This window comes from Centrocercus urophasianus, unplaced genomic scaffold (genome assembly GCF_019232065.1).
Source record: "Centrocercus urophasianus isolate 14NV4802_14NV808 unplaced genomic scaffold, USGS_Curo_1.0 seq_26, whole genome shotgun sequence".
In the NCBI taxonomy this organism is placed as follows: Eukaryota; Metazoa; Chordata; class Aves; order Galliformes; family Phasianidae; genus Centrocercus; species Centrocercus urophasianus.
In genome coordinates this window covers 5,583,374-5,655,462 of record NW_024884822.1, presented here as the reverse complement: position 1 = coordinate 5,655,462, position 72,089 = coordinate 5,583,374, and the positions used below count along the sequence as shown (strand labels likewise).

At 39.0% G+C, this 72,089-nt stretch overlaps 1 protein-coding gene across 2 annotated transcripts; it reads right to left on the bottom strand.

Moving 5' to 3' along the window:
- Positions 1-16,516: 16,516 nt before the first annotated feature.
- On the bottom strand, positions 16,517-69,007 carry ATP10B (ATPase phospholipid transporting 10B (putative)). Of its 2 annotated transcripts, XM_042826505.1 has the most exons (22): positions 68,718-69,007; positions 67,649-67,843; positions 55,686-55,890; positions 52,780-52,865; positions 50,228-50,334; positions 46,050-46,181; positions 43,313-43,440; positions 42,133-42,385; positions 41,046-41,278; positions 35,765-35,944; positions 34,600-35,185; positions 33,978-34,084; positions 33,150-33,276; positions 31,477-31,661; positions 27,551-27,863; positions 26,289-26,365; positions 25,654-25,779; positions 24,107-24,307; positions 22,307-22,387; positions 22,074-22,178; positions 21,436-21,623; positions 16,517-18,832 (listed from the first exon to the last, which is right to left on the bottom strand). In XM_042826505.1, exons 1-22 carry the CDS (start codon positions 68,990-68,992, stop codon positions 18,325-18,327), a joined length of 4,398 nt encoding a protein of 1,465 aa, XP_042682439.1. In that variant the 5' UTR covers positions 68,993-69,007; the 3' UTR covers positions 16,517-18,324. The 2 variants fall into 2 exon arrangements, with proteins under 2 accessions (XP_042682439.1, XP_042682438.1); XM_042826504.1 differs by lacking the exons at positions 67,649-67,843; positions 68,718-69,007 and adding an exon at positions 65,552-66,437.
- Between the last annotated feature and the right edge of the window lie 3,082 nt (positions 69,008-72,089).

Below are 72,089 nucleotides of genomic sequence, written 5' to 3'. Positions count from 1 at the left end.
CTGTAGTTTTCCTTTTGGTGAGTATGACTAACACTAACCCATGCAGGAGGGCATCTGTGCCTTCTCATTAACTGGAGGGGGACAGCAAAGAGGAGCTGCACTCATGCAGATACAGCCTGTAAAGCTGTGTAGTGCAGTAACATCTTTTGCACTAAAATTTTCAGAGAGGCTTAAATTGTCACGGTGAAAGGTAGAAGGTCCCAGGAGCTTGTTTTGTGCCTCTTCTCCTTGGGCACAGCTTAAAGGCTCCTGGTAAGGAGCAGCACTGGTGCTGTCAGTGCCTGGGAGCTGGCTATGCTTCTCCAGAAGAAACACCCATCTGCCAGCTGCTAGTCCCAGGGCTCAAACAGCTCTCACAATGGTCTGACATGAAGCTAAGCCTCTTATCTTATGTGTTGTAACCATGCAGCTGGAAGCAAACTTATATATGCAAATTGTACATCAGTAAATAGTGACAAACGTGACCTGATTCCTCTGGCATTACGTGTTTATATTGGTATCTTTTGTGCTTTGGAAATACAAAATGGGTATGGGAAAATAAATTAGAGAGTGTTGGGAGTTTTGTCACCAGAGGTACTTATCTTTTTTTTTTTTTTAAAGGAAGGAACTCTCAGTTGTGCAGCAAGTTGAGAGACAGTAGCTTCAGAAAGCCACTGGATGTTTTTGGCTTGCTTCTTGCAGTCTTTACTGCTGCAGTACCACTCAAACAAGGATAAAACTCATGAGTGCCTGGTTCAGCAAGTCACTGCCTAGCTCTCTCTGTGGGCCTCTGTGTACCACTCTGCCCATTTATCTCAAAGCACCTGATGACACACAGACATGGGGTTACAGGCAGACCCTTGTTTGGGGCATTTATGGCCCCAAATGTCTGACACATTGGTTGAAACAGGCATTCCTCATGTCCAAGCTATGCTGCAAGAAAACTATTGCAGTTCATTTGCCTTAATCGAGGTCCCTTCCAACCCAAGCCATTCTATGTTTCCGTAATTCTACAACCACCTTTCCACCATAGATAAAATAATGCTATAGCATAGCAGGCTGCAGATATGCTTTGCACTAGATTGATAGACTAGAATGGAAATATATTGCAGATGGTATTTACTTAAAAGACAAGTAAATTTTTATTTTTGTCTCTGCAAGGAGTAAAACTAATTAAAAGCTAGGCAGAGTGTTTTCTTCTTCACTTGAACATTACAATAAGTGGTAACATCTGCGTTGCACAATTTATTATTTGTGTGTGCAATGTTGTAAAATATACTTTCCCAACATTATAAGCTGGTGTACTAATTTACATTAAAATGCTAATTTAATTTGGAGTAGAAGAACTCAATATCATTACTTTTTTTCAAAGTATTTTTCTCATCCCATTCCAGAACTCCAGGGAAACTGTTCTAGAATGACTTTGGGGAGTCCTCTCACCACATACAATGGTCTGTTAATTACAGGATGCAACTTCAGCTGAACTCAACACTGGGACACTGGAACTGGAAAAATGCCCTGTAAGTGTTTCTTGAATCAACAAGATTTGAGCCAAATGAGACTGCAGAGTCTCCTAGACATTGCCCTGAGTCGCACAGGCAGCCTTGCAGTACATAGTGGGGATAGTGACTCAGGAAGTAATACTTCTGGTATAACATAATACATTATCACAGCTTTTCATCCAGCAGCCACCTAATGCAGAGCACAGCGGGAGTCCTCTTTGCAAGGACAAAAAGGATGCTCACTGCCACACAAGCGTCCAACTTTACTCATTTTACTTCTGCAGTGGTGTTCCATTCAGCCTTTTTCTCCTTCTCCACTTATTGTCCCCATCCACCAAACCCTTAATAGACCCCTCCAAGTCCATACATCCTTGCTAAATCCCAGGGGAGGCTGCACCCTCCTGAGAGGTGCACTGCTTCCAGAAGACACGTAGTCCTGTGCCTCAATGCACGTGGGAGGGAAGGTAGAGACACGAGAGCTGAAGAGGCTGCTTGTCCCCTAGTGTATGATATGAGCTCAGCCCATTCCCCCTATGACTCACACTGTTAGGAGACTAATTAAGCAGAGGAATATCTCTGTATGGATTATAAATAGCCTGAGGGAGTACATAGGATAAATCAAAGGAAGACCTTGATCACTGTCATTGGCAGCTTAAATCAGGCAGTGTGACTTTGCACAGGGATGACTCAAACAGGAGTGTGGGAATTGCTGCTCCTTCTCCTGAGCACTTGGCTGGTGGCTCTCCTCTGCCACTGTCTTACCTGACTGCAGCTCCAGCCTGGCATTGATAACACAGTGTCACCATCTTAGCAGACGTACTGTGAATAAGCCTGTGGGCAAGAACCTTCAGATCATGTGTGTTTAATCTTGAGGTGATTGATTTAGCCTGTGTACAAGGGAGTAGCCTTTTCTACCACTGCAGCCAAGTTTATTGGGGACTGTGAATTGATTTGAGCCACTAGATGCTACCAGTAGGGCCTTGCTGTTAGCAAGCAGCAGTGAAGAAACATCAGCTGCATCTCTCTTTTGGAAAGAACCATTAACCTCCTGGCTACTGTTAGCCTGGAGATATTCAGCAAGGATTTGTCCCTTTATCTGTGCTTTTAACCTCAGCTGTGAGCTGTTTCTTCAGCTTTGAGAGTTGATTGCATTCCCAATTCTACTTAAGCTGTCGGAATATCTTTGTGCAGCCCATTACTGCCACCAGTCATCTAAATTACATAATTTGCATTGATTTGGTTAATACAAAGAGTTTTTATCCATTCAGAATGGAAACTGATTTTCTGTTGCTGTTGTTCACACAACCATTGCAGACAAAGTAACACCAGGTGTTCTTCTGCCTTCCAGATACCTCCATCCCCAGTGCAAGGCTGGGTGTCAGAGTGGCACGTCAGATCACAGGAAGGTATGGGACACCACCCCTGCCTTTGTGTTTCCTACCCACAGACAGCCATGATCACTAGAGAAATACTAAACTGAGACTCATCACCTCATCAACACGTGGGCCGCAAAGTATTAATACAACAAATCAAACTCTCCCCCTCCTTTGGCTCCCACACGGAACTGTCCCTCTGATGAAGAAATCCAGACTCCGTTTGGGTTACAGCTTCACTTTAGTATCAAGTTCAAAATCCTATTCTATTGTCACGGTGAACAAGAGCTGAAGTAAGAAAAGGGAAGGTTACTTTTTTAAAAAATAGTTGGTTTTTATTACAACTGGAAGGTAGAACTGAAAACTCTGGAAAGCCACATCAAACTCCATGTAGTCAGATTCCCTCAGTGATTAATTAATCAGAAAATAAATCAAACAAACTGTGTTTTTCTCTGTTTCTTTTGGTGGATCCCATGTTATGCGCTTGGCAATCCCAAGGGGATCCCTCTGCTTCTGACTATTGCAATCCACTTTATTCTCTTGCCCTTTGTTCAGTCCCAGGATGCTTCCACCTGCCATGAGTACAAGGAGATGATAACAAAAACCCCACTGTCTATGGGGAATGATCACCTTACCTTTTATTACAATCTGCTTTCAGGCAGCATGTCTTTTGTGTTCAGTTCTTTGCACTGCAATCTGCATTGCTCAGTGACGTTAGAACAAATTGAGTTACTCCTTCTCGCTCATTAAAAATATCTTGTGTCTGAAAGGGAGATGAGGACAGAAGGGGGAGAGAGAAAGCATCATTCTGAGCATGAATTGCTCTCTGATCTTGTTTGGTTTCATCCTAGCCTGTGGAGCAGAAAGTGTTCTGTCTGGCTTTGGCAAAGCCAGAATTTGAAAGTTTTTAATTACCATCAGCCATTGTATATGCTTGTTATAGAGCCAGCATAAGAAAAATTCAATTAGCAGCACCAAAACCCAGCCCTCCATGTGTGCTGATGCTGCCCGCTGCAACAGCATGTGGAGCTGACGCGCCGGGTGCCATCAGACTGCTGGGTATGCTTGGCAGTGCTCATGTAACACTTACAGAGTAAATGATGCCCTCTGCTATGTTTGGGTGAATCTGGAAGTAAAATCTACTACAAGTGTGATGCTGTTGGCCCTCCTGTGGAGGGAAGTATAGCGAGGCAGCCCACTGGGTGCACGAGTGGTGTGCAAACCCTCACTCCCCGCACGGCAGCCTGGGTGTGAAGGGCACTGGCTCTTTGTCGGGCTCTGCAGGCTGCTCTCGGGGCAGCTTGTTCTGAGCAAGTCCTGCAGAGACCTGGCTCACACTCCCGGCTGCATTCACACACAGCTTTGTACAACCAGAACAGGGCATGTTGTTCTCCCACTGAGAACAAACAGCTCCTCAGGCTGTCCTTTCTTTCTCTGCCTTTCCTTTGGTCCCAGAGCAGAATGAGCCCAGCACCACAAACAGCTGAGCACCAGAGAAGAAGCCGTAATGTCTAACCTGTGTGTCAGGCTGCTGAGGGAGGACTGGCTGTGCTGCCTGGAGTGATGTCTCACAACACGTCTGTCTGTCCTACAGCAGTGTGCACCAGAGGGAACGGCGGCTGCTGCCTGTCTGCTCAGCTGAGTGCCCATCCTGACCTCCAGCCTTAGGTCCCACAGCACTGCTGGTTTTCTTGGAGCCTGGAGAGATCTGCCAGAAGCAGAAGGAGCTCTCACCTTACTGTTTTTCTATGGTTTGTCCTGTGTCACAGTCAGGCTTTCTGGCTGTCCCTGCTGGCCCAGTAAATGGGATTTCTTTACCTCTTGTTCTCAAACAGAGGATACAGAGTGTAACTGGGATCTGTGCTTTATCAGCGTATAGAAAATAAGTTGATTGGAGTCAAACCAGTCAGCAGACACCCACCTCGGCTGTTGCTATACGAATAAGGTATCCATGGAGATCAAGAGGCTAAATCTAAGAGACATAAAGATCTGGCCCTTGCCTTTTAGGGATCCAGCTGTATGTACAGATTTGCCTATCCTCTCCATCTTCACAGCAGCAGCCCCAGAGGGCAGGGGAGAGGAGATCCCTCATAGGAGAGGAGATGCTGTGAAGAGGCAGCGAGGCACTGCCTGTTCCTTGCTGGGTTCTGAGAACAGGTGCTGCTCATCCAGCCCAGGTAGCTGAGTTTTAAAGCAGGTTAAACCCAAAGATCACAGGAAATGAGGAAAGGAGAAAGGAATGGTTTGGGGGCAGAGCCATTACCAAATCTCTGTAAAATGTTTTTTCCACTCTTTCTGCTATTAAAGTCATTTTTTTCTTTAACACTCAAACTGATTCTGCTTTTGCAGGCTTAGATTTGATTTAAAGTGCTGTTGGCTCGGTTGTGGATTAGCTGGTTCAGACAAGCCTGCAGGCGGATCCCATTAGCACCTGCTCTTCCCCTATCTTTGTGAAGCCTTACTGGGACCTGCAGGGATACAGCTGGAAGGGCAGCAGATCCAGCAGTGCCAACACCCACACAGGGCCTGATCCACACTCCCACATATGCGAAGACCAAAGAGCACAAATAACCAAGCAGTGCAATGCTATACATATCCATTTGTCTCTTTTTCTAGGATATTTACAACTTCTTCTTCCCTTACATTTAGCAAATACATGGACATGTTACCTGCTTGATAATTTTTCTGGAAGGTCTTTGTCTCGTTACTAAACATTTTCTTTCTGTGAAAACTTTTGATAAGTCACATCCAGCCTGGAAAAACACTGTGAGGGACATTATCTTTTTAGCTGTGCTGTGTGGGGCTTAGACCCTGCTTGCCAGTCTGCTCAATGTTCTCCCTTTAACTATTAGGTCTCAGTAAGCTTGTATTAATTTTGCTTTTCCCCAGTTTTAATGTATGTGCTTAAGAGACTGGTTGGTTGGCTGGCTGGGGGAGGTTTTAGATGTCAGGGGGAGAGTTCTTCATTGAGAGAGCAGTGAGGTGCTGGCACAGGCTGCCTAGAGAGGCTGTGGATGCCCCATTCCAGGAGGTGTTCAAGACTGGGTTGTATGGAGCCCTGGACAGCCTAGTCTAGTACCAGATCTGGAGGTAGGTGGCCCTGCCTGTGGCAGGGGGGTTGGAACTTGATCCTTGGGATCCCTTCCAGCCCAAGCCATTCTATGATTGGCATGATTCTGACCAAAGTCCATTTATCTGCCTTGATTTTGCTGACTATCGTGCCTGTTAATTCTAATCAAGCTCTTCCATATCCATATATTTCTCTTCCAGAGAATTATTTGCTCCAGTGTTTTGATACGCCGTTACTGGATTACAGTACTGGAGAACCAGGTTTGCAGGGAGATGTGCTCTGGTAACTGACTACAGCTGGAGTCAGGGACTGTGCTCAGCATTTGCAGAATTAATGTAATTTCAGCACTGAAAGTTGGCAGAAAAAGAATTAAAGAAAAGTAGAATCCGACTCCTCTAGATGGATAGAAACTTCATGGTAAAGCATCTCAATTAGAAGGATATGTTTTAATGGCTTTGTAACTGCCTTAACTTCCAGCATCGCACAGCTCTCAGGTCCAGGCAGCACAAGCAGAAGGTGGCTGTGAGGCCCTGTGCTCAGGTACAGGTGGGCTGGCAGAGCTCATCAGAGGTGAAGCACGTACTGAAAGATAAGCAGCTGTATGTTGCCAGGAAGCATTAAAAAGTACAGGTAAAATGTGACACAGGAATCTCTCTTCTCTGATAATTTAAGTACCTGGAAAAACATAGGAATTATCTAGCAGTAATATGCATAATAATATACATAAATACATGCAATGTATGCATATAATTCATATATGTATGCATGCATCTATTTAAAAGCAAAGACATTGGAAATGCACACCTTTGCTTCTAAGGGTTAACTATATTTCATTGTTATGCAGTTTAAATCCTCCCAACCTATAACTGCCAGTATGACAATTATTCTTTGTTTCCTTTCTTCCTATACAGTGTTAATTTCTTAATGTCAAATGTGATGCTTTTGACTCTCATAAAAAGTACTAATTTGTAAATTAATTTATCTCTTCTCTATGTCTTCTCTATGGAGTTCAGCACCATTGAGTCTGAATGCCCTTGAAAAGTTGCTAGGTGACACTGTCATACCTCAGTCTGATGAACAAATGAGAGCTCGTAATGTTGATGCAGTGACTTTAAACAAGCATTCTGCTTTCATTCTGATAGACTTTTTGATTGCAAATTGTTTGTTGTGAACTGCAAACAAGCTCAAATTATCCTATTCTCCAGTTATGGCTTGGTTCATAACTAAACTGGTTCATAAAATCAATGCTAATCTTTCTATGTTGTTTTTATGGAAATCACAGCAAATTCAAATATTTACATACGCACCAATATTCATAGCCTGTTCCAGAAAATGAACAAACCCACCACATTTTCACAATGTTGAACCTGAACAGCATTCATTGACAACGTTGTTAATTTCTTCCTTTCCCACCTGTGCTGGAAATAGAATCCAACTGATTGGAATCCTCTTTGTAATGCTCTTTCACGTTGAGGAAGATGAGTTACAACAATGGTAGGGCACACAGAGTAGAGGCACATAGATGTGTGTGTGTGCTTGTGAGCACTGGGCCTGGGAATCAGCTCTGACTCTACAGTTCCTTGATCAGAATGAGCATGGCTTTCTCCCAGCTCCATCCCAGCAGCTGGAACCATATCGCTAATATTACAGCATTATGGCAGGGAAAAGGATGAAAAGAGCCAAGAGCCTCTTATTTCACTGCATAGTTTTCCTTCTTTTCTGTTTCATTTTCTTTCTCGAAACAAGCAAACAAAAATAAAAGCAACAATTTCTATTATGTTTCCTCCCTGCTTTGGAATAGTAACGCTGCTGCATTGACTCAGAGCGCTCACAAACAAGGTGATTCCATTTAGGTGGGATTGGTGAGAAATGTGTTTCTGACAATTTTCCTGCAGATTGAAGCCTACCGAGCTGGGAAATGTCTCTCAGTGGGGCTTTTCTGCAGTGAAATCGTGAGTTTGAAAAGGGACTGTCAATGGGCTTTCAAGGCTTTGGCCTGGCTCTCTCTAGCAACATTTCTGTGATCCAAATTGGCATCGATTTGAGATATGTTCCTGTGCAGGGTAAGCAATAGCTTACAGCAGCTGCTAATTAGCTCAGCTCTGCTCTGTTCTTGCTTTTCATGTCTAGATACCTCCTTCAGAAATAAGGAGCAGAAGGAAAACATCCAAGCAGAAGAATCAGAAGGCAAAGAAAAGGGAATGGATGGGGATTGCAACTGAAAAATTAATGAGGAGAGACCTCATTTCACAAAGCTTATATAAAGTCGGACTGCATCTGTGCAAGGAACAGTGACCCAGAAAGAGAAATCTGTAAAAATTCAGGGCAAGGTGCAAAACGTGGTATCCTCCTTCCCTCCGAGACACACCTACACTCACACACAAGGATCCTTTGCTCCAGGCCACTGCAAACACCTTTGTGACGTCCCTCCATCCCTGCAGCAGGCTCTGGGTGCAGCAGCAGGACGCAGTGCTCACAGTGGTGAGTCTGGAAATCTGTGCTGCAAGGTCAGGATGAATTGTCTCACATTTATCAGGGGATATCAAATCTCCTTATGTACACTATTTACTTTTTTACTGTGTGCTCAATACGCACTTTTGTTTGTTGTTAGCTTCTGCATGAGGTGAAGTACTGCTGCTCCCCATCCTGCTGCCTGGAGAGAATTCCCTTCCAGGAGAGTCTGGGGTTGTTCCCAAGTGAACTGCTAAAATCTGTTTGTGGTGTGTCAGAACAGCAGAAGTCTGGAGGAGGTCACCCAACTGAAAAGCAAACTGAATAATGGCACTTAGAGCTAAAAAGAATGAGTAATATGTCTCATTACTTTACAGTGAAAATGCACAATTAATGGCATAACCTTACATAACCAGATCCAGAAAAAAATGACCTTTTGCACCTTGCAGGACAGGGCTGGGATTCTCAACCCAAAAGCCTGCTCCCTCAGTGCCTGACAAAGAGAGTTCTTGAGGTCTCCCTGGAGGAGAGGGACATTTCCAGCTGTGCCACATCAGCACGCAAGATTGAACTGCACCTTGTCTGCTTGCCTGTTGCCTTGAGCAGAAGCTCAAGGGGAATTATTTAAAATGAAGACTGCTTTCTATATTAAGCACATCTCAGGTAATACCGAGCAGCTCACTCTCTACTATTAATGGGTCTCCAGGTATTAGCAGAGCACTTCTCTCTCCTATTAATTTCTCCTGTCAATCTTTGCCTCACAGTTCAAAAAAAGGGATCGAGGCATCATCTGCTATAGTGTAGCATAGGCTTCTCCTCTGAGCAGCACTGCCTGGTAGCAGCCAGCCTAATGTGATTGTTTCCAAACCAGAAAGGACAGCTGTCACTTGCCTCTCCAGAACATACTCACAGGGTATAATCAAGAAATCTTCTCGAAGAAGTTGTTCAAAGCTATGCTTATCAAATGACTGTTAAGACAATAAACTAGTTAATTTGTCTAATGGACAGTTGCAGTGTGAGTATTTAGTGTCTCGTTAATATTGACTGGCAATACTTAAAGAATCCGAATGTTAGCTGCTAGAGTGGCAGAACATAAAGCACTGATGATAAATATTTCTACTTCTACAAGCAGTTCATTCCAGTTTAGTTAACAACTGAAATTAAAAGTGTTTAAAACTCACACTTTGCGAGTCTGTTCAGCTTTCCCTTTCAGATGCTCATTGTTAGCTCTGACAAGGTGCCACCATACCATGGTAGGGATTTCTACTGAAAAAACTCACCTGGATCCTCCCTACATTTCACACCAACTTGTTCTACTCCTTCCTGTCTCCCCTACTTTAGCCAATATGATGATATAAAGCCGGTTTGCGCAAGGTAAGGCTGAGGATGATTATTCCACTTACAAACTGGAAGCGCAATGCTGGGAACTGCAGTCTGCAATAGATTCTCTGCCAGCATCCTGAGCAACCAAAGAACCCCAAAGCAACACGTTTGTTTTCCAAAACAAGGGTTTCCCAGCGGCAGACCCACATGGGGGTAGTGGGACCACCTCTGCATTGTTATTTGTGTGTTTTGCTTTTGTTTTGCTTTTGTTGAGTACTGTTTAACATGAACTACATAGAGAGGTTACTGAACGCCACCTCATGTTCTGTGCAGTCTCATGAACCAGGGGAAGGGCTGTTTGTCCCTTCTTAAGCCCTGAAGCAGAGGGCAGAGACTATTATGCCATCTGTTTCACAGTTAGGTCTGGAAAAATATATATTGTTCCATAACTTGTTTTCTTTCTGTTTCAGCAGCATGTTATCCATTGTACTGCTGGCTCCTGCAATTCCAATCTGGGGAACTCTGCTCTGGGGAAAGAGCATCACTAGGGACTGGCTTAGGGAATCCTGTGCAGATAGGCAATTCCTCCTTAACCTTGGGATAGTGATTAAAACATTCTTTGAGTCTGCTGTGAGTCAGGTAACAAAACAAAAGGGCTCAAAAGGTCTGGGGAAGGACATAAGCAGATAACAAAACCTAGTAAGACCTTACTGTTGTGGCAGGCAGTTTCCATATATTAAACTCAAGTCTTGCTGAAGTTTTTTTAAAACCACTTATGTACAGTTTCTTTTCACAGAAATACAGAGGAATTATTCTCTTTCCTCTTCCTGAATATCTGATTATTTAGCAGAGTTGAATTATTACTGGCTTAACAAAGAACCATGTGCAATAATAGCACTACTTTTGTAGTAAATTCTATGTTTTGCCTTTTGTGAGCTGAAAGAATCTTTTTGACGCTGACAGGCAATTGATTAGAGCTGGGTAAATAGTATTAAGCAGACAAAATATTTCTTAAATCTTAGCATTTAGGGGATTCAGAATAATTTCCTATCCCTTATCACCATTTAGAAAGATTTTCATTATCTACCACACAGCATAGATTAAAAAAAATAAATTGCAAAACAGTGGTTTGCTGATAAACCTTTGACACTCACTATCTGGTTTTTATCAAACCCAACTAACTTGAGCTTTACCTGCTTTTTCTCTGGTGTCTATACATTTCCAGAGAAATAAAACACTGTTGTATGTAACAAGCAAAGCATATCTAAGAACACATTTCCAACAAAATGGATTTCAAACTTTTGATGTTTGTGGTCATTGTCATGAATTTTTATGATGATAGGCATCATAGGAAGCAATAGGTATTGACATTTTTACAATAAAAGAGCAACAAATTGATTCTGAATCTTTAGTGTATTGATATTTATGTGAACATATTATTCTAGTATTTGACTAAACTCTCTAAATTCCATTTTGCTTCAAAATTTTTGTGTTTGTTACGCCAAAAGTCTTGTATGGAAAACTGGTCTCCAGTTAATTCTGCACCATAATAAAAGTTGTGACATTTACCACAATGATCGTTATGAGATGCTTGCTTTCTTTTTAGTTGCCTATAAAATTGTTCTAATAGCCACGTGATTACTGATCCAAATATAAAAGCATAGCTCCCATCAGCAGAAACCATAAGCAAAGGGTCACACCAAAAAAAGTCCTGCATTTTCATATGATGTGGGTAGAGATCTGGTTTCAGAAAAATCATATAATAAATATATACCAGAGACAGCTCTTAAAGATGTTCTGTAGCTGATTTCCCTGTATGGTTCATCTTCTAGTTCTTCCTGTTGCTAAGATACTAGCAGCATTGCCTTTCACTGTGGCTTTGGGATTTGAGGATTTATATTCCCTTACTCCCAAGTAAAAGTCTCCTCCATATACTGCATCCATACCTTTTCTGGCACTTTTACTTTCAGAAAGGACAGGTGGAGAGTGTAGGTGACAGAAAGCCACAGCCATCCAGTTACTCCAGTGGAACACTCCTACCTTACAACCACTTACAATCTGGCCTGGTAAATGTTACAGCTTTATTTAGCAATTATGGTTTTGAGATTGTGTCATACTAGGTAATGCAAATTCTTCTTTAAATGCAATTAAATTCATTGTCCTTAATGAAAACAGAATTATTTTGCATTTTATATGAGAGTTCTGATTTTCAAAGTTAACTTTAAAATTCCCTACTCAAATACCTGATTGCCTCAGTCAAAACAATTTTGATATCTAAATGGTTTTGTATTTTAGTACTGCCATCAGCCTTGAGCCATCACAAAACCTTCAGGCTAGGAAGTTAACTTCAGTGTTTTATAAATGATGATGTCCATTTCCAGGAGAACTGAAGATGGAGTGATTTGAAAGAAATTCATTCTTTAAAGTTCATCACTCTCACTAAGCATGATTAAATACTATATAATTTAACATTATTTGCTGATAGAAAATCAAAGCATTTGCCCCTAGCATGCTGACATTTACAGCAGTGGAGAACATTTGCACATTTTATGCTTATAATAACAGATGAGGTATGAAATGGATTGTGATAATGCTTTGAACACCATGGAAGTCTTCTCATTTATCATAGCATGTGAAGTCTGGATCCCTACCATTATTCCATACAGTGGAAATATAGAAAAGCTTTCTTTTGATCTCTTCAAGGAAGCCCCAATGTAGATTAAATCTCATTTCTTACAGTCTTTTTATTTATTTATTTTTAAATGAGGGCTTGGATAGACAAATAACTGATGTAGATTGTATCTCCTTAGTGCAAAGAGATTACATCCTCTCCTGAGATGCTCTGCTTTCCTACATTTCTGTGGGATCCCAACTAACCACTTATGTGGAGTAGCCTCAAGAAACTGCAAAAATGAACGCAAATCAAATGGACGCATTGTCCAAGTCTCCTTTTAAATAAGTGTCTTTCCAAATCAGTATTAGGATTTTAAACTTTTATTTGGCATCTGCTGGAATCATGGCATCACTGAATTATAAAGGTTGGAAAAGACCGCTAAGGTCTTCCGCCCAACCCCTTCATGCCCACTAACCATGTCCCTCAGTGCCAGGTCTACCCTTCTATTTTTAATCTAAGAGTTATCAACTGCAAGGACAGTTCTGGCTCTGTGATATCTCTGGGCTATATTCCTTGCTTGTTGTAAAGCTCAACGTTATGAAACAGAGCAAAAAATTTTAAGAACAAATTTCCATAATATATATATGTTCAAAATTTCTGTAAGGTCACATTTGAAGTTTTACAGCATTACCTCCTCGCAAAACAAGATTAAAAGCAGAAACATTTTAGCCTGCTACATGTCTGAGTTCATTCTTCACAGTTCTCTCTACTTAATTAAGCACATGTAGATGCATACTTTATTCATTTTACTCTTAAAACACTCTAGACAGACATTTCAAGACAAGAGAAACCACTGAAAGATGCCTGAAAATGGTTTAAGGACTTTGTGAATATGCTGAAGGCCGTAGACAAGTTTATGTTCCTCCTTTATCATTAATCTTTCCTGATCTTGGTACTTATGAGCCCATCTCCTGTTCTGCCCGATGTACACAACAAGAAAATGAAGAATCTGCTCTCGTATTTGGATGTTGACTTAGAACATGACTTTACTGGCCATAAGCTGCAAAAACATTGTGAATGAGGAACCATTCACATCAAACACAAACAGACATTTATTCTTCCTGCCAAAAGTAGAAGTAAACTATCAACAAAACAAGATGGGCTCTAATAAAATTGCAGTTGAATCCAGATGATTTTAAATGAGCTCTGTTGACCTGTCTGCATCCTGCTGATTCGCATTTTTGCTTCTTGAATAAAACCAATAATGCTAGAGGAGTTTCGCCAGTCAGCTTGAGGTTAAATAGAATGACAGTACAAAGGGAGAAATGCCAGTACACAAAAGAAAAGCACCAGCTGTGTTTGTATTTACCTTTCAACATACTGGCTACTTATTTCAATATTTTTTTTCTCAGGGTTCTGAAATAATACCTTATTTCCATTTGAGTTTCTTAAGATGCTGACAGGTGCTGCACAGGCAATGGCAGGACTTGGCATGGTGCAGCCCATTGAAAGGAGCTCACCGGGGTGGAATTCATGACTATGCCATGGCCTGAGCTACTATAACGTGTAAACTGTCAAAACTGCCATACCGACAGGCTGTGGAGGTGGGAGAATACTTCAGTAGCTGCACAAGGAAAGGTGAATAACCACTGCCTTCAATGCCCTCAGGCAACAGTTACCTCTCTGCTATTCTTGGAAAAATAAACTCTTCATACTCTGTATTCAGATTTATTCTTGTTTAAGTAGCTGCAAATTATCAGATGTTACATTATAAGAGCCGGGCAGCTCTGTTCATGGTGGTCACATGTCCTGATAATTGCAGCAAGCTCCAATCACTGCCAATGTCAAAAGTACTTCACAGATCTTCAGTGCTATTTGGTCAGCTCTCCAAGTCCCACCCTCTGGGATCATTAACTTCAAGCATCTCTTGTTTCTGCATTTATGTTTTTACTCATCAGTGCTGCTCGCAAGCACCTAATAACGCACCTAAAACATCCTGCCTGCACTCACCCTGATGCAAATAGTTCCGCACATCACCTTGAACTGCAATCAAACAAATGAATTGAACAGTGCAACATCAGCCAACAGTGTGGCAAGATATATGCAATTTGTCCGTGGGAAAAATGTCTTTTTTTGTTGTTGTTGTTCTGCAGCATTATAAATGCCTCTCTCTAGATAATCTAAAAGCCCTTTTAATTTTTTTTTCTTTTTTATTGTTCTGAGAATTAAAAGAGGACAAACTGGATTCTTCCTCCTATCCCACCTGACTAATTCTGAATTTTAGACTGAAAGAGTTACTGCTGATACCAAACAGATTTCAGCTGTAGAGGCGCGTATATTCAGATTGTGATGCTAAGGCAGGCATGAACAAAGTGTATATATGCATACGGATTTCCTGCTCCTTGTATTAAAACAAGCGAACAACTCACAACTCACCTCTGTGAGAACACGATGGATGGCTCTTCACTGGCCACTGCAAGCAGCATGGAATCACATCTGTTATTCAACCGATTTTCTTGGTGTATCAGCTCCTCTCCGGCTATGCGTGAGACATCTCCTCCAGTTTGCCATGTAGGTAGAACTATGTACAGCTCACAGCACTGTTGCTTATGCAGTATCATTATTACAATAATATGACTGTAAGAAAAACATGCAGTGACTTCACAAAAACCAATGATTTTATAGTCCAAGTACATGCAACACTATCAAAAGAACATGTATTAAAACGTGAGACACCTGCTGTGTTGAGTTCATGTAAAACTAACAGAACTTAAATCCTGACAGTATTACTAAATACATCTTGAAATAAAAAGCTATCTTGAAAGACCAGCTAGGCCTAAAGAACACATTTAGTAAACATATATCCCTTCTGCAAACTACACGTTAGAGGGCTTTGTTTTCTCATGGTAGGCTTGTGTTAACTGGGAAGAAAAAAAAAAAAAAAAAAAAAAAAAAGGCTTTAAATCCAGAGCCTATTCTGTAAAAGGAATGATTTATCTCTTGATCAAAGGGAAGTACCTGTCCACTGCCTTTCTAATAAAAGAGAGTTCATGATCACTGCTTACCCAGGAGCATAGGAGAGATCAGCTATTTAGCAGTGAGCACAGGTTCTGAACTATGGGCAGTACCTGCTTCAGAGGAGGACTGGTAGCATTGTCACCCAACAGGAGATGTATTTGGAGAGAGCTTTATACAGCTGTGGAGTCAGTTGGGATGCAGAGGCCAGGTCTGGTCTTCCCTGATATTTCCTGATGCCCCTTTTATTTTTGGTTGTTTTACCTTTCTGCCTCCTTGGGAACCAGCATTACTTTTCCTCCGTGTTGCAGACTCTGAGTGAATTACCCCATTGGACCAATTTGTTGTCATCTACCACACAACAAAATTAACAGGCTGTAGATCCATCCATAGAATTATTCAAGGCATCCGTGCAAATTTTGCTCCTTTCTGTCTTTTGACTGAAGTAACTGTTTTTGGCTACAACCTGGAAGCTAGTTAGAGGAGCTTCCACTTTGTTCATTACTTCACTTAGCATGGACTTCATCATTCTATCATTCATCATTCACTTTACAGTATTTATCATTCATCAATCATTCATCATTCACTTTACAGGGAGGTGACGGAGCACTGGGACAGGCTGCCCAGGGAGGTGGTGGAGTCTCCTTCTCTGGAGATGTTCAAGACCTGCCTGGATGCCTACCTGTGCAACCAGGTGTAGGGAACCTTCTTTGGCAGGGGGGTTGGACTTGATGATCTCTGGAGGTCCCTTCCAACCCCTACAGTTCTGTGATTCTGTGATTCTAGAGCTTTTAGGGACTGTTTTGACAGAGATCATTAGCAGTTCTTGCTTCCCATTCTTTCTAGAGGAAACAGTATTGAGGAACAATATGCTGTTTCTGAATGTAAGCCAAGTTGTCCAGGAAAAATGCATGGCAGAATTATTTTGCAGAAACACCGTCAAAAAATGAACTTCTCAGCTTTGATTTCCAGAATCTTCACAGGTCCTTCAGATTTTGTTAAGTATAAGCTGTCTGCCCATGGATCATTTCCACATGTGCCCAGTCCCCTTGCTTTATGACAAGCACACCTACAGCAAGGCCTAGTAGATAGAGGAGCTATCTCTGAAAACACGCCTCTCCTGAGTACAGCAGCAAAACTACTCTTCCCTCTGTTTCTGTGTTAGTCTCACTCCCAACAACACACAAAGTCATGACCACGTTACATTTTATTACTGTAAAAAAATTCACATTTTGTAATAAAATATATAACAAGAAATTGTCACCTTTAAGTAAACGGACCATTTCATGTAAAAACACAGCTGTGAACTGTAGGCTTGATCTTAAGTCTTGTCACCCAAGGTTCATTACCAGCTAGTGAGCAAACATCTGAGCAATCTCACACCCCATTAACAATAATCTCAGCTATGCCTAATTCCCTTCATTTGTACATCATGCAAAAATCTTCTTCTAAATTGCTTTACAGCTGACAATTAATACTTTATCAATTACAGTGCTATCCGTGCTCTTGCTCTGGCTACCAGAAATCCCAGTGGCAGATATGCTGCTCAGTCTTGCCTGAGTTGCATTAAAGTAACATCTTGGGGACTCTAGTTACAGTACTGTAACACACAGAGGATGAATTACTGTTTGCTATAGAGGCTATTAAACAGACTTCACACATTATGATTGGTGGCAAATAGCTAAAATAACCTATATATATAAAGCTAAAAACATGCTTAAATCAGAAACACTGATAGATTCACAGAAGCACAGACGGCTTTGAGTTTAAAACATGATTAAGATTTCACCCCACATTGTGAAGAAAAATTGGGAAATGGTCCTTGCAGTCAACATTTCTATAAGAAATACCAAAGTCACCTTTAATTGCATTGCAATAGGTAGTGATGAAGGTGACATTTTGTTTTTTAATTCCTTGCATCTTGTTGCCCAGAGATAACAAAAAGGAGGGACATATTATGCGTATCTTGGTCATTTTATACCATGTGTTGCAATGTGGTTAGTGAACCTTCATATATTACATGTCAAAATCTTTGTCATTAGTATCTCCATCAACTACTGAATGTAAGCAAGTGAGGGGAAAAACATAATTTATACTTGATTGAATGCAGCAGCAATATAAGATAAGACAGGGAATTAAAGGAACAAAATGATTTCCAGGTGAAAAAGCAGGGAGAATTTTAACATTCTGGAACATAAATCTTTGAATTAGACTTGTTATGTCTGTCTACTTCTGCAGATATGAAGAAGTAGACTCCATTTATCGTTGAGTTATGCTGTCAGTTCTTGCAGTTCTGTATTCACATTCTTCCATTTCATAAACTGCTTTCTCCTTTTCTTAAAAGCCTCAGGTAAAACCAGTGCCTGCACAAAACACAGTTTACTGTGCAGGGGAAGCACAGTAGACCTGGTATTGTAAGGTATATGAAGTCTACATGTTAAAAATTGAACATTCTCTAGTATCTTTCAGATGCTGTGATTCTGCAGCACCAGGAGACTTTTTTTTTTTTCCTGCTAGAAGTGTAATGTTTAAGCTAGAAATGTCTAAGACTTTTCTAGAAAGTTTAAAGTAGGGTGTGCTACTCTAAGACTTGCTTAATGTTGAATGGATTTTCTTTCCATTACTCCAACATGGGACACATCACTAGTGCAGTTATTCACTGGTATCGTGAAAGAAAAATATTCCTGGTAGAAAGAAAGAAATTGTAGCTTTCTCAGCAATTGCTTAATGATCACGTAGTTGTTCTCAAATGACACAATACTAGGAAGATCAAGAAGTCATCTCCAGTGATATCTGAGATAAAGAGAAGCCGAATATTAGAAATCCTATTGCACTACTCCAGCGAGTTTGTAAATCCACACCTCTCTCTCCTTTTGTAGTGAGCATTATGATTCAGTATAAGTGCAATTTTTATTTTCCCGATGCTATCTTTCTCCAATTGCACTGCAGAGCAGAGATACCATGTCCAGAAAAGGAATCTCATTTCTGAATGCATCTTCAAAGTGTCACTGCACTGACAGATCGCCGATGGCTTCCACAATTAAAATTCTTAGCTCTTCCTTTAGTTAGTTTGCCACTGTCCTGTACAGGAGATGCTATCCCACTGGATACTAGGGGGTAACAGCCAGAGAGAGGTCCTGAGGAAGAGTCTGTAGCAGTAGATTCTTCCTCTGCCCACCTGTTAAAGAAATAGTATCCTTCCTCAAGTGCCCATTTCCGCAGAGGATTCACCTCAGAGGCCAAAAGTCCCTGACTTCCTGCGTCCACCGGAGGTACAGATGCTGCTACTGGATGTAAAAATGGTGAAAAACAAAAGTGGCTGTTGCGTTGGTCAAGATCCTCATTGGGTGCTGGTGACGCTACAGGTGCATCAGAAGTAGTTTGCTTTCTTGACCTCAGTTTCTGGATCTCACAGTCCCGCTGCCCTTTAGGAAGTTTATCCAACTGTTGAGCTTTCAGAAGCAGTGATGCTCCAAAGGTTCCTCGAAGAGCAAAAATAAAGTACCTAATGAAAGAGGAAGAGAATGGATTGTCTTAGCAGTGGGTTCCTCCCATAGTCTGCATTATATAACACAAATCCTGTTGCTAATTTTCCAATGCCCTTCAGGCCTCTGATAGACATCTTATACCTGGTAGTTGAAAGAGGGCTTCTGGATATTAATGCAACTGTACACTTATCTTCACCTGTATGGAGTCAACTGCAAGCATATGAATACTAAATACATGATAATAGAACCATTTGATCACTGAATAGTGCAAGAATGATACACAGAAGCTCGCTAAGAGATTCAGTATTTGTGGAGCTTTTGTACACTACAAAAACAGGCTAAAGAAAGAACCTTAAATTGATAGAAAACATAAAACCAGAAATTTAACATCAGCTTGTGCATTTGCTCAGGAAGCAGTAAAAACACTGTGTCCTACTTGCCATGCAGGACAGAGAACTTGTATTGCTGTATATTGTGTGCAGTGAGAGTACACACACCTCTGCACATCATGACAGTCTTATCTGAAAAACAAAGCCTCTCTCAAAACAACATTTCTAGTAGGGTTTGACCTTTACATACGTGACCTTTATACAGATTTTACAGCAAACATCAGAGCTCTTTGAAATTGCATTAATGAAGGTGTCACTCTTGCATCTGGCTGCTAAATATATGCGTAAATAAGCGTACAATGTTAAAAATGCCAGCAAATCAGACTGAGTACAGAAAGGGCTCTTAAAGCAATGGATTATCATTCCTCTCTCATAAATAGGAAATACAAAAATACATAGAATAATAGAATTGAGTTGGAAGCAATCTTTAAAGGCCATCTAGTCCAACTTCCCTGCAATGATCAGGGACACCTATGGCTCAACTAAGTGCTCAGAGCTCCTCCAGCCTGATCTTGTGGGTCTGCAGAGACCACCAGCTCTCCAGGCAACCTGTGCCAGTGCCTCTCTGCCCTTATTGTAAAGAAGGAACTTCTTCCTTATATAAAGTCTGTATTAGCCATGCCCATGGCCAGGCTCATACCCTTTCAGAGCTGTGCAGTTGCTAGTTACAGCTGGGCAGCTAAGAGAACAACTATAGAGAACCCAACCCCACAAGAAATGGACCGCATTTTGCTCCATCCTTGCTCTCAAGCTGTTCTCTGTGTCTTCTGTGTAAGTTGATGGCAGACTGGGTAGAAGGACATCCCACCAACAGACTCTGCTTGCTGTTGCCCTTCTCACAGCCCTGCAGAGTGAGATATAGTGCAATATGCTGACACAGCCAAGTTGTAGCAGAATCCGGAGATTCTATGAACTGAGGACCCTACAGAAAATAATCTTAGGTATCTACATGATGGAACAGCAATTTTCCAACTCCGAAGAAAACAAGATAAACATCTTTAGGCTCAGTATTCTGCTGAGGAACTAACACTCCTAACCTTGCTGAATTCTCAATATGGATTCTTAAATTCTTAACAATGCATTTGATGCAGACCTGAGCAGAAAGCCCAGGATCAAAAATGACACTGTGAATGTGGTCTTATAGGAAGACAAAAATCACACAGGAAAAGAAAGTCTGGAAAATGACGCTCTGCCTAGAAGACAGAAGACCTCACTGAACTATGTGTTGTTTATCCTGACCTTAAGTTATATAACATAACACAAAATCACAACGGCTGGGGAAATAAAATTAATTTGAAGAGAAATATGATTTTTCCTCAGAGAGCTTCTTTAAGACAAAGTTAGTATTCAAATTTTAATTCTTCATAGCATTAAAAACAAGTGCTAAAAATGTTTTCTTGATTCTTCCAATTCCAGCATACTGAGCTACTTCATGACAATTAGTACAAGAACAATACTAGCAAGTCAGTCAAACAGATCCATTACTTCAATTGTCTAAGCAGAAATAAAATTTTTAAATTTTAAATTTAAGTTTTAAATTTAAATTTTAGATGTGAAAAGTGGCACAGCTCAGACAAAACATACCTTAAAGAATGATTAGGGTATTTAGCATTAAAAATAGTAAAGTTACCATATACATATATGGGAGCAGGTTTTCAAGCCAGCTTTTCCCTGGAAACTATCAAAACAGTTAATCTTCCTCCAAATATCATTTAAATTCAATTGCAGTTATCACTACCTACCTGACTAGTCACAGAATAAAACTAAGACTCTGCATTGGATGTAGAAAAGTATTTGATATGGAAACTTGGCTTACTGATGCACTATAATGTACAGAAGCGACAGAATATGTTCTGTAACTTTCAAAGCACATAGGAACATTTCAAAGACTTGTTTTCTAGCCTTCATCTGCTCTACTACATTGTGTTTTTCATAATGAACAATTATATAAAGGATTTGTACCAGTAAGCTTTGAAGCACCCAGAAAGGAAGGTTTTTCTGATGGGAAAATGAAGGCAGTAAGTGACTTATCTAGGGTTATAAGACTGAATAAATTAATGATTCGTGAACCAGAAAGTTGAACCCAAGTTTCTGACTTCCAGATCAACAGCCTATCTCTGCACAACACGTGTGCCTCACATATCTCCTATCCATAGGCATTCTTATTGTTATTTCACTCAAACGCCTACAAATTCACAAAATGAAAACTGAGAAGAGTGCTTTGCTCAAACCTTGGCAAGAGTGCGATGGCTGGAGTGATAAGACATACTAAATAGAAAGTGGGCTCTGAAAGCTGTTTCTCCATTATCCAGTAGGAGTCGGTGGGAGGGTTGCAGGCCATGCACACAGCATTGTAGATCAGAGAGAAGACGAAGTAAATTACCACACTCCCAATTATGGTGATCCAGTGGAACAGTGTCTGTAAGAATAAAATGACCATAAAATAACCATAATACATTTGAGACACTGACTCTTAGTACAAGACAGTACACAAAAAAAGACTAGAAAGCAGGTACCCAATAGATCCATCCTCTTGAAGAGTGCAGGCCAAATGCCTGGAAATTGACTTATGAGACAATAGTGACAACTGTTACAGTTCTTGAAGTAATGTGTTTTGCTCATGTTACTGAAATACATAAAAGTGGTGTACTGTCCAGTCCAAAAGCAAAGCAGAAGTGCATTTTGTTTCTGCACTTACAAAGCTATTACCCTGAGGCTAATAATAAATTCTGACATATTGTGAAGTCTCACTGCATATGTTATTTTCTTTTTGTGAAGCAAAATTAATGTAAAAGACTCTGAAAGAAAACTCTTTGTCTATACAAAATATTATTTAGTATAATGTGGATAGGACAGGCCAAACACATACCCATGTTTTCATTTCTAGAGCCTGGTGCAAGAGGATGGTCAGGAGGGAAACAGTATTGATGGGGTTTCCAAAGGAAAACACATCGATGTCGGAATCCTTGTATGCCTAGAAAACAAGTAAGTAGATTGTGTTGAACCTTGACTTTTTAGAAGATAGTTTTTCTTTTCTTTTTTTTCTTTTCTATTTTTCACAGAAGATTGGAGACTGAGGATATGAATGACCCTTGTACTTACCAAATAGGGGACAAAGAAGCAAACGAGGCTTTGATAGAAGGCATCCAACATTGTAATAATAAAAGTCGACAGCTTGTATATCTGTAGGAGTTTACAGACAACAGTCATTATGATGGTACACACATTTCTGATCTATCCTGCAGACATTTGTTTTTCTTCTGCTCAGCTACTCATTATAGCTAACTGGCCTCTCTTCATGAGCAAATGCCTCTTGAACAGGTGATTTAGAGCTAAGACTTATCCCTGAACAGACATTTTCTCTTTGTTAACTAGACAGTAAGATTACTGGGAAGATTAGCCAGTCAGCTAGGGGTTGTAAAGTGGAATACAATCTCTGCTTCCATCCTTCCCCACAGGATCCCATTCCTCAAATTCTTTTTAAAAACAGCTCTTCCTGTACAGTTGGATGAAGTTAATTTGTTTTAAGGATCCTTCCCTTGATGCATGTATTTTGCACCATCTTAATTTGACTGCAAGATGTATTTAAATTTATCTAGAGACCGGTGGTGTCACAAACATTCTAGGAGTGACAGAAGGAAAGGTCCTACTGTTTCAAGGCAGACAACATCAAATTAGAAATAATGATCTCTTCATAATGACATATGTGAGGTTCAAGAACTCTTAAGAAGGAAAGTCCTACAAAAATCACCATATTCTGCACACCCTTGACTAGATTTTTCAAAACATTACTAAACATGATGTGAACCCCAGTCAGTGATAAAAAATACAGTCCGTGATAAGGAAAGCAACTACTATGAGAAGAAATGATAGGAAGAGTTCCTAATTATCCTGCAATTTTGTGATCTAAAACAAAGAACACATCAAATTTTGCCCATTTTTATAATTTTAAATTGAAAATATTAAGACAATTTTGGAATATATTTTACTGTATATACAAACTCTCACACATGCACATATATAAATATATGCATTGTCACAATATATAGAGATCAGGCCAGTTTTCTAAACCTGACAGACAATATGAGGAAAAAACTTAACATAATCTTACATGTATATTTTCTGAGCATTACCATTTCTGACAGTTTAAAGTAAAAGTAGTAAACAAATGGAACACCTTTGGATTGGGACAACCTGAACACCTAACTCTGACATAAACCTTTATATATTCAGGTCTGTTTCTGAATGCAAGAGTAGAAAATAAAAGTCTAGCTGTTCATTGATTTAAACATTTACATTTCCTTTCAGTGTGCTGCAGTCTTTTAAAGACAATTTTTTTCTGTACATTGAGACTGTTTAAAACACTAAATCTCAGCAGAGTTTAATCAGGAACCAGCCAAACTATTTCAAGCTACATTTGTTATATTTCTCTTTCAATCACTTGGTTTTTTTTTTTGTCATTTGGATTTTTTTTTCTATATATGGTGTGTTTATATACAATACACACACATATATTTGCTCCATCATCTTTTCTTCACATCAGAAACAACAAATACAGGTCTGATTCACTAGTATATCACTTTATTTATTACAATGCAGCAAACTGGTACCAAATCAGATTGCTCAATACATTTAATGGCAGAATAAACCTTTTCATTTACATATTCCAACCATGAACAAGTAACCAACTTACTCCCAAGACGGAACTTCAGTTGTATATTCCCTAGGAGCTCTTCCGATAGTTACAACTGACCTTTCTTTTTGTGGATACCAGTAAAATAGAATATATAAATAGATAATTTGGTTCCAGTTGAGTCTGAAACTCTTCCCTCCCTTTCCACAAAACCAAAAACACTGTTGTCTTCTGGCTTACCAAGCAGTTATTCAGGAATCAAGACATACCTCTGAATTCTGCCCATTCTTGTACAACTCAGGCAAGCTCAGTAGTGTTTCTGCAGAAACATCTCTATCCAGAACTCCAAAGACCAGAGGGGGCAACGAGGTGAAGAAAAGATTGAAAAAAATCATCTGCCAATAATCTATCATTGTGTTGCCTGAGAACCCGCAGAAGAACTGGTACCAGAAGAGCAGGTTGACGTAGCTCTGTTGGAGAAGAAAGTACAAACCCAATGCTCTGTTACAGGCTGAACTGTTGCTCTTCGTTTGTGCAAAAGCACACCCCTTCATGCTGATGTGCTTTCTCTTTGGGTTGTGAAGGCAGTAGAGATACACATTTCTTGTGGCTTCTCCTTTATGCTCTTCTCCCCCTCCCACCTCATTATTCCCTACTCTGAAAGCTCATGTGGACCCTTTAGTTTGCAATACACAGGTAGTTTACACCTCCCATAGTCCCATCAAAGAAGCTTATGCAGCACATTGGTTGTTAACAGTTTCCAAAGAATACTTTATTTTAGTTAAAGGTGCTTTCAGTAGACATCTCTGTGTGTTGTTCCATAAAGCAGCATATCTCAAGGGACTGCTTCACACTGACCCACTGTGATACAGTTTTATAAAAGCTGTTAGGTTTCTTAAAGAAAATATCAGAGAATAATTAAACAAATTGTTCACAGCTATGAATGCCAGACTTTAAAATCCTTTTACAGGCTTGCTGTCAGTATGGAATCAAAGGCCTCCTGCTCCCTAATGGTACCAAGGAGATAATAGAACAGCAGCTTCCTGGTCTGGAGAGCTATTTCACGTTTCAATTTCTTTTGAACTGAGAAAGGGTGCCCAGTTAGGAAAAAGAAAATTTTCCATTTCCATTACAAGTGTTAACACTGCCAGGACATAATCCTTATTCAAAATTAAAAAAAATAAAATATGGATGCTTTGAATTCTTAGTAAATAGTCTTTCATGCTCAGAGAGTACATTTTGTGTCAGATAGAGTTGTTTGCACAGTCTTGCAGAAACTGTACTGCTGTCAGTTTTATCCACTTTACATTATTCTTCAATGCGCCATTAATTTGCATATACATTAAATTTTTAATAAAAATGCCAGATATGACTGCATCATTGCTTGCAAGTGGTTCCTATCAAATTAAATGCAAAAAAATCAGGTTTCACAGGCAATCGTTTTTTAGTGCAGAGTCATCTTCTGTATTCCAGCACTAATAATCTGCTGCTCCTTATGCAAATTTTATTTTGAAACTCATGGGTATTATTAATAAAGTTTCTTGAACTGCTATATAGAATTACAAAACCTTGAGTTCCTTTTTCCCCATGGAATAATGCTACTTCAATAGATATTTAGATTCCATATTTTTCTCTATTCTTTATGCAGTATATTACTAAGATGGAAATAGCAAACCCTAAACTTCTGCAAAGTGGAGAGGCAGAGATTGCAGCTTCATAAAAAAAAAAAAAGAGAGAGCAATGTCTTCAAAAAACAAAACACTCCTTTAATTAACAATTGCTAGGATGAAAGCTTCCAGAATTTTAATCATCTTACCACATTTTTGTAGAAAAAGTAAATCACCATCTTTGCCAAGCGAGCATAACACCAATGTCCATGGACGAGAAGCAGTTTTTTGAGATGCTTGAATCGGGATATTGCAAAGTCACTAGCCATCACAGCCTTCATTAAAGAGAACAGAAGTTACTTAACAATCTATCTTTTTCACCCATCCAGCGAGATGGATTCTGTATATGGACTTCGAAACAATTTTCTACTATTGCACATTGTAATAAAAATAATTGAGAAATTTCTTTATCTGCAGAACTCTCCATCTGATGAGAAGAAGGAAAGGGGATATGTGGCAAAGAATCTGAGGCAGAAAACACTGAAAATCAGCAAAATCTGAAAATGTTATTAGCAGAGTCTGTTCACAGACCAGATGCTAACCTAAAAGTGGACAGGCATCTGTTAATTTTCCAGGCTTATAAGCAAATACTTATTTCTCCATGAATGCTAATTGTTGGCTCAAACTCTCTTTTTTATCTGGACTCGCAATTATGGACTGCATATTCTTTTATGACAGTAATAATGCCAGCCTGTGGTACTCAGAATACAGGGCTGCTATAAAACTTATTAATGAGCAAGAACCTATTTGACAAAAGAGAAGAGGAAGTAAACTGAACAGATACCTGCATGCCTTCTTGGCCAGATATTCCAATTCCAACATCAGCTGCTTGAATCATACTTACATCATTTGCACCATCACCTAGAAAGGGAAGACAGAAGTGAGCAATAAAGGCACAAGAAAGGGTGCTTAACATGACTATGCTAGAGCTAAAAGAACAAACAAACAACAACAACAAAAAAATAACCACAGCTGTGCTGTTAAATGTAGGCTATTACGTTGTACCATGCATCTTCACTAGGTAACATACGGCATCAAACAATTGTGACCTTTAGGTTCTGATCTTGGTTGGAACATCCTCCTCAGCCTAGCACTGGGACCAGCTTGGCTGGTGGCACAGACACCCAGACACCATCTACATCTGCACTATTTTGTACATTTCTGCTTGGTGAACTCCATATGCTCAACCACGTGCTTTGCAGCACCCTATTTCACTGAACTTTTTGAATTATATGACAAATTTTATTCCAATTGACAATGTAACAAGCCTATTTCAGGAGTTATTCTGCTCTTTACAACTTTCAGCAATATGTTGAATACATAACCAAATTTCCATGGAAAGAAACAGCAATGATTGCCTGCAATGTGGAGACTGTGAATTAGGTTACCTGGTAAAGTAAATGAAATGAAGTGGAAGGCTGAAATTTTGAAATCTGAAGGCAAAGCAAGAAATTTAATATATACCAGGCTCTTCGTTTTCTGATACGCCTTGTTGTTCCACAGAGATGTACTTTTTAGTTTTAAGTCATAAAAATCAATTCTGCAAGGATTTTAGCAGAATCTCTTACCAACAGTGAGCAGGAAACTCAACACATTTCACATTATTTGAAGGTAAAAAGCAAAGGAGTCGGTGTTTAATGCTACTCTGGGAATAATGCTATTTTCACCAGCTGGGAAAATCTGACAGGAGAAGGCCTTTGTGAAAACAGAAAACAGTAACTATTTCTGACTGCTTTGCTTCCCTAGGTGAGTGGATTCCACGGGGAATGTGTACATATGTTTGCACTGCTGTGCTTGAAAGGGACTACTGGGAGTTATGGTACATGGAGTGCTTTCATCTTGTTCAAATGGGGGTTGTACTGAAAGCTAAAGGAGGACTTCCATATGCTTATTGGTCAGGAAAGACTATTCAGTACTTGTTTTCCACTGTGTCTATCCAAGGGGAATTAGAAGTAGCTCATGCAATGTACACATTCCACACGTTTTCATAACACAGAGAAAGAACCCGCTTCCCTCTTTCTGCTGTAAGATTCCAAAGAGTGGTACCTATGGACAGGGTCATCACTTTGAGCTGCCTCCGCACCAGCTTGACCACAATGCTCTTCTGCAGCGGGGTGGAACGGCAGCACAGCACCGAGTGGCAGAGCCGCGCCAGCTCCATGAACTGCTCCTCCAGACCTCCCTGCAGGATGATGTCCAGTGTCCTTCCATCGATCACCAGCCCAAATTCAGGGCTGGGTGTCTCAGAGGCTGGTAAAGATGTTGGGATAAAGCCAAAAAGTTTCCTCCGTGGTTTTTCAACCTCATAGTTCTTCCTCACTTCTTCCAAGGTTAAATTCAAGAGTGATTCGCAAGTTTCCTGTAAGAAAACAGAAGTGTTGCTAGAAATAGTTATCTCCATCTCCCTCCACAGCACAGCACCTTACAAAGTGTGTGTTTGTATAATCGTGCCAGTGGGTTGGAGCCTATCAGATGAACACTGGGGAAAACTGGCTGAGAAAGGCACTGATTCATCAGATTGGAGATTATTCCAGTGACGACATTAAATCCTTCAGTGAAAACACTGCACATCTTATCAGGTAGTTAACTACAAGAAGAAATTACTTCAAAACAGAAAATAAGCTCCCTTCAGGAGGACATATTTCTATTTGCAATGCTGAGAGCTCAGAAAGAAAAAATTTTTTTTTGTTAAAGGTGATTTTTTAGAACAAGCTCTGATGTGAATTATTTGAGATAGTCCAGCTCTTGCTTCTGTCAGAAATAAATGATGGCAGAGAAACAAGAGGTTCAGCTGTTCAAAATTAGTAACTTTGACAGTTTGGCCTTTTCTAGGTCACAAATCAGGTCTGAGTCAAAGGGACAGAAATAAAGCTTTGTATTACACAGTTCTGTACCTCAAATACAGGCTAAGCCTTTCCCTACTAGCAAATTTGCCTCATTTTGGATCAGAACCTCTTTCCACATACACACAGCCTGAGTGGATGTCGCATTCCATACCGATTGATGGGGGCACTTCTACCGCTCCCCTACAGATCTCCCAATTTGGTGCACCACTATCAAAAGACACCACAATGATCTAAAAGTGATTTTGCTGCCTGGTAGTGCTAAAAGTCCTCCTTCCGTGGCACAGTACCAAATACCTGAGGAGCTAATCACTCCTTTTCCTACCTTTTTGTCAGCTTTATTGAATGATGATTCAGTTCTGAAATGTTATTTTCACTTCGTGTTGCATAAGGTAGTTGTGTAGGATGTTTGCAAGATTTAAATTACACTTCAGTGGGAGGTTCTGGAATCAAATGTTCCTCTGACACCTAATAAAGAGCTACATCTAGCCTGCACACTGAAATCTCAAAAAAATATTGAAGCGATATCATCCTTCTGTGAGCAAACCAAAAATTGTATGGGAAATTCCAGGATTGCTGGGGTTTTCATTTTTAAATGAATCCCTCCAAACTGCCTGCTTGTGTTGCGTCTTACTGGAAGATGGCTAATTTCCAGAGTTTCAATAAGCTGCTGGGCTTAGAGCTGGAAAGTCTATCCTTTCCCACTGTCACTGTGGTTCCCCAGCTGCTGCCCTTGCAATTGTCTCCCCTTGTTGTCGAGCCTCACATTTTCCTCAGTACTAGAAAAGATTGGGTAAAATTATCTGGCACAGCAGAAAAGACCGGATTTCTTGATGCAGTGCTCAAAATTGATTCAGACAGCAAAATGAAAAACAGGCAAAGATGCTAAAATATTTCAACCTCTTGAATTCAGAATCCTGCAGGGGAAGAACTTGGGCATGAACAAAGATGAACTTCTGGTAGTAGAAAATTACCCATAGGTATAAAGAAGCACTGTGGTATTTTCCACCTGAATCCACTTCAGCTATCATCTTCTATTAACCCCCATCAAACGCTTTGTACTTCAATGGGTATTTTGTTTAAGAGTTAACTTTATGAGAATTAACGGGCTTTTGTGAAAGGACCATTGCTTGTATCTTTGTTTTCCTCCACTGCAGCTATCAGGAAGCTTCCCAGAAATTGTACCCTTGGCTTCATTTTGAACCACATATATTCATGCAAGCACTTAGGTGCATGCAGCACGCACCTGCCTCAGCCTGATGGCCCTGCTGGGTGCTGTAGCTGGGCACAAGTAACTGTTTCCTGGAGGTGGGGTGGTGCTGCTTGCAGCATCCCTTCTCTGACAGAAACCACCTTCTAATTTCCATCCTAAATATATTCATTCTGCCTTCCGTTAAAGCAGATACGCGTATCAAATGAAATTACACATTGAAGCAAGGAATGCATTCCACGCCTAATTCCATATCATCTTTGTGTGTTTCCCTATTTCCGTGACATTAAAAGGGAGAGACATTTGCATAGGATTTTATTCCTTTTTGGAGAGCTACAAGCTGCAGACAAAAGAAGCTAGAAAGTAGGCCATCTAACTGTTCTATACAATTGCCTATCATAAGAAAAACAGTCAGTATTTTAAAATTTAATTATCCTCATAATAGCTTTATGGAAAAAATCAAAGTTGGATTAGGAATCTATCTTCCGTGGGGAAAAAAATGGAGGAAAGCATGACAAATGATTTGTCTAGCCCAGAAAGAAGCCCTGCCTTCTCCCTTTGACCTCCTACCTACAAAAAAGCTTTTCTCACGACAGCTCTTATTGCTGCTGAGTGTGGCTCACAAGAGTATGCTGCACGAAGAGAACAGAGCAGCACTATGCTGCCCCTCACAGCACATGGGTGGATAAGAGAGCATTAACAACAAAATAAGGATGAGGACAGCACAGATGGCCTTTTGGACATTAAAAATGGTAAAGACTGGCTTCCCCTTTGCAATTGGTTCGGGCTAAGCTGCAATGCTTGAACTTGCCCATCCCTAAGTCTGCCTCTCAAAGCCATCTGCCTTGCCAGGATGCCCAGAGCAATGAGATGTGAAGCTGTGCACTGTAGTGAACATTCCACTTGCTGAAAGCGATGTATTCCCTGGTATCCTACTAATGTTGCTCCAAAATCTGCAAAAGCAAGAGCTGTTTTTCTAAAGTATTTAATCCTCACTGTCCTTAATGGCATCTACCTCTGTTGAAAGTTTCTCTATTTCTCTTCTCTGTCCAGGTGGTTTTAGGAGTTGCCATAGATTGTACTACTGATTGTTCTCTGTATTTTCATGAGCCACAGGAACTGTCAGTAACGCCTTTCAAGTGATTACTTCCATTCTGGAGCATGCTTGCCTTTCCCACCATCTGACCTTCTCGCTGCCCATGGAAATTCAGGGAATATCTGTGTGTATCTACAACTAAGCTTGCCATGATGGAGTGTCAATAAAGTCACTGCTTCTTCAACCTCTTCACAAGAACTATATTTAAGTATGTGAGAAGGTGAAATGTTGCTTACTCAAAAAGACACTTTTATTTGCCAATATATTTCTGCTTCGTCCTAATCCTATTTGGGAACATGCAACTAGAAAGTTCTGAATTTCATTAAATCTATACCTGCTTTTTTTTTTTTTTTTTTTTCTTTTTTTTTCTCCAGACTGACTCATGCAAGTACTTTCCAAAAGCCCAACTTCCTACAGATATCACCTGGATTTATAATACCACTGCAGCTGAAATTTCCATTGTAATGTGAAAAGATAACTATCAATTCTATTAAAGAATCAGACCCTGCATTTATCAGAACTGCATGTATAAGGAATCACAACTCCATATTATTCTCTCCATAAAGCTCGCTGGAGAGGTCACTTTTAGAAAAGAAAGATTTTATTTGGGAAACTCATTTTATTTTAAGTGAACTAAATTATACACAACTGTCTTGTGTTCCAGCTCATCCTGTTACACGCAGTCTAGAGAGTATATGGCCTAATGCAGTTTCATTGACCTAGCTGTGTTTTCTTGTGGTGATTGCAGCCTAAAGCAGAACAGTGTCAAACTGCAAGCTGTGAAGAATTGGAGTGACAGCACTCTCTATTTCTCTGCACTCACCTTATTTTCTGTGTTAATGGTGAAGACAGTGTCCCTTTGGTCCAGGAGCTTACAGGAATATGCAATGTTAACCGCTGTTTCCTGTTTGTCTCCTGTCAGCACCCAGATCTGTATCCCAGCTTCTCGAAGCGCTGCGATAGTGTCAGGCACTCCATCTTGTAGCCGATCTTCAATCCCTGTTGCTCCTGGGCAAACAGGAGAAGACGTGAACTGATTTTCTTTCATTTGGAAAGCATCTTGCTTTCTTTTTCTTAAAGAAAAATGATTCATTTATTATCCTGAGCTTATAAAGAGTTGAATCAATGTATTGTCCAGCAAATAAGCACACAAGCACAAAATCTGCATTTGGATTAAGACCTAAATCTGTCATCAATCAAATTCTGGCTCTTCATTTTACGTGATGCTAGAACAATACATTTCATTTCTTCTTAATAAACCAAAATGACAATGTACTGGCAGAGGAATTACACCATATGCATTTTTAAAGTACTGCATCAAGCCCCATATAAGCAACCAGGAAATATGAACTTTGGCTATTTAAATGAATGTTATCCGGTTGCCAAGTTAGAGGCTCCACTCATCAAAGGGAAAAGCAAAGATACAGGATGTTTTCTTTTTTAAAATGTGCAAACCTAAAAACAGATGCCACACACTCATCCTGGACCCAAATCACCACCTGAATGTTAAAATACTCTTCTTCTTATCTCTTCCACTAGAGGTCAGTTTGGAGATGCTATAAACATGGTGTGTTACAGATACTGATTCAAGCTAAAATAACAGTTTTTGCGAAATGAAGTATGAATGCACACAGAGCCTTCAGAGTCGGCAAAGGTAACAGATTCTGACAAGACCTACATTACTTCTTATGTCATTCTGCTTATGCTATTACTTTAATTTTTAAAATCATTGCAGAGATTATGAGAAGCCATAATGCCACTAGTTTGCAATCATAGAAATTCAGAGGATAACAAAGTATGGGGAAAGACTGTATTCACAGAAAGATAAAAATGGGGTGAATCTGAAAACCGAAGTCTTAAAGACCAAAATATTTGGAAAAATGGAGAAAAAAAGCACTGAAATTCTCTGCAATTTAACAGAATAAGGTGAAAGTGAAAAAAATACTACGGATTTGGAAGATGCACAAGTACCAGAAAGGTAACTTTTAACATGAAATAAGTTTACTATTTTACAAAATTCAGAAAGCAAACATGACAGTGAAATGATGGCAGGAATTTGCTAGCAAGAATGCCTTTGTGCAGTTACCATTTTTTATAATGCAGTTCTAGAATAGAAATTCCCTTGGAATTTGTGCTCAAAAATAAACTCGATATATAACATTTTATAGGTTTATCTGAGGACACAAATGCTATCAAGTTATGGGAACTTCATTATCTATCATGTCAGCAGAGCTGCAGTAACATCTGATGAACATGTTCTTTGCTTATGGCACATGAAAGTTTCAGTACACCTTTTCAAAGTTACTGCTACTCAAAATACATAAGAACTTGTTTAAACACCATCACCGGATTGTGAACTCTTGCCCTGAGATTTTCAAACCTCAGAGGAAGCCTTTTTGATATAAACTAGTATAAGCTGTTGTCTGTCTGATTGCCAAGAATATCACAGAAGAGCAAGTGATACTTCATGCAATGACAATTCATATTTTTAGCTACCCAGCAAGGTGAGTTTGGTCTCCAGATGCTGTGCTGTCTCCATTAACAGCTCATCTCTGTTGTCAATTGCAGCTTCTGCCTCTTGACGAAAATTGGCCCATTTCTGAAAGTCATCCTCACTCAAGACCTGCATAATACAATTTAAGCAGAACTCATTTTAAATTTAAATAAGAGGAGAAGGATGCCGACACTCTGGATTGCAAGACTTAGCTCCTGGATTGTTATGGTACTCTGTTGCCTTCAAAACAGCACAAACTTTTTCAATTTTAGATTGCAGAAAGAGCAGCAACGAGTAGCAATGCAGGAGCTAAGTATTAAAAACATGGTCTACAGAAACTGCTGTTCCCACAGCCCTCAGCTCAGAGTCTGGACTGGAGCACACAGATTCTGAAGATCACTCCACATTTCTCAAGTGTTTGAATATGACCCATTTATTGCACAGACACCTTCTGTATCAGGCTAAAATGCACTGACCCAGGCTGAGAACAAGATTTTGGAAAGCTGAATGCCAAGAAAAACAGAAGGTTGGCTCTCTTATGGACTTTCTGTTTCTTTCCCGGAATCTGTGCTAGAAAAGGTCAGCTAGAGTCACCACAGGATAAACAGAAATGAATGCATTGAGGCTGATGAAGAATCCATTGTCTGCCTAAACTGGCCAAACGCTGGAGAAAAAGAGGAGAAAAAGAATGCAGAACAATCAAAGAATGACATAAAATGTGCTCAATCAATCTTGTTTTCCAAAGAACAAAGCATTATAACTACTGCATTTTTCTAATAAATCTAATGACATATACAGAAAACTGCAAACATTAGGGAATGCCTTCCTACCTTCTTAGCTATGCAAAGAGTTCGGAGGCCATCACGTGCATAGTAGTCCAAATGTTTCTGTGTTTTGTCTTTTATTCTTTTCATTCTCCTCTCTGCATTAGTATCAGCTGTGAAATACAAGGAAAATATTCCATATGTTAAGCACAGATCATTTCAGACTTAATCACCTAAGGGTGGACGTTAGTGAAAACAGGACTTCGTAGTAACAGCAATTCCCTTTAAAGTGGCCATGGGTTGCATAAACCAAAAGCTCAGTAAGGTTCCTTGTTTCCTTTAAAACTATATTACTTGCTTTTTGTTTGTTTGTTTTTTAATGTTACAGCACTCTTGCTGACAAGCTAAAATACCATGGTCAGCTCCTTATGACAGTATTATTGCAGAGCACACAGTCCACACGAGTTAGCATCGTCAGTGAATTTTAATTAGCCCATTCCATATTCTCAGCACTCCTCAGGTTAAATAAGTACCTCAGTTCTGATCTGCAAGGATAACACCATGGAGAGCTTGTTCTTTTTTTATACTCTTGATGCCTAGATATAATATTTCATGCAAAAAATGGTACTGCAGACTTCTTATGCCTCTGTGTAGGAGACACAACAGAAATAGCTCTTTGACTAATTACCTTTGCCAGGGTCTTCCAACAAGTCCATTATAACAGAGTCAGCTCCTTTTGTGTAGACAACGATCTCCTTGGTCAGAGGGTGTCTCACCACTACAGACATCCTTTTCCTTACTGAGTCAAATCCCAAAGTGTAGAGAATATCAAAAGTTAGAAGTGTGCCCTGTGGCAACCGTACTGTCACCTGTTCAGGAGTCCGGGACACTAAAGTAAAACTGTATGCTTGGGCAGCATAGACAAGTGCTGCCTCATCTGGGCTCTCAGCCTCATAGCAAAAGTCTGTTGGCAAAGTAGCACGAGTAACGGACTGAAAAACCTCATCCAAGGAAGCACTGCCAATATCTGTGCTGCTCTTGTCCTGGAGCCCAGCGCCCCTACTGCTGTCACAGCAGCTGTCATCGTTGTCACAGCAATCCAGCGTGGCAAGATGCTCCTCTGTGTTCTTTGCACTGAAGCTAGCTCCTAGGTCTGAACTAGACTGAGAAGATGAAAAAGACTGGCTAAGGCTTACTAGTTTCAGCCGCTGAAATATCTGATGAATCTTCTCCAGGGTGATTCCTGAGGGTTTTATTGGTGGTGGGACTGTAACCTAGAAATTATGAGAAAATCTTGGTTTACCGTGGTCAAACATAAACAAATATGAGCTACAAGATATTTTCCAAAAGCAAAACATATTTCTTTGCATCTAAGTGACATTAATAAAATAGAGCTGCAATGTTTTTTTGTTTTTTTGTTTTTTTTTTTCTATTTAACTGTGTTGGGGAAATCTGTAGAGGAGTCATTTGTGAAGTGACATCCAAATTTGATGGTGATTTGTCTCTCTGCCTCTGAAATAGAGATGGAATCAAGGCTCTTGTAATTCTGTTAACGGCCTGAGAGATAAGAGAAAACCCAGTACATTCAGCATATTTATTACAGTAAATGTAATATTAAAGCTAAAGGGGAAAGTGCAGATAGCATGGTAGTCATAGCTATCCATCAAACATAAAGAGCCTTGTTGGGTAGGGATGTACGTAGGCAGTGAGATGGTGCACACTACACAAAAGGTAAAAGACCTAGAGAAGAGTGCCCCAAATAACCATTGCTCAGGTTTCACTGAACACTACCCTATGTTGTTAAATGCAAGCATAATTAATTTCTCTTGAATGGTTAATCAAAGTTAGATTACCCTTTGTCTTGGCTCAGTAGTTGTGGAGACCACGACTGTATTGCAGATGGCAAGGGCAAGAAAAAAGTCAGTGAGAGCAGTGGCAGTTTTCATATGTATAAAAGGAGAGAGGTTTTCAGTCCGCAGTGCAGCTTCCCTCACTCTCCTCAGCAGCCTGCTATCCGGAGTCACATCCTTCTCCTGCAAGAGAAATTACTTAAGGAGAATTATTTGCATTTACAGCTGTCACCAAGAAAGAGCTCTCAGCTCAGTATTTTTTTTGTTAACTCTTACTGAGTTCACACCTAGAATTATATAAGGTAAATGCCTTTTTACTGAATGTCTAGGGGAAAGGATGGATTCCTAAAGGCTGAATAACTAATTAGATTATTAGGAGGAAATACTCCTTAAAATAGAAGGAAGTTTCAGAATTTTATTTCTTCTGAGATATATGCCAAGAATAGTCTATAATATGACCCCCAATTTTGAAATTGCTGACTATTGAATTAAGGGGCATCCCAGATGGAAATGCATTTGGAATCTCCTATCACACTGGGGGAATGGGAATTTTATTTCAACAGAGAATACAGGTGGCTTATGGCTTGCTTACAATACAGCTTTGCTTCCTGAAAGAGAAGTTTGTCTCAAACTGTTTTTCCTAAGTTTTACAACAAATAAATGAATGCATGCATAACACATTTGTTCTTGAAATGGTGTTGTAATTTTACCACCTTGTCTATAATCAAACCTAAACTCACAAGCCGAACTACTTAACAATGTCATTTATCTACAATTTAATCTGATGTAGGCTATGGGAATGCTACTTTTAACAGAAATTTCATGTTAGCAGAGTGTGGTTTGGATTTAATTCAGGGCCATATTTAACTGGAGCTTCCCAAGTTAGAGACACCTCCCTGTGAGCCAAGACTTTTGTATGCATTCTTTAAGGAACTGACAAAGTGATTTAGCTGCTTTCTAGTTCATCTCAGTTATTACCCTCTTCTTCTTCAATCTGGCACAGTTTTCTCGAGTTCCTTAAATATGCAGCAGCAATCAATCAACCACCTTTATGGCTGTGTAGTGCTGAGCTGAATGGTACATTGTTAACTCCCGCTTGCAAACATGAATACTGGTTCTTAAATTGTCCTAATAATTGAAAATAAATCTATTGCTCATTTTGTTGAAGCACAGAACTCAGCTGAAATCCAAATATAAAGCAAGATAACGCACTTTCTTTGCTACAGGAAATTCTGGTTATGTGCTTTCATGCTTTTTCTTTTGTATTTGGGGAAATATTTAAGTACAGATACATTCCCTCCACTAGAAAATTGATATGCATTGGGGAAGAGCCTGCTTCTTAGATATCTGCTCAGGTCTCTTAGAATGAATCAGAAGCTGAAAAGTTATAATGGTCATTCTTCAGAAACCCTTTAACAGCATCATACTACAACAGACAACAGGTAGTTGTCTGCTGCCTGCAGTGTGCCTGCTAGGTACAGCAGTGCCATGAGGCCTAAGTGGGTAATTCCTGTGAATAACACATATGTGCTGTCACAACTCTCAAAACAGTCAAGTCGGGGATTACATTCAATTCTAAATACTGATGATTAGAAATCCTCTGTTTGCCCAGCTATTATTATCAATTCTTATAATATGCATGTGCAGCACCACAGTTAGAATGAACCTCAAGAACCACAAACTGGTACACAGGGATCTCAGCCTCTCCTAATCCCATCCAATTTTTTTTTTTTTTTTTGCATCTACACCCTCACCATCTGCCTCTAACTCATGCAAAAAATGGCAGTGTGGAAGTATGTACTCTATTTAAATTGAAACATTCTCAAAATTTATCTCTGGAAAAAATGGAAAATTGTGAAGTCAATTGTGGTTTCAGGAACAGATTAAAAAAAAAAAAAATATATATATATATATATGAAACCCAGTCTTTACCAGAGAAGCCTCTCTTTATATTTACATCTAGTGAAAGCAGGGCTGACTTGAATTTCCATGTCTTCCTGCATTCACCCTTATGAAATGTCAGCAGATAAAAGAATTCAGACAAACAAATCTGTTCATTGATTAGCCTGAACAAACAGAAAACCAAATGAACAAAACAGAAAATGAAACAGAGCAGCATCAGTGATGATGATCAATTAAATTTACCACACTTTCAATCATAGTAATCATGTTAGTAAAGTGCTGAAGTTGTAAAATGGCTAGTACCATTCAATTGTTAAGATTTCCCATTAGTTTGATAGCATTTCTTCTACTTGATGACACTAAAACCTGATGGCAATAGGACAATTGAAATCTCCATGAAATGATTCTAATAGCAGGGCACTCTTTGTTGGAACCATTAAATCTAGGAAGAAATGTGCTGTCAAGATCTAAATTCATAAGGACATATAAAGGTAGAGACATGTAAATGCTAATGCATTGTTCTCTTCCAAATTTTATTATAATTTTGTATTTTTCTTACTCTTTTAATGTTCCCTGAAGTCTTTCTGTCAACCATTGCTCTGTGGTTTATAGTACACTATTTTTCCCCCTGAGAAGTTGCAGCAGCCACAAAGAATCACATGAATGAAGTAAATCAACACTGTTTCTTTCCGAGGTATGGAAAGAAATGAGTAATGGGGCCAATGACATCCTGAAGCCTCTAAAGTGAGGTGATGTCCTCTGCTTTGGCTGAAGGCTGTCTCTTTAGAGATCCAGATAGGCAGGATAAATACCAGTTTACATTTTCACAAGAGATATGAAAGAACAGGTGAGTCTGTTCTTGTCCCAATTGCACTAGACAGTTTATATACGGACTCGTCCTTCTCCCTCCAGAGTTCTCATAAATGTTTATGAAATGAATAAATCAGTCACTGCATTTGTTTCTCTCAGACTCTTTCTGAGCTTTCTGAAGTCTACACCATTCTTCTGTCCTTTACATTCCACATAAAACTTAAGACATACACAGACATTACGCATTTTTTTATGATATGAGTATAATACTACAGACATGATAACACTTCTCAACTACAGATTTTTGGAATAGCTTGAGTTTGGATACGAACAGATCTGTCCAGCTAAAAGGTTGGCCTCTATTTTTTATTTTTTTTATTTGCTTCTAGAGATAGCAAGAGATACAGTTGTTAATAACAAATTAGGAATTTGCTTTTCCGTTGTCCAAGACCTTCCCACTGAACAGACCGTGCCAGTGAATTTTACGGGGCTGTATCCGGACATGGGATTCATCTTATCTTATGAACTTCATAAACAGTATGCAATGAGGCTCCATAAACTGTCATGGATCACAAGTACTACAGACAGAAATATTGGAAAGAGAAAAAAAAGAAGGTAAGCCATAGGATTTAGATTCCACTAAATAACTGTGTTATATTTACTCCAGGAAAGACAAGCTATGCTGTTCAGTTATTCTTCCAGGATCTGCAGTCTCCAGTTTAATTAACTTTATCAAATGCCATGAAATACCCATTATCCTCATCTTGAGCTCAGAGATGCACTGAGATGAACAAGTTAATTGATAAGAGATTTTCAGATTTCAGCAAAACTTCAAAACTTGTCAAGCAGAGAACACTCTGACAAACAGGCAGGCTGAAATACATTGTGTAGCTGTAGAGCTTCCTAATTGCAGAGCAGTTCAGAATACCGAGACAAAGTTTCAGACACACTGATGTGCAGACACAATCAACTGCTGCTGTGCAAGCGCACTTAAAATACTATGTGCAACCTGGTTATCACTGATCCACCTAAGGCTGATTAACAATAAGCAAATTTTGTGATTGCTGCATAGATAATCTTCCATTAAAAGTTGTTTGCATGTACATTTTTAACATTAGTACATGATCATTCTTTGGCTGTCATAGCTATTTTCCAATTAAACTCTCTGCATTTTGCAGGATGTTATCACATCAAGAGCTCTCTTTTTTAAAAATGTTTTTCTTGGCAAGAGTCCTGATATGCAGGTGCTCACAGCAGATGCTGTGCTAACCCTTACCCAAAAACCACAGTGTTCTCTCAGCAGTGCAAAGTTCTTCAATTTTCCCGTTACCTGAGGCTACTAATTTCCATGAGAAGCTTTCAAATGGTTGGCACATTAACCCTTGGAAATTTGGCATTTGTTAAGAAAAAGCAAAAACAAATCATACAATCCCAGCTACTGGCCTTTGGACTTTGCATTTCAAAAAGAGCAAGGTTTTGCTTTTACTTGCATTTTGTTGATCTGAAGAATGTGAGCCTCATGATTTCATAGTGAGAACCTCATTTGACAACTGTTGACTACCACTGAATTCTTCATCGTTTGTAGTTAAACAGAAACATTAATCCATAAGGACTCTGCAAGCCTTAAGTTCAATAAACAGCAATATTTCACTCATGCATTTGAAAATGGATTTTTAATGAGAAACTTTGATTGAGATACTTTCAAACCCACAATACTGTCTGTATAACCAGAGGATCCAAGATGCTCCAGCTGTTCTTAGCAATGCACAAATGCATCAGAGGAGAGGAAACAAACAGAGACATAGAAAATGTTATGATTCCCATTTTACATTGAGGGAATTGGCTATATATAAAAAAAAGACATTACTGTGCATCATCTGAAGGACATCAACACACAGCACAGTCTCCAAGCAATAGCTAAGTGTCTTCATTTTTATTGCATCTTCATATTTCTCACTGAGGTTAGCTGATGTCGCCAAATAGACTGACAGCAGCAGAGGCCAGTAATTCCCAGTACAGTAGCTTAACCTCTCTCTATAAAGCAAATATTTGATACTAAAATAAACAATCAAAAACAAAACACAAAACTCACCTCAAAACAGTAACAGCAACGACAAAAAAAGACCAAAAACCCCCGCAGCCTCAAGCAAAACAACAATAGGCAGACAAACCAATCAACCAACCAGGGCAGTTTAAATCTGGAAGAAACTGAAGAGGCCTGGCAGAGGAAATATATCTGGCAAGGAATTCCTTTGTCACACTGACATATAAAGGAAAAAGACAAAGAGTGGTTCTCAATATTACTCGAGGACTGGGTTGGGAAATGTGAGAACAACTGACAGACCCACCATATTCCAAGAACAGGAGGAACACTGACTAATATCTACTTCTACATGACAGAGGAACTGAATGAGACAAGCAGGATCTTAAATTGAACTTAAAACTACATCAAACAATCCTTAGCTCTACCAGGCCTAGGATTTCTCCTGTCTCCCTGTCAGCTCCCAATCAGAAAATGCCACAGAAAGGAGAATTCCTTAAAGACATGCCAACTCAGTCTTCTTGTACTCACAATGGTACTGCTGAATGCCACTTGAGATTGGTTGCTATCACGACGACCAAGTGATCTGCTCCTTGTATGCCCCTGAAAGTGAGCCCTGGCACTCTGGGACCTCCTTAAAGGTCTCATGGTCCTCTGATAAGTGGCTGGTTTTTCAATATTCATTGGAGGAAGTGTGAATTGCTGAAGTTTTGCAAAGTCCTCATCTTCTAAGTCCAACTCTTTGTGCATTTCCAGGCGCTTGGCTGTAAACAGAAAACAAAACCTCACCTCTTACACTGTTCTTGGCATGGCTCAGAAGAAATTCCTTGTTTAGTTAAAAAACCCTTGAAATAAACCAACACAAAGCTAAAACAACCCCAAAGTCCTAACCAGACAAACTTCATTATCCACTTCAGCTTCCGGCAACTCCCTCTCTGCAATGTTTGTTATTGCAGGAAAACAAAAATGCACTTCAAAGTGATCAGTTATTTTTAAGGAGGTTGCCTAATGCTAGGTCTATTTAACTGCACTTTGCAGTTGGCTGGAACTGGTTAATGAAATACAATTTCACAAATTTGCTAATGCTCTCAGTCACAGAGCACAAACATCTTTCTGGCAGCTGCTTGCCAGCTTAATAAAATCCTTTGCACAACAAAGGGAGAGAAAGTAGCAACCAAGGAGGGTCTGAGTCAAAAGTTCAGATTCAGTGCTGAATGCCAAGAAGCTTCAGATAAAGCTTGCAGCTAGAGTTGACTCTAGGTGAAAATGAGCCTTCATTCATATCACACTGTGGTAACTACTTCTGGATCCACTGAGCTTGATTACTAACTAATCTCAGTTTGTGAGTCTGTGAAAGATTGGCTGGCACTTATTAAGAAATGGAGAATTAAATATTCTCTTTGCACTCTCAAGTGCAGTGCAGGAAACCAAAACAACTTCCCAATCTAACCTCCATATCATTTAAAACTTTCAGGAGTCTCCGTAAAGGGAAGTCCCTCACAAAAAGGATACAAAACCACTGACCCAGTCAGAAGGCTCAGGAGGCTGAAATACTAATATTTAAATTATTAAGATTTAGTAGCTGAGAGAAAAAAGCAAGTGTAGGAGTTTCCCTTACCATTTTCCTGATGTGAAAACTCATGTCCATCCACAGTACAGCGTCGGAATACCATTTTGTTTTCTGTTAGTGTCCCAGTTTTGTCTGAGAAAATATATTGGATTTGCCCAAGATCTTCAGTAATATTTAGGGCTCGGCACTGTATGGGCAAATCTGCTTCTTCATTATATAGGTCAATGTCATTGTGAATTAAAAAGACTTGGCCCAACTTGACTAATTCAATGGACACATAAAGAGAAATGGGGATCAAAACCTGAAAGAGATTAAAATCTCCGTGAGAACCAACCTGAAAGATGAGTCTTCCAGAGAATGCTCTTACAAAAACACATTTTCTGGACCAAGGTAAATGCTGCTCTTACCCTCCTGAAACTCAGAAATGATACACTAGCACAAACTACCTCTTGGTGTAAACCCGTTTAACAAGCCATGCCTTTATATGCAACGCTTTCTATCCAATAACTTCCCCACTGTGAAATAATTCTGAATTCATAAGATGCACAGATATTCTGTTTCAGTAATGAAGAATAAGCCCCTAAGGAATCTAAGCAGCTCAAAAAGTTCTCTTATTATTTTACTCATATCAAAGAAATCCTGTCCACTTTAATCTCAGCAGATCTCAATCTCAAGAAACCTGAAAAGTAAATGTGATTTTCCCCCATCCTATTAATTGTTCTTTCTCAATTATGCTTGATCAGATCCAGATATATGAGCACCTTACTTCTAATTTAGCTTATTTTCTAAACCTGCAGAACCTTACCTAGTTATTATTCCCTGTAGGTGAAAACTACAAGTTTTGTTTCACTGTTTTCTTGAGACATTGAGTGGCATTTCTACCTAGGAATGATGAACGTAGGCAAAAGAAAATAAATAAACAACACCAAACAACTGATATTTGGATGTAAGCATTCTCTACACATATCCTAGATACTCTGGAGCTGTTCAGAGATACAATACGTGTTCTTCCTGTATATATCCCTGTGAGGTTTATAAGCAACAAAGAAAATTTGTGTTATAGTGCATTCCCCACTTTGATGATTTGAAAGACTCTTCACAAAATTTCCAAATAGGATCAAGAAAATACTGAACAATCTATTCATTGATATTATTTTCTTTATTACTGATTGTAGTCAGTTTTTAATACCTTCTTCCTTGAAAGTAACAGAGAAGCTTTGTCTTTTACCTGCAACAAGATTATCATAGTCAAGAACATGTAGAAGCCAGAAAGAACTGGAGACAGAAAATTGCCATTCTCATCTGGGACATCATAAGGTGGGTGTTCTGGGAAACTTGCAGACCAAATGCCATGCCCTGTAGGAATTATATGCAATATTGAAACACACTGAGCAGGACGGTGACTGATAAAGCTTCTGATATGGACTGCAGTGCTAATTAAGAAGAACGCTTCCAACTCAAGTACCCAAGCAGTGCTGCAAATCTGCTGAAGAATGCCAAACATATGCAGAACTTTGTAGCACATACACATAACAGACACGTTGGGCATGGCGATTTTTTTTCCACCTGTCCTTCAGCAGGTTTCTCCCATGGCCCTTATGCCTGTGTAGATCTCTTCTCACTCCATCTTTTATCATGTGAGGATTCCACCTCTGCCACTTAGCTTTAAAAGTCCTCAGTGCTGAAGGCTCCTGTTCCTCTTTCTAACAGAAAGATGTATCACTGTCTGCATAGACAATCTGAAATCTTCATAATTACATGCTAACATTAAATTAAAAATTAATTCAGGTAGCTAGTTTTTACATTTCCTCAATTCCCCGTCAGTTAACACACACTCCCAAATTGCACTACTCCAGCTCTGGTTCAGAACTTACCAACATTCCATCATGATTTCTTTACCACCTTTCATATTGCCATTACAGACATAAATTTAATACAGAGTCAGAAACTTGACATGTAGCCAGCACAGATGACTTAGTTTCCACACACTGTCATTGCTCTAGATGCCCTTTTCCTGCCAAAATCCCCTATTAGTCCACTTTGTGCATCCAGTTCTGATAAAACTTCTATTAGCACCAATTAAGCAAGCGGTCGTTTTGGAGCATCTGCCTACTAAAATCCTGCCAAAAGAATGAAAATTATTTCAGAAATATTTTCTGTCTGCTAGAGACTTCGATCACAACTGAGGATGCTGGCGTACAGCTATGGTGTACAACTCACTCCTTCCCCCTCTTTTTTTCACTGTGTGCAAGGAAAATACTGATGGATTCACCTGTACTGTTTCTTCCTGGAGCCCTACATTCAGACAAGGTTGCAAAAAACTCATGGTAAAGCAGTGGGATCTTTCAAACAGATGAAAGTTGGTATACTTGTTCCTGCTTTACACGTTTCAACTAAACTATGAATATTTTTAAGTCTTTCTTCTTTTTCTTTTTTTTTTTTTTTTTCTTCTTAACCTGTGCATATAAATTTTTTTTTTTTAAATGTTGTTGTTTTTTTTTTTTTTTTTTTTTTTTCCATCTGAGACCACTTCAAACCTTAAGTTAAAGGACTTTATTACTCAAGGGCTCCTACACACCAGATAAAGACAAGTTCTAAATTGACATGACAGCAGGAAGGGAACAACAAAAATGAAGTCTCTCTCTCTCTCCCTCACATAGAGCTCAGTTGTCAAACTGAAATCCCATTTCTGTGCCAAGAAAGCCCATTGCAACATGAAGCAGCAAAATTAAAAAAGTGATTAAGTCAGTTCTATTGTTCATCTTTTTGGATGGCCTTTACTTCTAACAGTGTTACAGTGATGACTGACTGGTGGGTCACATCACAGGGCTCTGGGGAAGGTTCACGAAGGCTTGACAGGGCCACATGATTTGACTTTGTCTCTACAAAACTAAATCAGAGCAGTAGCACTAAGCAAGTTATCACTGAGATGAAATCGATTAAAAAGAAAAGGGGCTTTGAACACAAAATTCTCATGGGAGCCTCTGTTATCTTTCAAAAGCAGTGACCCACTCAAAGCTTAGCAGGCTTAAAATCTGGCCCTTCTCCTCAGGGTTAGGAGATCCATTAATAGTGACCTGCCAGGGACAGATTGCTATCAGACCTGTAGGGCAAGTGGGTGCTTCTGTGCAATGAAAGCAAGGCCTTTGAGATCATCAATCAAGTAAATCAGAGTCAGATAACCTCAGCCCCATCTAGTTGCGGTGTTCAAGAAGGAAGCCCCTAGAAAAATGCAATGCTCCTATTTAAGCAATTGATTCAGCTCAGCCTGTGCCAAAAAGGCCTTTGAGAAGAAGATAGCTTTAGAGATCGTGAACCAAATGAATTACCCATGTGCAGCTCATGGGTTGCTAAAGTCACCATGAAGATATTTAGGAAAATGTTATAGAAATGTAGGTAAAGCTGCATCATTATATTTTTTAGTCATATAAGGAACAAGCAATATGAAAGTCAGTGGATGCCATTTCCTACAGCATAGAGGAATTCAATGACACACTTTTGCTTCATACACACTGCCATGTCAGACACTGTTGTGCCACAGTGCTTCTCTACTTCCATTTGTTGCATGGCAGCAAAAGTTAACAGAATACTGGTGGAAAGGTTCAACTTTTGCTGCCATTCCACCAACATCAGTCTCTCACATCTTGAGCCAACATGATAAAATAGGATACATGACTTTCAGAGCAGTACTCTATGCATTGTCAACAGCTTTCACTTGGTTGCTTTACACATATTTTATAGAGGAAACGGATCTTATCTGAAATATTTACAGCCATGGCTGAGTTTCCTTCCATCCAAATTGCTCAGATTTGCCATTTAATTTGTACGTTATACGACCAAAGAACCTAGAGTCCAAAAGCCTGAGGCCTTCAGCTCTAGATCTGATCTCACTAGTCTCTGTAAGATCAGTTTTAATAATCATTGTGGAAAATAGGAATCAAAAGATTTTTGTCAGCGCTTCATACCTATAGATCCAACAAGACACATTGTGAACAGGAGTCCCACACACAAGAAGATATCCATGTTCATCCGTCGCTCTATCTTGCTGCGCTTGTAGCGAGGACCGTTGTTATTCAGCATGGCCTTGGTTTCATGACCTTCAAAAAGCAAATGGATATCATCATGTTTACATAACATTTTGCAGTTTTTTTTTTTTTTTTTTTTTTTTTTTGCTAAAAAAAGCATTTCACAAAGTGGGAGTGGGATGATCATGATTAATAATAATTTATCTCCAGCTTCATTGAGGAACTGTATTGCCCATTTTCCCATTTGACTGAATGTCAGAATATATGAGACATTAAATCTAGGTAGGGGTTTACAGAAGAGCTCAATTACATTTCAGCTTTAAGCTGACACATACATTTTACTTTCTCAAAGGCAGCAGGTTCAATAGGAACAAGGATTGTACCAATATTCAAAACACTTGAGACTCAGAAGCACAGATATTCTCCAACATAACAGCTAAATCTCCTGGAGAACGGAAGGAAAAGGAATAATAATATTGCATTTTGGAGTTTTATAATCAGCATGATCAGGTGCTACACTGGTCCCTGGAATCAACATTTGAAAAATATTGGAAATATTATTCATTAGCTATTTGGGAGCCACTAGACATGTTTCATGTATTAACTTAAATACAATCCAACATGTCAGGTCCAGCAGTGAAGTACACTAATGTTATTTACTTTTTCATCATGTGGATGTAAAGTGCTAACAAAACAGCAGAGCAAGAAATGAAAAAAAGCCCACTAAATCCTAAGAACATACTGAATTAAAATTGAGCTGGACTACTTGTAATGAGAAAAGAGTTCTGTAAGAAGCCAACAAGCAGAATTTGCTTTTTCTATTTTACTAATATCATCTAAACCATGGCTCCACAAATGGAATACCTGGATTCTATCTGTTGCTATGTTAAATTGTATATTTTATACTTATTTCTATAATAAAAAATAAAGGCCACGCAGCCTTGTATTTGCATTGTTGTTTATACGTGTGTTTAGTGTGTGAGAGGTACTGTTTGCCCATCTATCTTTTGGCTTTTCCTAAAGAAGTGATTTGAACCAAAAGCTGGAAGTAAGGAATGCTTTAATCACTGCTATTGGATTCGCTCCAGCTTTACATCAAAGAATATTAACAGAGGTAGAGAGCGAGAGAGAAAATTACTCTCCAGCCTTATGTTCAGGACTTTCACTAAGAGCAGGGACTCTTGGCTTCCCATTCCAATAACTATATAATTTCTATACAACCCAGAGCTATGCTGGGGGGACCAACTCACACCACCGGTACTCCTTGCTTTTCAGCACACGTATTTCGCTTACTGCACCAAGTCAGCTAAGTCAGGGCACTACTTGTGAATCAGGAGGTGTGGGTTCACTCATGTTCAGCCTTTCCTTCTGTAAACAAATGCTTTTACCACTGACTTACAAAGAAAATGAGAGCACTACAGCCTGCACTTGGTTCCTCCAGCAGCTCTGTAAATCTTGCTTCTCGCTTCTCTTCTTATGTCAGTCTTAATGGAATATTTTGTGTTGAAAAAAACCCAACAAACAAACAACAACAAATAAAGCCAACAACAAACGCCTCGGGACAAAGCTCTTTAGTCCCCCTCAAAGATTCCTCAGGGAAATGCTGATGGATTTATGCAGTGAAATTGGAGGAGCTTTAATTCCAGATTTCACCTCTCTCATTCCCCTCCACTTCAGCTGATCAACAGGAAAAGGAATTTTCCCCACACCTCTAATAAGGATAGAAGTCTGCAAGATATGAATATCAGAGAAGATTAGAATAAACTATACATAGGTTTGTTTTTTCTCATAAAATCCTCACAGATTTAAATGCTGTGTAACCCAGCACCTCACCTATCACACTCCAATACACTATCACTCAATTTCTGGATGCTAATGGCTTCATTTAAAACTTGTTTCCATTCTGTTACTTTATTACTGGAAAAGCATTTTTAATTCTTGATGCTGTCCCCATCACAGCAGGTAAACCGTGTTGGCCGTGGCTCTGTAATGTGGCTTTGGTGCATTAGTACTATTGCTTTATGTAGAACATTTGGGTAGCCATGAAAGGTGAAACTCTACTTGGGTCAGATGAGAACTGCACAGGCTAAACAATGACTTAAGTGACGGCTCCACGCTTCACAAAGCATCCATTAGAAAGTAAGATTGAGCAGTAATAGGGTTATAAAAACAGAGAATGTGCCATGTTACAATGTGACTGATTTTGGATGTTCAGAAAAGGTCATGGACCATGATTAAAAGCCAGAATATAATCAATGTCAAAGAAACCTAGAAATGAAGCTGGTTACTGGCTCAAGTGAGTCTAATTTTAGAAGAGAAAGAATAAGCCTTTATTCTGACATGAACAAAAGATGTCAGCGGGAAATTGAATTGAAGTCTTACTCAGACCAATGACACCACATCTTGACAATCATTAAAACTCCAACCTTTGCAGCTGGCAGCTTAAGCAACATTAATACAGGCCCACATTATGATCTTTGCTGTTGGTGAAGGAGCACACTAGGAAATAGCTAGAGAATGAAAATGGGAATCCTGACAGGAGAAGGTAGGACATGGACCTCTTAAAGCAGGTCCATGATGGCCATGAAGTTGAACAGAGTGCTCAAACACCTCTTCTGTAAAGAGCAACTGTGAGAGTTGGCATTGTTACGCCTAGAGAAGGCTCAAGGGAGATGTTATAGCAAACTTCTAATGTATAAAGGAGCCTTAGTAACAGGCAGAAGAAGAGGATGGAAAAAGAGGGTGGATTAGATTGAATATAAGGAAAATAATTTTTTTAATAGGGGTTGGAACAGGTTTCCCAGAAAAGCTGTAGATACTTCATCCCTGCCAGTTTACAACCAGGCTGGATGGGACTTTGAGCATCCTGATCTAGTGAAAGATTTGCCTAACCATGGGTGGGAAGGGTCAGAGCATATGATCCTTAAAGTGATCCTTAAAATGATCCCTTCTAAATCTGGCTGTTCTATAATTCTGAGAAACTACTTCAATTCTATAGGAAATAATTCCTAGAGATATTTGTATAGTAGTTCCAAAAAACAGATGATTGATAGTTTTGGAATTCTCCTATGCCTGCCTCTCCTCCCTTGGTCTGGTAAGTACCATTCTTCCCAGTGCTGTTGACAAAGATAGGAGTTGAAAGACTAACAAAGTGAAGGCTGCGGAAATATATAGGAGTTGTAGCCATTTAAAATCCTCTTTTACAGCAAGGAAATAAAATGGCCAGTTATGAGATAAGATATTTGGATTGTGGAAGGGAATCCAAGGTAAATGACTCTTGCAAAAATGGTGATTTTTATTCTCTCATTAGGTGGCTCAGCCTTGAACCTCATTGATGCTTGTTATACATACATCACCTGACAAGACTCTTCCAGAAAGATAAAAATAATCAATAATGAGATTAATCGTTGTATTTAAACTGACTATTTTCATCAGCAAATGAAGAGGCCATAAGGAGGGAAGTCAATACAGTGTTTATGAAGAGGAAGAGGGGACAGATGTCAAAATCAGTGATAAATCACTCTTGCTGAATAAAAGCAGTGGTAACGCTCTGAAGGTAAAAGAAGCTGAGAAAAAGATGAGCTGACCCACTGTTGAACCTGGACTGCTGCGTTTGATCTGGACTCTGACGCTGTCTGGTGTGGTTCATGTATCTACTGCACGAAATGCACAATTGCAGAGACATGCTATGTCTATGTCAGCACGTAATGGATCTTCAGCTGCAATGGTTTCTGCTCTGAGGGGCCATTGAGATCTCTCTTAGGGCAGCAGTGAAGATTTTATGACCAATGAAATTAGCATTATAATCAGAGCTGCAGAGCTGAGAGTTAAACTAACCTTATCAAATTTAACTGGTCTGGATATCTCTGCATAAACGTAGCAAGATATTTGACACACACAGGCGTACTGTCACTTGTCAGAGAACCAGTATAGGATCCCTTTGCTTTAGAGATGCAGGAGTAACACCTTTACTTCAAAAGGTTATGCACTCTTCTCTTTGACCTACCAGTTCTTAAAACTAAATGTCAAATTATGGTGCAAGGTTTAGACTACGCATGTTTACTTAAGGATATTTACAGGGAAATTCTGTGTTTAGTGAGTTAGAATGTACTTCTTACCTGCATATATAACAATTCCTATTGCAACTTCAGTATTTCTGATTGTACATCCACGAAGCAGAAGGCTTTCAATGTTAAAACCAATCCGTTCATGATTTGGCTGTTCCCTGGGAAAATAAAAAGACAAAATAAATAAAGCAGTTTCATTTTCTGTTCTGATAAATCTCAAACATTTTTTTTTTGTGTTCATGTCCAATTCAAGGTGAAATCAAGAAACTGTGAGGAGCCTAATTTGTTTGTGCTTCACTCAGCTTCAGTGAAGACTCCAGTAAGAAGTCACAGAAAAGTCAAATAACCACCAGAGGGCTTTTCATCTTTGTGAACCTCAGCTCCCTTGAGGAGTGTCCGGGCTGAGGCTTTCTCCCTCACCCACATGGAGTGGAAGATTTTTCACTCTGGCTGAGGAAGTCCCATCACACATCTGCTCCTTCTGCTAGTAGAACAGACAGGTGAAAACTTACTGAAAATTGTAAGCTCAGTACACCATCAGGCAGGCAATTGGTTACTTGCCTCTGAAAATGAAAACTATTTTTGCACAGATTTCTGTTATGAATTTGTGTAGGCTCTTCCTGAAACCAAAGCTGAGATTTTTCCACTTGAACTGATTTTATTAAATATCAGCATAAGGTAAGAGTTCTTCCAGAATACGTATATTTTATGACTCTCTACTGGATATTTGGTATTGCATTTACCAGCAAAATGCAGTCTTACTTAAATGAGGGGCAAGGTTCAGTGCTATTTATATGTGTGCAATCCTGTATCTGTTTGCAGCTGCACATGGCAATGTGACATCAAGGGAGAGGAGTAAAAAGGCTCAGAGACCAAATAGCTATAAGATAGCAGAATGATGGCTTTGATCAAAGGCCCTACAGAAGAAGAACACAAGGGAGCTCTGGCTTGCAGTGTTAAAAAAGGAGGTCACTGTTATATGCTGAAGAGCAGGTGTGTAATTTCCAAAGCAGCTTCAGATTATAGATCTTCTGTTGTCTTCATTGGAATTTGACCATAATGGGAGTTATCACAGAGTGTTTTCTGTACGTGAAGCCCAGGCTTCAGTGCAGTGAGATTTAAGTATCTCATATACGAAGTTACATTAGTTAGTAACTTTTAATTCAGATGTCTTTGTCAGCGCATTTTAAAAGGTAACACCAGAACTTCCTTATCCTAGGGAGCTAGCTTCAGCCTTGGCAAAATCACTAAGCAGAAGCCTTCCTACATCCCCTTTCAGCAGCATTTGCTGTGGCCAGAGCACACCAGGCAGATATCACTAAGTTTGTGCTTATCATTTCTAGCAGAGACAGTTCTTCCACACTGCTGCAATTTTACAGCATGGAGATGGACATTCAATAAGGGCTCTTGAAGAAAAATGTAAGCTGGCAGAACTGTGAGGGTGCACATCTCTTGGAGCAGCACTGTAAGCTGGCCATACCTTGTTTTGCTGAGAGTCCAGTTCTTGTTTGAATACTACTCAAAGTCATTTGCGTTTAGAAAACACCTCAGACAAAAGTAGACTGAAGAAGAGAACTCCACTGTTAGTAAATTATTTTCCACAGAATTCTTTCACCTACCCTTGAAGCAGGGAGAGAAAGGCAGCTAATTTCCTACTGCACCAAGCAGGTGAGATGACAGACATTTCCAAAATAAATATCTGCTATAGATTTTCAACAGAGATTTAAGGATGTTGAAGCCAGTCCTGAACATTACGGGTGTGTTTTTGTGCGTTTTCTTGTGATTTATTTCTTACATTTGCACAATATCAGTGTTCTTGTGCTTTATTATAGCAGGCTAATTGGAAGGATTGCTTCAATTTAGTTGATACCTAGTGGTCCACTAATCTAGCAACCAATACAGACTTGACCTATTCAACTTGTTAAGGTACCACAGAGGAGGGAAAACAGGATTGCTGTATTGGTTATAATTTTACAGCGCATATATTCTCAAAACCAGATTAGGAATGATGAGGGCTAATGGTCAAGAATCTGCTGGTTTACTCTAGTTCCAGGTTCAACATTCTCACTGCATCACTGGAAAGACTTTAACTACTAGTTTGGCTACTAGTAAGCTTTTAATACACTATTCTAATGCATGGGTTTCATGTAGAGTTTTGGTGCTTGCTTGTGTTTTTTAGCTGTAAGAAAAAATTAGGTTTGTGTGTCGGATCCTGGATACCTTTTCCCCATGGCCATAAATATGGAGAAATAAGAACAATGCAGATGGATATCTTTCAACATTAGAAAGGATTTACACAGAAAATCTAGCCTAGCCTAACCCTCAGGTCAAACACAAATGCACTCATGTCAGAATTCTGATAAGAGCTAAAGCCTTGTGAGAATAATTTGTATAAAACAATTGTGAATTCAATGGCAAGCCTTTGTCCTTCTTTGCCTTGAAGCCCAAATTCCAGTCTGCATAATCTATTAAATTCTGAGTCCAGGAATAGATAATAGTAATGTCCACCAATTTCTGCAAAACGCCTTACTTCCATCTATATCCCCCCACATGAAGCACTAAAGCTGAGATAGACAATGTATTTATGGATAACAAATACTTACATATATCCTTTGAATTTATTGAGATCATTGTTAGGCATTTCACAGATGATGGTATTTTGGAAAAGTTCTGGTTCAAACGAAGTATTCTGCAAGAGGAAACACAGGGAATGAGTGTCAAATCCAGAGTAATAGCTAAATACCCATGCCATATCAGCACTAACAGGTAAAGTTTAAGCACAGTGTCAGAGGTAAAACTAACAGGCTTGGTAAACCCACCTCACCAAAAAGCAGGGGTTTGGAAAAAATAAATGCTTAGATCAGGTTCACAGCTTGCTTGCAATTTTTTACTTTCTCTATAAGGTAAATTCATACACAGACAGACAGTACAGCTGGAAGTTGCCAACAGTTTTCGTCTTTAATTTCTCAAATAGCACTCGCTCAAATCAATTCTCGCTTTATTTATTTTTTGTCAACACAAATCTATTAGACAGCAAAGCAAATTTGAGTGTGCAAATTAATGTAATTCATTGTATAATCAGAAGGATATTGTCATGGTGTAGCAGATCTGAGACTTTCCTTGGCTGGATTATCAATTATAAATTTTAAAAAATGCTATGAATTGTATCATACAATAGAGATGTTGGTTAGTGGCAGCACCTGCCCTCATTTAAAGTAAATGTAACAAATTCTTATAATTCTCTGTTAAATAACAACACTCTTCAGGCAAAAGCAAGATCAAATGAAAATAACTGCAATATTAATATGGATTTTGAAACATATTAGAAGACTTGTTTTACCAGCCTGGAGTACATGAGAATAAAATGAGAGACCATGCCTTTAAATAATTTGAATACATTCAAATGCGACTAAAATAAAGACTAAGAGTAAAACAAGGAAACAAACAAAAGATCCCCTCAGAAGGAAGGGAAGTGAAAGAGCCCGAAGTGCTGGAAGAGACAAAATAAGATGAAGCTCACTGGGCTAAGCATGTCCTGAATTAGAGCTTGGAGCTGAAGACAGACACTTTTGCTTTATTTTCTCCTCATTCAAGGGAAAAGGCTTGCTTTTGGGGCTCTTTGAAGCAGTCTGGAAAGCCAGCTTCATGAAAGGCACATGTTTGCCATAACCTTTTTTCCTCAGCTGAAAAGATACTGAAGACTTTCATTTAAGATCAAGAATATGTAATAAAAATGGGATGTGAGAAACATGAAAGAGAATAATTACTGCTGTGAGATAAAAACCAAAAGAACTGCAACCAACTTGAATCCAAACTCCTCTCATTAGGAAATTCAGACCTGGAAATCAGATCTGCTGCTGAGCTTCCATATCTTCTTCTAAAGCAAGACAGACTTCCAGAAGTCACACTCCTTTGGAAACTGAAAATCTCAAGAATCTCCTAGTGGAATTCACCACAGCTTTGCCAGGCTGTAAAAATTCATCATGGTGACAATGCCCTAGTCTCATTTTGCTCTCATTCTTTTTCTGAGCAATACGTAATTCTATTTTGTATATGTATGTTCAAAATCTAAGTAAGAGCAAGCTGAGAATCTGATCTAAAAAATAAGTTTTGGAGGAAAAATACCTTGATGAATTCAGCCTGGAGAAGAGAAAGCTGCAAGGAGACCTCATTGCGGCCTTCCAGTATTTAAAAGGGGATTATAAACAGGATGGGAATCAATATTTTACAAGGGTAGATAGTGATAGGGTAAGGGGGAATGCTTTTAAGCTCAAGAAATGAAGGCTTAGATTGGACGTCAGAGGGAAGCTCTTCACAGAGAGAGGGTGAGGTGCTGGCACAGGCTGTCCAGACATGTTGTGGATGCCCTATCCCTGGAGGTGTTCAAGGCCAGGTTGGATGGGGCACTGGACAGCTTGGTTTAGTACTAGATCTGGAGGGTGGTGGCCCTACCTGTGGCAGGGATTTGGAACTTGATGATCCTTGAGGTCCTTTCCATCTCAAGCCATTCTGTGATTCTATGGATACCAGGGCAGTTTGTATAACATTTGTCTCACGTGAGTGAATATCTTTAGACTCTCTTTCAAGAACTCTGTGGAATCTTGTCCATCTCATGAAACTCAAGAGTAAAACTTTATGTTATCATTACTCTAGAAACATTTGTGCAACAGGAGAACAACAAGATGCAACTAAGCAGGAGCTTAGAGGGCTCATTAGTACCCAATAGGTTCCTAGCTAGAAAAGGGGTAGAGAAAGATGATTCTTCTTTCTCCCTCCCTCTCCCTCTCTCTCTCTCTCTCTCTCTCAGTAAATAAATATAGTTATTTTGATGACAAAAGTTTTACAGTTGAAAATTCAGGTCAGAAAGTAGCTTACAAGAAGTTTCCTTTATCTCAGCATTTTAAAGGTAGGGGAATTCAGCATTCCAAAGAGTTTCCTAAGCAGAAGAACTAACCTCAGTTCATTCTCTCCTCCTTAAAGAGTCACATTTTATAGCTGCAGTTAAATCTGGGAAGTTTTATGGAGCAATTAAATCATATGATTAAACAAAGCTCCAAGAACAAGGAACACGTTGCAGACAGGAAGACTAAAACCAACTTGTATGATACCTAGTGCATTGGTTTTGTTTATTTTTTTAATCAACATGCTATTTACACTAATAATTTTAAATAACAGGGTAATAGAGATGATTATTTAATCTCTGACCTTCATGAACACCGTGGTCATCATGGTCAGAACTGCATTCCACTCTGCTTACGTAACAAGACTTCCTAAGTGTAAAGGCTTTTGTGCATGCGGTGTATCTACATAATAACTCAAAGACTAAACAAAATAATCACGTACAGTCTGAAGCATAACTAGTACTGAAGTGTTTTCTGATTTGAAAGTAGACTTCTCCACTGCACTTTGTGGCTTCACTTTGTGGCTAGAGCTGCTAGAGCTGCAGAGCAGTCAGACTGCTGCTCAGAGCAGTCCTTGGCTGCATGGGCTGCGGTTTCATAGATTTTACCTGGCTGGAGAACCCCATGACGACTCGTCGCTGTTTAAGGTTGGTCTCTCCATCAAGGTTGGCAGTTTCCAAGTGGCAGATCCCGTTCTGATCAGAGGAGTACAGCAAGAGGATATCAGCTGGGATGGTCTCATTACACTGCAGCTGAACAAAATCTCCCACTAGGACATCTTTCCAGCACTTCTCAACATAGGCACGGTCTTCCCTGCGGCATCAAAAACATGTCAAGGGTGAATAGTGACATTAGGAAGGCAGGCTCCCTGCTAAGTGGGGTTTTGATAAAAGAAAGTAGGGCAGTGGTGCCACATTGCTGTATTTTTTAAAAAGACACAGAGAAACACCTAGAAACCAGTGCTTTAGACAGTTTCATAGTACCATTTCACCATATCTCACATGCAAAGTAAAATATCTATGTGGAGTAAATAGAAACTAGAAGAAAATTTCTCTTTCGTTCACTAGCATTGGGCCTATATCCTCCACAGCAAAGCCAGAAAGTTGCTCAGACTAACAGAAATGTTTTTAAGTACATTAGACAAGAAATACAGACATTTAAAAATATATATTTTTGAGTATGTCACAGATACTTTCAAGCGTCAGCGTATAGACCCTGAAAGAAGTAAAGCATTATCATACTTCTGCTTGCACCAGGTCTCTCTAATTTGTAATTCTCAAAAGATAATTAAAAATCTTAAGCTTAGGTAGTAGATACAACTTAAAAAGGTAGAGCAGCCAACAAATGACTCCCTAGCATTAAACAAGAAAACAAACAAACAAAAACCAAAACAAAACAAAAGGCAGCTAGAGCCTAAGATGAATGAAAAAAGTTAAGGAACAAAGGGATTCTAACTTAAAAAAAAAAAAAAAAAAAAAAAAAAAAAGAGGATTGAAATTTGAGGAAAATAAATGACTAAATGACTATTTCATCAACAAACTGGCATTCAACAGTTCAGGATACAGCAATAGTTTTTGAAATAACCTTTTCAGTAATTGATCTCTCAGCTGCTCTTCATCATCTAAACCCACTGAAGACTGCAGAATATACTCTGCAATTAGTTAAAGGGAAAACTGCAAAGGCAGCAATGGCTCAGTTCGTTATGAGGAAATTATTTTTTTAGTATAAATAATTGTCATCTTGTATGTTGCTCTGTAAGACGGAAAATGCTCACAACACTTTACTAGACTCACAGTAAAAGGCTTTTCATAATGACTCAGTCTCATTTGTGCTTAAGTTTTGAATCATCCTCGTTTAGTGCCTGAAGAAGAGAGTCTTTCAATGAAGTGTTTGCATTATGAAAAGGGGAGCAGTAACGTAGGAGATAAAATGTTTTGCCAGAGTTCAAAGGCACAAAGACACACATCCAAGTGTGTCTTCAGAGTCTGGCCAAAGTCTACTGTGTACTAACCTGCCTTCCTTGTCTTGGGGAAAGAAGAGTCAGCCCTAATGCTGTCAGGCAATCTGTGGCAGTTGGCTCACATCCTTATCTAAAAACAACATGAAAAAACTGCTTCCTGCAAAGGTTACATGCAGTTAAGTACTCCACACTTCCTGGTGGTATTCACTTTTTATTAAAACAAAAGAACAACAAAAACCAGAAAAACTCCTGTAACTATGTAAAAAAATCTTTGGTGCTAGAGGTGAGATTCATTAATAATAGCTAAATAATAGTATTGTAGTGATGATTTTTCCTTCCTAAATGTTCATTCTTCTTTCTGCTACATCTACTTATGTGCATATCCTTGCTTCCTTTGCTCAACAATAGACATAAAAGATCACACTGAGAAACAGATGTTTGCTGTAAGTGAATCTGATATTGCTGATCTTTGAAACAAAAATTCCAGAACAGTTTCTACTTGAAAAATATTTAAGCAGGTGCACGATGAGTATTTATTGCACAATGAAGTGGATGTTAAAGCTAATATAGGAAAACCACTAAGCAACAAGGAATTCTTCTCATATCTAATGCTTTCCTGGTAGAATTCCTCGTTTGTCTAAAGCGTGATTACAGAAGCAGTTTCATACAAGCAGATGGGCTGTCTTGCTACCCCAGACATCTGGATGTCATGTAGAGTTCGTATATGCTGTTTGCCAGGACATCTGCAAGGCAATCCTACTTTTCTCTACGTCAGCTGTTGCACAGCTCTGTTGTTTATGGAACATTTCCTGCTCACAGAATGCTATAGATAGGCCTTACCCAGCTGCCTGTTTTCTACGTCAGCCTAAAGAAACTGGGTTAATAAAATAAGCCACAGAAATCACAGATTTGTAGTAATTTTTCAGTAACAGCCAATGAAACTTACATTACACGTGTGACTCAAGATTCGGTTCATACACTAATTACAGAGGAGACAGTGAGTCAGAAAAGCCAAATGAGCTCCTCCAGATCAAAGAGGTTGTTTTCTGTTGCATAGGGAATAAAGTTCAGGAATTTCTAGTCTTCCAGGCTTACATTCAGGTGAAGAGTGCCCCTCTCTCTCAGTGAAAAAAAAAAAAAAAAAATCGGTAAAGCACATTTTCTTCATAGAGAGCTCTATTCTCTGAAAGGAGCTGTAAGATTAGGATTCCTGCAGCATGAGGGTTTTCTAAAATTTTGCTGAGAATTATTAAAAGATAAAAGGAAGAAAAGGTTCACAAGGAACCTCTTGCACCCTACAACAACACTGGTCCAATTGCCCCAAAAGATTTCTCAAATGAAGCAGTTTACTTCCAGTAATTCCCATAACGGGGAACACTGCCCTTTTCCTGTTCACTGATTAAGGTTCATAGCTCATGCTATGGCTGCTAAATAAACACAAGAGCTTCATAAGTCTGAGATGGTTTGTCGAGAGACGTATTAAAAAAACACACATATTTATGCAATAAAATAACAACACATGGTGATTTTCAATAGGTGGAGAGTTGAAAGTCTGATTCTCATGGTGGAAGGCACCACGGCTGTGGCACATCGAAGTTATGCTCTAGGATGAAAGTCTCTCCATTATCTTCTCTCCTTCACCAGTCAATTTATCACCATCACACTTAAAAGCATTCTCTCACTGCCCTGGAACAACAGGTAGCACAACAACACCCATCACAGGGTAGTGCAGACGGAAAGAGACAGCCTGGAACAGTCACAGTGAAGTCTGCCAGAATTTGATATTAGACTCGTCATATCTGATGAGAAGGACCAAATTGAATAGGATTTTATGAAGGTATTTTAAGGGAGAAAGAATCATACAAAAATACCTGCTGTGGCTGGAAATTGTTGGGGAACAGGAATAAATTACTGTTGACACAAAGTCATTTCACATTCTTTGACTCAATAAAAATGAACTTCAAACAAAGACTGGGTCAGGAGGGGTGGTGAACAGAAGGAAGTAAGAAAATATTGCGCTACTCCCAAGAGGAGATGAAATAAAAATTTTCTACGTGCATGTCACAGCACGGCTATGAATCCTAGACTGTCTTAGAGGAAGATCTTCAGAAACTTCATCATGTATCAACAACAACCAATTAGCTCAGTGGGTCTGGTTCCTCTGAATTACTAAAAGTTCCAGTCAACTTCCCTTGCAATTTGTAGTAAAGATGTTACTCTGTTTTTCACCTGAAAATTGCCATTAGACTGTAATATCAGACACGTCAGACAAAAAATAAAATAAAATATCAGCATAACATATAGGCAAATCCAAATGTTTTTTACTGCATGTAATTCATTAGAATGTAATATTTGAAAACGGTCCTACTAAAGGGTCACTTTTTCAAAAATACTCCAACACACTCAGTGCTTTGCAATGAACAGCTGGAATTCCACAGGTGTTTAAACTTTACAGCCTATTTTTGCTAATAGAAATTGAACACACACTGTCAAAGATTTTACCAGCTTTTAAATGGAAAACTCAACACTGTACTTTCAAAGACCATTTTAAGGCTATGAACGCAAGGTTAGGAGCTGCTGCCATAAAACCTTGAAAAAATGTCAACATAGGAGGAGATTAAGAAATTGAGGGTGGCACTAGACTGGAGAGGAACTGATCCTGAAACCTGCCCATAGCTCACAATACAGCACAACTTCACTCAGTATTCCTGAGCTGGAGATATCATTGGAGCCAAAATATCTGTGCCAATTCATGCTTGGTTTATACCACGTTACCATCATTTGGGGGAGGCTGTTTCTGTTCTGTGGACATCACCAGCATCAAAACACTGTATCACTTAGAAGCAGTCAGTCCAGTAAAAGGACTTAGCAAGCACCTATAGCCACGCCCCCTCAACAGCTGTGCAATTTCAGCAAATCTTTTCATTATAGATAGAACTCTTTCTTTTTCTAGTCAAACTGAAGACATCTTTAATTATATCATTTTGGCATTTCAAACTCCTTAATATTAGAAGTAAATCCTAAGTTTTTATGCGTCAAAACTGTCTGTAGCATCATACTATGGATGTTACAATCTCAACGATAAAACCATCTGCACTCAACTTCTGTTAATGTTCCAAGTTTATATGGACTTCTGCTAAGTACCAGAAACTTAAAAATATATTTTTTGCAATACTTTGGTTTTAACTTGTTTTTTTGTTTGTTTGTTTGTTTGTTTTCCAACGCTGTCTTGTTTTGTAACGACCTGCTCCAATTGAGGAAATAAAGTAGAATTCAAAAGTATTTTGAATACACATTGGCTTAAATTACAAAAAGCAATGTAATAAAATCTATCAATTAATGTAATTAGGAACATTTAATTTATTTTTATTTTTATTTATTGTGTGTGAATATTCCCTAGAGAAATATGCTGTGACTCTACTGGCACTATCTGGAGCGAATAAGTAACTCCAAGTCAGTGACTTAAAGACCACTTTTATCTCACAAAGTTTCTGGAAGCCTTAGCCTAAGTCATCATTTTTGCTACAGTCATTTCCTTACATGACCACGTAGCATCTTCAGGTCACATAGCAGGTAGCATTCTGCTCCTCTCCAGGATTTAGACGCATTCAGAAAAAAACATACTTAACCCAGATACAAAAATTCCATACAACCTGGAGTACACACAAAAGCTGTATAGAACAGAGGATGCTGACTGCCAGTGACAAGGCCATGGAGACAACAGTACCATAGCATGTCTTGGGTTGCAAGGGACCCTAGAGATCACCTAGTTCCAACCCCCTGCTGCAAGCAGGGTAGCTAATATACTCACTTATAATATTAAGCAAACCAATGTCCTGTATCTTTGATAATGGATACTGAGTTGCAGTACTAACATAGCAGACAATTACCCTGCAGTTAACAGTAGTTTATTTATATTGCTATTTTATACAAAAAAGATTAAATTATCAATGTTTGTTGCTGCCTTAGAAAAGCATCTTCAACCATCCAAAAGCTGGAGTATGAAGCCAGGAGATTCCCTGTTGTTGATATTCATCCACCATCCAGAGGAAGCAGCAACAAGACATAGAAGTCTTGATGCGGCTGTGCCAAAGCAAATCCAATGCCATTTTGCCCAAGGCAAGATGGTGGGACTTAAAGCAGATCACAGGCTTGAGACTCTTTTTCTTGGTGTATAAAATGAATCCAATAAAGCCTCCAGCAGAACTCTAGTCTTTAAAGTTATGCTTTGTTAGAAAACAAAAATAATAAAGTAGAAAGAAATTGTTCTTCAACAAGCAAAAACTCAGTGCTGCTGAAGAAGACTTTAAATGAATATGTTGGCAACAAACCTCTTTTTGCTTACTGTGCCCCTTGGCAGGATGATGTTTTCCTCTCCTTTCTACTTGACAAGCTTTCAGGCTCACTTTGGGTTGAATGAACTGCATACTATGTTTCCTGGGTCCAGAGAAAAGTTGCCTTTTTTTTTCTCTAAAAGATTTGACAGTAGGTCTACTCCTGTTTGCAAACACTTCCCCTCCCCTTCTCCACTATCTCCTAGACATGCTGTTCTTTCGCTGCAGACCCTGTCTGTCACTGCTGCCCTGGAGAAAGCAAATGCTTTCTCAGATGCTGACAGCACCCAGCAGAGGTGCAGTCTTTCTTCCCCTCAGAAACTCTGGCTGGTCAGAGTATATGCAGGAGGTTGAAGCTGAAGGCAGTCTTTCTCTTGACTATTCAGCTGCCTCAATTTTAAGAAAAAAAAAAAAAAGTATACAATAGGTACTGTAACTGGTAAGCAAGCAGATCTCCATTGCTGTCAGAAACTTCCTGCACAACATCTCCAACATCTGCCTCATAAATTATCACACTGAATTACAAATCTCAAATGAATTGTGATATTTTCATTCTCTTTAAAAATTGCTTCCCAGCTGATAGCAGTCCTGACTCAGTGTAATGCAATGGTGAGGTCTTTGTTTTTCCCTTATTTTCACAGTACTGCTTTGCGACTACCTTAGGGTAAACGCTGATGCGGATGTCTTTAAATCTTCTCAGACTTTATACTAAGCAAATGCAGAATCACAACAAAGTCCAGACTTTTTTTTTTCCTGTGACCCAGACACCTGCAAACCTGCATGGGAAGAGGAAGTTGACCCTTAGAGGAATTTCTTGAAAGCCACTGAGTCTGTAAGCACTGCAGAGAAAAACTTTTCTATACTGAGTGCAGTCAGGTTCTCTCACCAGTATGCCTGCTGACTTACCTAGTTGTCTGACAACACCACTGCATAATTCAAAGAACATACACTAGGCTTCTCTGAATCACTGTATCAGATATCTGAGTGTAGGTGCTTAACATTAAGCAATGTTAATTGTCCAGATGATGTTGATGCTTTTACAGGTGTAGCTGCCTGATGAATGTGCATTCAGTCAAGGACGTTGCTCTGCCATCTTGAAATGTGATGGTAATATTTTGTATTAGCACCTGACCATCTATTCAGAATAGTCAGAAAAATTAAGGTTTGATATTCCAGAAACATGAAGTCAATGTAAAATCCTGTCTGGACGCTATGGAGTGTTTGAAGATCATTACAGCTTAATCCTAGAGGTACATCAGACCCAGCCCACAAGTTAATCATACATACATCAAGTGGTTTCTCGAATGTCATGGAATGCTGAAATAATTAAATAGCTTTTAGTAACTGCTGGTTTGACATTCACTTACAGACCTGCATACCACACTCAGTGCTGGCCACTGTTAGTTAGGGACAAATTCAAGAGACTTCAGAGAAAAGTAATCCAAATAGGAATGGATGGACTGACTGACAAGACAGATTAAAAGGGTGTTCTATGTACATATCTTGCCTAAAAGCTGTCTGGGAGTAGCAAAATGAGCATGATAGAAATTACACATGCATGAGCACTATAATTAAATGTTGATGATGAAGAATAATTAGGGTTGCATGAAACCAGGTCACTTGAGGAATTTTAATGCAATTAAAGAAGGATAATAAAGCAGAATATCATAGAAAATGCTTTGATAATCACATATTGTAGTGGTAGAAGCTTCATTCCTACAAAAATTTAAAAACAGACCAGGTATATTTAACAGAAGACTAAGTATAATTAAAAGACAAGACAAAAGAAGCAAGTATAATTTAGTTCTCATATTTTGGCGTAGCGTGATGTAATCTGGCGGCACAAGTCTGTACACAATTTATGAAAGAAATACTTTTTAATCAGAAAGTTAAATGTTCGCAATCAAACATCAGATCTAAGGTATTGCAATTCCCCGAGATACTTCAATATTATTGTTTCCTTTTTTTTTTTCCAATTAAGCATTCTTTAAATACACTACTTGAAGTGTCTTTCCCTTCATTTGACTAGCAGGCTAGATTAGCTATTCCAGCTGACCTCTGGAAAAAAGAAAATTAGAAGTAATGTGTTTACAGGGCAGTCTACTTGAATTCAATTTCCCTTGCTCCATGCTGAAAGAAGACAAGTTAACAGCATTTCCTCTGATGTGCAAGAAAGTTTTGGAGGACATTTGGCTTTCAGAAAAGAGAGTGCACTTTGTATGTTTTAAGGAACAGGAACTAGATTTCTTGTTACTGAAATCTGAAATAAAGACAATTTACATTCCAAGATTAATACTTTAAATCTAATTAAATTTTCATCTTACAATGGAAGATGAGTTACTCTATTACACAGGATTCTTTGGTGTCACAAAATTAACAAGATTCACAGTCCCCTGAAAAAGACTTTCACTTGTGTAAAAAAATTACTTTTGACAGATGATTCACAAGGAAGGAAATTAGAAGCCATCATACAAAGCCATGACTTTGCAGCTAGCAAGAAGAACAAGACATACCAGCTTCCCAAAGAGCTATAGAAGCCTGACTAAAATTATTCATGATACAATAAGCCGTAACTACAGATCTGAGAGCAATCACAACTGTCAACACTTATTCCAGATAGAATGAATAGTAGAGTCTGAAGGCTTCCTTATTTTTCTTTCCCTTACATCACTGTTTTGGGCTATAAGAGTCCAGTGAGACACAAGATTTATTCATAGATCAAAGATCTTCCTATGGAATGGGATGAGCAATGTTAAGATGGGCTACCTCATCTTTCTGCATAAGAAAGTACTCTGGGCTACAGCGTGGATCTGGATCTGTATGTACATTGTAATGCCATGATGTACTTTAACATGAAAACAGTTCATATTGTATTCTCTACTTCTCATTTACTCAAGGTAAAAGTCTTTTCCATATAAATTAACATTGCGTTACGTCAAGAGGAAGTAGTGTTTCCATGGCAATCCTACCGTTCCCTGTCTTATATAATCAAATATTCCATTGCTCCATGGATTAATGCAACTATGGCAGCCTCAAAGATAGGGGCAATTCAGGTACCTACCCAAAGAATTAGAATTACTGACAGTCTTCACAGTGGAAGAGGAGAAAAAGTCCTAGATGTGCAATATTTAGAAACCTGTAAAATGTCCACTTTTCCAGATAAGTTAGCAAAAAGAGCAGAGATTTTATTTCTGACATGTCATTACCTCTATGCGGGGGTAAGTAAGCAAATCCATTATTTCTCTGTTTAACCAGCAGGATATAAAAATAAAAATCCGACATGCAAGAGAAACAGTAATGACAGAACTCTGTGATAAAAGAGGTCTAGAGTTCTACAAGATTCTACTTGTGAGAACATAAAGCACTGCTGATTAATTGGAGGCATGACAAATAAAGTTCAGGTAAATTAGAAGTTTTGCTCTGCTGGCACCCTGTGTGATATTTAAGCAGGCAGAAGTCATCTTCTATGTTGATAACAGTTTTGCTACAACAAAAAGTCCTAAACTTAAGAGGTCATGAAACATTTTGAAAATGTCACATATATTCATTTAGAGAAGATCAAACAGAAGTATGCGCTACTATCTCAGTTTTTTTAAAAATACATTTACATGCAGTTTTGTTTTACATGCAGTTTTGTTTTACATACAACCTAGAAAAAAAAACCCCAAAAATAAAAAAACACAACTGGAAGGCAGCCTACAGTTTGGAATATAAAACTGAAATTAGTCCAAAGCACTAGCTACATTTTTCAAAGGTTTCTAGGTTTCTAAGCAAACAAGGACCCATTTGCATGACAGAACCTGTTCTGTGCTACATTGATTGTGCAAATCTTGTTCTGTACTGTAATGACAGAATTTAGCCGTGTTGAAAATTCCTTAGAACTCCAGGGCTCAATAGCTATTTAGACACTCCATGTCTACGTAGCCGATAGCCACAGCAGAACCATGAAACAAAAACTTTCCTTCCCAGTCTGAACAATAGATTTAAGCAAAATAAGAACATCTTTCCTGTTATCAGACCAAGTATGGGTGTTATCTAGTCACTGCAACTTTACACCATTTCACTTAATCACTGTGATTTTTTAGCAGGCATTTATTAATATTTCAACCAAAAAAACCTCACAAGTGATAAAAAATCTCAAGCCAACATTTTCCAAAATAAAATCTGTAAAAAAACTCACCTGCTGTAAACGTAACAACCCATATGATTGATTTCTTTGTCTAGTTTATACCGCCGAAAGTCCTCCCAAGCATCTTTAATGGCTGTCATGACTATTATAACACAAATAGGGATCAAAGAAACTCCTGGTTGGAAAGCATTCACCACTGGCACAAAATTCAGCAGTGCAATAACCACAAAATAAATATTGGCAAAGCGGTGAAGCTGCTCATAGATGTTTTTAGGGACGAAAGTCAAGATGCTGTATTTCGTGGTCTTAATTTTATTGGAGTCATAGTATCTGTTTGGATTTTCTTTCCAGTTTGTACTTCCAAAAGACAAATTAGACTTGATCACTCGCTTATTTTCATTTTTCTTCCTTCTTTTCTTTAATTTTCCTCTCTTCTCCAGCACTTCGTTTTGGGTTTCTGTGTCTGAAGCAACGCATCGACAGCAGGTTTCCTTGAAAAAATGTTTTTTCCATACCATCTTAGAGAAGCAGCCTGGAAAACTTCTCCTTGACATCTTGCTGTCCTCTCAAAAAGAAGCCTCAAGTCATAGGCTAGTGAAGTTAGAAGACTTCAATAATCAAGATAAAGTCCAAAGTGGTGGAGGGAATACTCAAGCTGTCAGAGCACAGGGCTGCTTCTCACCGACTCCGGCATCCACCTGCCCTGAAACAGGTATCTTCCTGACCCAGCTGCTCTGGGTCCTAAAGCTTGCCGGGAAGGCTGCACGTCACACATGAGAAAAACATCCTGAATGTTTTGTTATTCCTGTTACCGCATGCCTGGAGGCCCCAGAGTATTTCCCTGGAATCATGCATCTGCTCAGATGAAGTACCTTTGTTTTAACACTGCACAGACAAAACTAAGGACATACACGCAGTTTTCACCATTCACTCCAAGTGTTTCTGAACTGTTTTATAAGCCTGTTTGCAGCCAGGAAGTTCAAAGGTAATGGGCAGAGCTCTGCGTACAGAAGTCAACAGATTACTGTAAACCTTTGTACAGAAATATTCATCTTTTCCAACCTCCTCTATTTACTATTTGCTTTCATGCCCATAACTTCATTTATTAAAACAAACAAGCAAGCATCCTGTCCCACGCTACTCTCTAATATGAGCAAAAATTTCTAGTAGAAAGAATTATACATATACACAGGCAATTTAAGGGCAGTTTACCCAGCTTGCCCCACAGCCTTTTGCTCCTCCCCCGTTAGACTGGCCTCAGGACTCACATTTCCTTTTCTCACCCAGACCTTTCTCACCCTTTTCTCCTTGCAGACTCTCATTTCTTTCAGTCTGTTGTACCTTGTGCCCTTGCCACATAAGTAATCAGCACAGATGAGAGTTAAATTGCAAGAAAGCTACACAGTAATTTTTCCTCTATGGCTTGGGCATAAGGAGGTGTTTAAAAAAATGGAAGAAGCACAAGTATTTAAACATCTTTTAAAGCAAAGCTCCTATTGTGTTATGTAGAGACAAGTGATGTAGTCTCAAATCAAATTAGTACCTGGACAAGAAACTCTGATGAAATTGAAATGTTGCAATAAGAATTGCACTTGAAAATATTTCTTCCTTCTGAGTCAGTACTGAGCAAACAACACAGCTTACTGCAGGTGGGTGTTGTACCACTTCCAGAGTGAAAATGTTTTGATCACCTATGCTAACTGGAAATGCTATAAAATTTGTTCAGTTCCTGGTTATGCTTCACCTTGAATGCATAAATGCAGCTGATCATTAATTTTTTGTTTTAATGGTTTTATCAGGAAATTTCTGAAAAATGTTGTTCCAATATGTGAAAAAAGGCTAATGATCTTTTCCAGACTTCCTCAGAACCTTCTGCTACTAGGAGAAGATACAGTGTGCTGGTAAACTGGTTTGAAAACTTGGAATGAAAACTGATGTATCAGCACACAGATTTGTGATAGAAAACAAAACTTCTCAGGATAACTCCGACTCTGAGTGAGATAAATGAAGCATGTTCTGAAGGTGTTTATAACAGCTCTTCCAAACTTCCTATACTCCAAAAGGTCAGGAAGGGAATTGTTGCAAAATCAAAATGAGCAGCTTCCACCATGCCAAACACAAGGAGAATAATTGGTTTGGTCTACTTACTTGTCATATACCCTGCTTTTAGAAGAGTTTATCTTCTTATCAAATTGGTATTTTTTATAGTCTTCAATAGCATCCTTACTCATACTGGCAAGCAGCACCACGATCAGTGGAATCATAGTAATCTCCCTGTGGAAGACTTCCATTTGTGGGAACCAGTTTAGAACCACCAGGAAGAGGAAATAAAGATTAGCTAGCCTGTAAAGAAAGATACAAAAATGAATTAAAGGTGTAATTTCCTGATGAAAATCCCCCATCTCATGTCATAAGCATTAATCATTTCACATCTCTAACTTCATCCTTTCTCAAAATAATCAATTATTTAACTGATTTGCTTATTTTTTCTTTAGAAAAGCTTGTGAGATATACTGTCATAACATTATAGCTACCTTAGTTTTCCACGTATTACAAGTGTGTATATATATATATATATATATATATATATATATATATGTAATCTCTAGGAGGTGAACATTCTCTAATGATCCCCCACAAACTCAGTTTTGAAAATAATCATAGATTCTAACAAAAGGCAAACAAAAAAATATTATTCCCCCTCCCTCCCCCCCCCCAAAAAAAAACTCAAACCACACCAAACAACAAAACAACAACCCCCCCCCCAAAAAAACCTCACAAAAAATAAACCAATGCAGCAGGATGAGTGTAGAAAACACATGTTCATAATTCACATCAGGATTCACTCAAGGACCCATGAAAAATTTCATCTGTGGAAAGTGGAAGATCAAATTATGAAAGTATAAATCTAAGCTAACAGAAATTTCAATTCTAGAGATGGATATGGAACATGATATCTTATCTGGATATGCAACCTGAAATTTTTACAAGGAAAGCTGCTCCAGTACTGAATGTGGCCACAACATGGGTTAGGACACCTACTATTTGTTTGCTGTAAGCCTCCACTTCAGTATGAATTAGGTGACATTTGTTTACAAAGAGCGTTCACCTAAAATTTAAAGACGTGGTAGCTACAAAAGTGGCCCTTCTCTATCACCCCCAAATATCACTGCTTCAGAAAGAGTTCTTATCATCATTTGATGATTATTATTTTTACCTGTGAAACTGCTTAAAAAGATTTTTGGGCAAAAAAGTAAGCCATGTGTATTTTGTAGTTTGTATCCTGTTTCCAGAATAAAATCTAGAAGCTTGGTCCCAGCCTCTCTGCTGCCTCCCATTGTTGGAAAACACAATCCTCCACTTGTTCAAGTTGAGTTTCAGTCTGTCTCTGACAGAAAACAGCAGAGGTGTTGATTCTGACACAGTCTGGGGGGCACTTTTGGCTCCGAGTCGCTGCCAACGGTACAAAGCTGAGTCTACCGACAAAGCCATTCCCAGCAGGAACGTCAGGCTGAAAGACAAATGCACAAGGACTGAAAGCCAATTCACTTCTGGTAGAAAATTCACTATGTATCTTGCTAGCAGAGGTTTAAAACAACAAACAATGCAACTGTTCAGTCCACTACACGTTCAGTCTTTGAACTCAGCACTTTCTACAGAGAATGCATGGAATAAGGGTTACAGCAAAATATTCGGTAATGAAAAATCCATTTCTATCTCCAGGCAATAGAAAGCCCATCTTCATTTTCTGTGTGCTGTAACAGCAAACTAACATAGATAAAACCAGTTTAACAGATGTGAACAACAGCTTTTCCATGACAAAATCTGTACCATTTTCTTCAGTCATAAACTGCCACCAAATATATTCAGGCACTTTTCTTCAAGAGTTTCAGATTTTTTTACGATAGCTTTTCTTTTCACACTTAAAGAAAAGACAGACTCAGGTGTTGAATCTCAAATCTCAGATAGTAATGAACTGCAACATCAGTTTAATCTTGTATACATTCCTGTAATAGTTTTCTAGAAGCTTCACAGAAAGCTCATTTAAATGGAAAATGCCAAGCAGCATTTAAAAAAAATCATTGGAGAGAGAAAAGAATTCAATCTCCTAATACTAATCCTGTTATCTCTGAACACTTGTTTTCTGACTTGTTCACACATGCAATTGCAATCGAATGGCCAGGACACTCAGGCTCCAGCAGTGTTCTATTACGCTCAGTAGAATCTCAACTTAGCAGCAGGAGCTTGGGGACCAGGAGTTGCCTTATAAAGTTGAAGCAGCAAATGTGAAAAAACAAAACAAAACATAACAAGAAAATGCACTGGTTTGTGCAACTTCACAGTTCCTGTGAACAAAAATTGTGAACTGAACCCACCTCAACTGGTGGAAATAGAAGGTTTTTTTTTTTTTATTATTTAATTTTTAGACAGTGGTCATTTAGATTAATTCACTGGTTTAAACTTTTATTTAAGAGCAACCTTGTTTGAAACAGATAAAGAAGATCTGTACATGCCTGTGCAACTCTAAATAGACCTATTTCAAACATACTGTACTTTGAAGTGGTTTATACCTTTATTACACGTTGGGTCTTTCTTTCCCCTCAGCTTTCAACTTCCTCTTCCAAAATGCCTTCTTTTACTGAATGCACTGTGATTTCCTTTGGAAAAACAAAAATAAAAACAAAAAAAAAAAAGAAGAAAAGAACATAACCATATTTAAAAAGATGTATGCAGTTTAGTCACAGGAGGAGGAAATGTAGACTACTGAATTGCACCAACACATTTAAAGTGCATTGTGGCAACAGCAAGCAACAAGTAGGGTTTATGCACTTTTGCTTACTAGCTGCTCGGAAAAATCATTGAGAGTTCATGTCACACAGCAGTGCCCACAGGTCCTCTACAGTGAGAGCAGAAGGACTAATTTCTACCTATCAGATCTTCGTGGTACTGGCTTCATTGATACAAATTTAAGTCCCAGTATTCAATGAATGAGATTTAATGCTATGTTAACTTGACAAGGGACGTTGAAACTATGAATTTCTAGGAGATGAAAAAGGTATAAATATCTGAACAAGCAAGCAAAAGAAGCTTTTAACAGGACTTGCTGTTACTGCACTGTGTACCACAGACTAGAATTACAGAACTTATCCCTTAAATTTAGATGACTTCACTGTGTTTGCAATCATAGTATTCACCTGTGGAAAGATTAGCTACTGCAATGGTAAGCAGTTGTCATTGTGATAATGGGTTACTATGTACTTAGAAAGCAAAACAGTCAATAAGTTTTATAAGTATGCTTGATCCGTGTAGGCCATATTCGCATAGGAGCATGAGGGCAGTCAAGGCATCTATCAGACTACAGGGTTTGCTGAAAGGGAATAAAAGCAGCATCCCCACAGGACTGAGGCCATAGATGAAGTGTAGGCAATGTGTTATAAGTCAGAGATGGTCTGCAGGAAAGAGAGAGAGAGAGTGATTTGGTGAAGTGTACCAAACTTAACCTCAGTTTGTGTTCAGTTTTGCCACTCTTTTCTGACCTCCAAGTGGAAGAAACATGCAAAAAGTTAATGCAAGACAAAATATCTCAGTTTGGAGAAAAACATGCAACATCAATGATTAAACTATAACCTATTTGTGGTAAAGGTAACAAGCAGACATCCAGTTATATTCAGGTTTGAGATGAAAAATGTGTATCCGGTGTTAGCACAGGTTAGACACAGCAGTCACATTATTTCACAAGCCTGCATCAGACGTCCTGAAACATGGGAAACAATAAGCAAAGCATGAAAACCTTAATGCATCTTCCATCAGACAATGGAAGGATGTAAGTCTAAGCAAGTTTCCAAGATTTCTGATGCTTGATGAAAGACTTAAGTGAACGATTCCCTGTGAATAGAAACACTATCATTCACACTGTTGACAAAAAGGTGTTGAAAAAAAAAAACCAACAGAATTTCCTAACAAGAAGAGGAGGACTGACATCACACTCTTTACAGTACAGAGTGCAATTTCACAACAATTATCAGGTAATTCAAAGGAACAACATCACTAAAAATTTTTTTCCTTGCTTTTTGCACATAGATTAAAACATCCAACTTCTATTAATTAAAAAGAATGTTCCACTGTACCCATGGAAAATGAATATATTTTGTCTAACTGTTTTGTAACAGTACTCTGAAAAATATACTATTTGAGATATCGACTACTACTGCTACTTATCATTTCAGTATAAGAAAGAGGATTTAGCACATGCTGTAAGCACAACAGCAATGTATTTATTGCAATAAGCAGACAATTATATCTCACACAGCCTACGGTCACCGTTCATGTTTTGAAAGGCTCATTTATTTTATTCTTGCTCCATTTCATCAGTGAATGAAACTGTCACCGTTGCTAAGGCTAGTGCTGTGTTTCTGCCCTGAATAAATTCTGCAAAGTCAGAGCGCTCACAATTTATCCTGCCTTGTGGTAAGCTTACACAGACAGCACTCAATCGTATCTAGAACATAAGATATCCAGGGGTCAGGATGTGTTTTTGAAGCTAGAGATAAACAGTATGATTCTCTTTTCCTTTTACTGGGAGAAGCAA

Bases quoted from the DNA above. Each gene is read 5' to 3' on its own strand.
- ATP10B (XM_042826504.1), bottom strand. From the start codon at position 66,054: ATGTCAAGGAGAAGTTTTCCAGGCTGCTTCTCTAAGATGGTATGGAAA. The intron at 42,386-43,312 runs GTAAAAGACAAA...AATCTCTTTCAG, and splicing joins CTATGATAATCTTGTTGCAG to GTTTTGATCCCCATTTCTCT. The intron at 26,366-27,550 runs GTACCACTCTTT...TTCCCTTTCTAG, and splicing joins AGTGATGACCCTGTCCATAG to GTGATGGTGCAAATGATGTA.